Raw genomic sequence first — 72,089 nt, forward strand, 5'->3', positions numbered from 1 at the left:
TTTTATGACTCTCTTTTGCACGCATGTCTTATACTAACACACTCATGCACGCATGCAGGACTTGTTACGAGTGGGTACCATGCTTGTCCTATTTGTGGATCGGGTTTGAAACACCACTTGCATGATACTCCAAACATATGAGAAGAAATGTTTATGAAGGTCATGCTCGATACCTTCCACAAGTGATTGGATTCAAGCTTGGAGAGCGAATGGAGAGGATCCTCCTTGTGGTATGAAGAGGCTATCCATCTTTCATGAGCTTCCTTATTAGGGTCAGTTACAAATCAATCATCTCTTGGATCCCATGCATATCTTCAAGAATGTGGGGGCTACTATTTGGGCACGCTTGGTTGGTTCCAAAGATGCGAGAGGAGTATGAGAAGACTTGCACGCTATGAATAGAATACCTCGTTTGTGGCCCCAAGTGCGGGCTCATAAAGTTGTTCTCCTAAAAGCAACATGTATCCTCTCAAAGAGAGAGGAGACAATGGCAGTCAAGCATTTTCAAAGGACAATAAGCTTAGTGGGCTCAAGTCCCATGATTGGCACAAGGTCTTACAAAAGTATTCTAAGCAAGAGGATTAGTGTACCGATAATCATGATGCATTAGTGTAATTATGATTATGTTATATTATTTACATGACTTCTTTGTTGCTTGGATAGTTCATCCTCCCAATTACAGTGAAAGGGTGCGTACAAGAAGATGTTGGAAATGCTATATTCAAGCTCAGTGGTATTGTGAGGTATGCTTACTATCAAATCGCATTGATTGCATTTTCTTCAATTTAATTTGAATAATCTGTAGGCTGATTATGAATATATCTTACATGGGCATGTGAAATAGGTGCATATCACAAAACAATATCTCTATATCGAGCATCGAGAAGGCTAGGGTGGAATCCATCGAAGTCATATGCTTGCTTGAGAAGCACTTTGCCTCGAGCATTATGACAACTCAAGTGCACTTGCTTGTGCACATAGTTGATGAGGTGGCCATTGCACGTACCATTCATAATCGGTGGATGCTTTTTATTAAGCGGTTTATGAAAACTTTTAAGGGATTTGTAAGGCAAAGAGCAAGACCGAAAGCAACCATGGCAGAGGGATGGCTTGTGCAAGAGTCATTATTATATATCACAAAGTTTCCTGCATCCATGGATCTCGATATTCCGCAGGCTTGGCATAAAAAGGATGATGATCACATCGTTGGCAAGGTTCCCCAAGGAAAAGGGATTGAAACAAAGATGAGCGAAGAGCAAATGGAGAAGTTCAATAAGTTTTGTATCCTCAATAGCAAGGAGATGCAGAAGTGGATCGAGAGATATGAAGCGGCCAAAGCAGAAAGAATAAATGCAAGGAGGAGATTCAAAGTAATGTACAGGCGATCGCAACCATATCCACAGGATCTCATCCTTCTTCCCACTCACATGTCACTTGATTGGCTACAATTGGCTCTACATAAAGCCAAATGCAGAGACAATAAACAAGTGCGAGCGAGAGTTATCATCTGGATGCATGATGCATGTAAGTTTCTTACCTCTGGATGTAATTAACTAACTATTTGTGGCAATATATGCTATAAAATAGATGCATCCTCATTGTTTTAATGATGCTCTTTTGTAGTACAAAAAGTATAGTGCATTATGGTCATATGGATGACATTTTTGCATGAAACACATCAATTCCAAGAGATCAATCACGTATGATTGTGGAGTCATGGCTAACTTCACACAAGATAGCTGAGGAAGTGCTTCGGATACCAATATTCTCTCCTCGCAGTTGGATTATTGTGGGACCATGTGCGAAATCTATGAAATTGATTTCAAACGACTTAGTATTTTCATTCAAGATTGATGTAAAATGGTTTAGAACTATTTACAACGGTCCCCATGTGACAATGAGGAAAGACAGTAGGGGTTTCTTTGCAATAGACTCCACCAAACTTTGGACTGATGAAAGTGATACTTTTGTTCTTCCCGAGCATTGTGAGCAGGTGCATACTAATTATTTAATTAATCGAAGCTTTTTTTTAAAAAGATCCATGATTGGTACATGTACTTAAGCATAATTTTATATAATTGGTGGTGTTTGGCACCCATCTTCAATATAGGTGGTTTTTCATCCGGATCGTTCTGATCCAAGATGGTGGTACGTGATCCAAGTTGCACCACGAATTAAGCAAATTTTTGCAGATAGAGATGTGGATATGGAGATGCCACTACCAATGCCGGATTCAATTGATCCAGATGGATCGAGCGAAGAAGATGAAGATCACAATATGAGCCAAGAGGAAGATGCACATAATGACATCATATGGGAGAAAGATGGAGATCATGATATTGAGGAAGAAAATGACGATCATCAACAATCACCCGACTTTATTGAAGAAGATAATCAAGTCTTAGGTGAACATATGATACCAGAGTACGATGATGATATAGGAGATCAACTTGGTATAGAGTTGGATATAGACTTGTTTAGCATGCTAGACTTGAAGCCGTTTATGTAAATGCTCTTCATTGATTTTTTTCATCTCAAACTTGGACATGAATATATGAGCTTCAAACTTGATGTACATGCCCTTGTACTTTTGTTTTTTCAAAGGATCAAACATGTATGAAAAGAAAAAACATTTGTCATTGGGAAAAACTATATTTAAAGGTTGGTATGGGGAAAAACACTCTCTGCAAAGCGTTGCTATAGGAAAGTGTCTCAGTGTTGCTATATAACGACCTTCTACAAGTCTAGCAAGTGTCGCTATATAGCGACACTTTTTTAAACCTGCTTTGCTTACTGACGATTAGCACCCCATGCACACTAAACATTGATGCTTAACCATCAGAATAAGACCCGTGTGTGGTAGTGCGTGAAGCTTGGCTTCAGACTGGGTGTGATTTGGCCTTCAAACGGCCTAGATACGGGCCCCCGAAGAAGGGGTAAAAATATTTGGGGGGTAAGAGATGCGTTAGTGTAGTATGGACCACCGTGTTAAGAATGTGCCTAGGATTTTGCCACATGAGTTTGAGAGTGCACTCAATGGAAGCAAGAACGAAAGAGGGAGAGAGAGAAACAGAGAGCCACATAAGTTTTGGTGGGTGCAAAACCACCCTAATCTTCTTTTTCATTCATTTATATATGTGTTTGAGTATTGTACATAACCGGGGTAAAGGCATAGTGACCTTTAACCCCCACAACCTCCCACTTAAAGGACAATGTGCCTTTAAGGGAGAACAACCAGTGAGCATACTATCCAATGCCCATCAATACACGACAATACTCAAACTGCTGACTAGGTAGACTCTTCGTCAGCATATCTGTAGGGTTATCATTTGTATGAAACTTAACAAGCTCTATGCGCTTGTCCTCAAAGCATGCTCAGCTAGATCACCTGGGCTCTGATACTAGTTGAGAGTGCACTCAACGGAAGCAAGAACGGAAGAGGGAGAGAGAGAAACAGAGAGCCACACAAGTTTTGGTGGTTGCAGAACCACCCTAATCTTCTTTTTCATTCATTTATATATGTGTTTGAGTATTGCACATAATCGAGGTAAAGGCACAATGACCTTTAGCCCCCACAGAGTTTGGTGGGAACGTGCCCATGCACACAGATCGTTAAAAGGAGGTCGCGGTGAAAATGTATAAGCGAGTTAGTGTGAAAAGGGGCCCACACAGGGGCACTAATTGGCAAGTGTTAGGGATGTCAAAATGGTGTAGAATGGGCTAGAAAATTTTCCCATATCATGGTCTTTTTTTCTTTGAAGCCGTGGTTCAATCCGGGTCCAATTTGTGTGTAAAATGAGTGCATTATGGTGCTTTAAATGTGACTCAATTTTATGCTTTTTTGGGAGGTCTTGGGTCTAAATTTGGGTGTGAATAGACTTAAATTCTAACTGACCTAGACAAATGACCCAATTGAACCACTCTTGTTGGTGTAACTGTTAGTAGTTAGCCCCTAACCTAACTAATTAGTTTAGTTAACCCAACTGGAATTGGTTAATCTAACCTAATTGTGAACCTAACTAACTGTAGTTAGTTAAACTAGGTATAGTTAGTTAAACGAATTATAGTTAGTCTACTAACTGAACTAGAGGTAAGTATAACCTAACCTACGTGTAACCTAACCTAACCTAACTAGTTTAACTAGGGTTAGTGGGGGTTAAGTTTTTTTAAAACTCGTTTTTTTGGGGGGGGAGGGGGGGAGTGGCAGCCGATGGAAGGGTTGGAGGAGGGGGGATGGGGGGGGGAGGAGGGGGTTGTGGAGGGGAGGGGGTGGAGTGGAGTGGAGAGGTTGCAGTAGGAGGAGAGATTGCAAGACTGGAGGAATTGAAGATGTTGTTTGGGGGTCGAAGGGCACCCGACGATGGAAAAAGTGGGAGGGCATCGGGGGCACGGTCAGAGGTGGGAGGTACAGAGGCACGAGAGGCCATGAAGAGGGTGTAGATCGGACAAAAGACGTCGGCTCAAGCAGGTGCAGAGAGCGGTGTGGAGGGGCACTAGCGACGGTGTTGGGGCTATGGTGTTTGGCACATGGCACGACACTCTAAGCACTGGCACATGACCCACTAGATGCACAGCCCTAAGCACTGGCATGCAGCGCGGCACACTACATGGAGGGGGGGGGAGGTGGAGGTGGGGGTGGAGGGGGGAGTGGGTGGTGCTAGTGGAGGGGGGGGGGGTATGGAGGGGGTTGTGGAGGAGTGGTAACGGGGGGTGGAGGTGGTCATGGAGGGGGGGGGGTGGTGGTGGTTTGGAGGGGGGGGTGTTGGAGGTGAGGGTGGAGAAAATACATCGAGGGGAGGGGATATGGAGTGTAAGGAGATGGGGATGTAGAGAGAGGTAGAGAGATAGTAGAGTGAAGGTCGAGGGGGAAAGGATGATTACCTTGAGTGGGGGAGATGGGGGATGGAGGGAAAAAGTGGAGGTGGTGGGGAGGAAGATGATGTAAGGTGGAGATGGAGATGGAGGGGGGATGACAGAAATAGTGGTGGTGGGGGGGGGGGGGGGGGTTGACAAAAAAAGTGGTGGTGGCAGTAGTGGAAATGGTGGATGGAAGTTGGAGGATAAAAAGTAGAGGTAGATGAAACATATGGAGGCTTAATGGAATTTGGAGATGGAAGTGGCTTGGAAAAGTATGGGGAAAGAAGTGAGGGGGGCTTGGTGTTGCTCCTATAGGATGTGGGGAGATTAAGGGTTAGTCTTCGTTGTTTAGTGTAGTAATTTGATTATGTAAGGCAACATTATCCGTGTAAGAAAACAATACAAGGTTTGTGCTTGACAGATAACAAGATCTTGTATGCAAGAGAGAAAAGCAGATAGTATGGAGAATCAAAAATTTGATTACTGTAAAACTGATACAATAGATGGCGCTGCCTCCTAGTCGTGCGCTCCTGTGTGAGAAGCTTCGATGGCATGCTGGAAACAATAGAGGACGGAGGCTGGATGCTAAGGAATCAGGGTTACTATAGCCAGTGATGAATATGGGCTTCATGGGCTCGCTCTTATATAGCCACTAGTCATAGTCAGTTAGACTCGATTGGGAGACCGACCCAGTTCGCCCAAAATGGCCGACTGGAGGTTGGCCACCGACCACATGTTAGAACCATGGCGTAGAATAGAGCAATTGACCTACGGATCTCCCTTCGGCCCAGAGCCATCCGGGATCATCTGGGGCTCCAAATGGGCCTCACAACTCGAGAGTGGGCTGCCTCAAGAAATGCTCCATCTACCCTCAGTGCAGTTAGTCATGGGATGCCTTCCTGCACTTGCATGTAGCCTAGTTGGTAGTGTGCCAACTCTATCTGAAGCTGTCCAACCATCAGGCCACACATGGCCCCCAATTGGTGTCCAAACCAGGACCTATCGGATAACAGAGCTACTCAAATGCCTTCTCCTCATATGGGGGCTTACAAGTAGAGTAAGCTGGTTCCTGCGTAGTTACATGAGAGTGGAGCATTGTTATCTAACAATCCTTTTGTGCCACTTGGAGGGAAATTTTCACACCTTTGTCTCGAGGGATGCTTCTTGAATGATTTTTCGAAGGGGTTTTTTTTTCACACATGCAAACACATGTTTTACTTTCACTTCAAGACTCCCCGGCAGTGGTGACAAATTGTTGTCACTTTTTCTCCCAAGTGTAGGTTCCAAGGGTTTTGGTTACTCACAATCATGTCGTTGCTCGTTAGCATAGGTGTTCACAAGTATAGCATAAGTCCTCGGGTCATTTTCCGATGAGAGGTGTAGGCTAAAGTGTGGAAAGCAGATCTCATGCGCACATGGGTGAGAAAGAGGGCTTGATCGCAAATATTGATGGGGGCTCTCACCTCCATGGGAGTTCAAGGGTTTATAAGGGGATTTCAGGGTTTGAAATTGAGGAGTGCAAAGCTAGTCTCCTTCGTGGATTTGAGGGGTAAGGGTTGAGGAGGAGGGACAAGGAAGGAGGAGGGGGAGGAGGGAGGGTGGATGAGGAGGGAGGGGGGGAGGAGGGAGGAGGAGAGTGGATGAAGAGGGAGGAGGGAGGAGAAGAGGAGGATGGAGGGGGGGAGGAGGAGGAGGAGGAGGAGGAGGAGGAGGGAGGAAGGAGGGAGGACAAAGGAGGAGGAGGAGGGAGTACAAGGGTAGGGAGTGCAAGGGTAAGGGCATGCTAGGACACGATAGTGTAAGAGAGCATATGGACGCAATGGAGATCAATCACATGAACACAATAGTGAGCTTGAATAATGAACCCCAAAGAGTGGGAGCTTCATTCCATTGAGAGATATTTATACATGTTGGTCTCTACACAATCCATAGGTACCTCCGTGGTGGGACCTCTTTTGTAGGAGACCTTTCAAATAAGATTCCTTTCACTTTTGGGGGGGATCTTTTGGGTTTCTGGGACCTTTGTGTCTCTACAAAAAGCCAGTGGGACCTTAAATTGGGTCTCTACACAAAGTGAGGGGACCGCAAAAAGTGTAGGATTTTAGTATTTCTCTCTCTAGAATTAGTATTTCTCTCTCTAGATCCTAATTTTGTAAGGATGAACGAATCTTTTCTAGCAAATTTTGGGTATCCTCATCCTTTTAGGTTCATCAGACCCTCTTTTGAGATCAAGATATTACAAGCAGAGCTTTGTCGTTACTCACAGAACACACAATGATCTCATCTTCGTGCTCAAGATTGTACTTTTTCCCTTGTTGCCACAGGGTGTTGTAACAAGCCCATTCTATCCCACTATTTTTTTCCGGACTTGTGACGATGTTGGTATTTTTGTACGGTGCTGACACTAGTACTGTTAATCCTCAGTGGAAATTCTGTTGGAATGGATATAGTGGTAGAAATATTGACACTTCCCTCCTTTGCAACAAAGAAAATTTTTAGTGTATTTTTCATAAAAAATTGCATAAAAAAGTAGCCAATACCTTGTAGTGTCATTATACAATATAATAAGTTTAAAGGATTATGATTGTGGATGTCTTAGGAATACACAAAATCTCAACTAAAGATTAAAACCTCAGAGCTTGCAAAGGTAAAGGCGTCCAAAAAAGAAGGCAAATGGGTTGTCTTTTAAGATCGTAAGGCATTGATCAAAGACTTCAAAGCGGAATCAACAGATCTTTGATGTATAATCGATCTTAGATCCTCGAGGGTTGCACCACTAAGAAATCCTAGATATCGCATGCATTCAAGGGATATTAAAAAAACCCCTCAACTAAAATTTTCCTTGCAATAAAGCCACCCCTCTTTAATTTATAAACTAAAAGATTTTTTTGTAAAGTTGAATTAAAAACACCCTCCTATTATTGTAAAATTTTCCAAAAGTGGAATTATAATGCCACCCCTAGATCTGTGCTACTAATCAATCAGTGATCAAGCAGCCTATGTGACATATTCCTCTCATGCATTAGCATGACACAACATAGAGGTGCATCGTCCTGAATTATAGGAGAGAACTAGAGTCCGGCTAATGCAGTGCTAATGTTTCTTTAACGAAGGATCAATGCAAACCAACATGGACATGCAAGCAGCTCTCTTGCCCTACCTTCTTCAGGGCGACACTGCTTTTGATTCACAGAATGCAACCAATGAAAACATCATTCTTTCAGTGCAAGCACTATGCCCTGCATTGGAGTACACCACTTTGGAGACCATTGTGCAAGCATACAATGTTAGTGTCCATGAATCTACAAACTAAGAGGAAATAGCAAATATCAACATCGTGCATGGTGTATGCACACGACGCACAGTGGTTAACACATTGACAATTCTGCAATATAATTTAGGAGGCTCTTTTGAGCTTTTGGTTTGCAATAGCGAAGAAATAACCAAAGAGTTTCAGGTGGGGCTACAAAATGAGAGCATAAGGCGTGCGCTATTGTTAGATGAAACAAAAACACGTGGCACCATTGCACCATTGCACCATTACTCGCATCCAAGCGGAAGCAAAGATACAAAGCTTGGACAACCGAGGACGAATCAAGACTATTCCAAGTGATGGCATTTAACCATGGGCAACCAGCCATGACTATTGCAAGTGCATTTGAAGTGGAGATTGGCCCTGGGAGATATACATTTCAAAGGGTTTGTGGCAGACATGGTCTCATATGCCAACAGCTTTTGACAATAGCACAAAAGGGAACCAACAAGACAACATAGGCATCTACCATGCAAGCACGTTACATTCTTGCCACAATGGCAAGAGGGACCGTGGCTCTGCTATTGCGAGAGGAGACAAAAAACAAAAGAACTACTTGGCCAAAGTCAAAGACACACCAAGCTACGAGTGTGCATGTTGTGGCTGCCTCACATTCAAGACAAAGCTGAAACTTGCCAAATACTTCCACAAGGACTTTATGAAACAAAACATTCTTTGGGCGGACATGAGCACAACCGATCAAGTTTTTTTATGCTCCCTTTGATATGGCCACATTAGTGTAAGTACAACACCAAAACTCCAAGTAAAATGATCATACTTGCACCCAAAATAAACACAGTCGCAACTCTGAACAAGATTGAGGAGAGACTCATCTCAATACGAATACCGTTTGTGCAATATCTACTAAGCAACCCACTATACAAAGAAAACAATGTTTGAGTAAACACATTGTGGTTGGAGCACATCAAAAAACAGTAAGAGTCCGAGGCCAGTAATGATTCATCTGAGCTAGAAGGCCACAACAAGGAGGCCAATGAAAATGTGGATACAGACAGGCTAGTGCATAGTATCTACACAATGCAACAAGTAGTGGACTACGAGGATAAAATTATTAACATCGCCCCATCAGAGGGTTTTTTCCCATTAGGGATACTTTACAATGAGCACTACCAAGAGCTGGCGTTTCCCTCCATTTTCTATCGGCAAAAGAGAAACTATGGACACACAACCAAAGAACATACCATGACATTGTCATGTGTGAGCTCAGGCACAAGGACCAACGCTTTGTGCTGTGTATCGAAAACTTGTTCTTTAAACAATGAAACTCTTGGTCCAACAAATTGTGTCCTTGAACTGGGTTAGAATGCACAAGGGCCAACTACAAGGAGTCTACATACATGCACAGAGAATGCTCATCGACACGAACATTGAGCAAATGTTGCATTCAAAAATTGGCTATCGAGACTTTGTTTGCCTATGAACTTTAGCCGATTACAAGCGAAGGCTAAAGCAAAATTTGTTCACAATGCTCCGGCAATTAGGGCCTCCAACATTCTTTATTGCATTCTCTACAGTAGAAAAGTGATGGGAGCCATTGGCATCGTGCTTGCACAAACTCAGTCAGGTCCAAAGCATTGAGCACAATGAGGAAGGCGAGCATGACCTACAAAAGCTTATGCGCACAAATCCAGTAACGACAGTGCAGTACTATGCGCACAAATTCTATGCTATGAAGACAGTGCTCAGGAAAGATGATAGCGTACTAGGGCCCATAGAGGATTTTGTTTTCGTCACCGAATTTCAAAATAGAGGAAGCCAGCATGACCATGGGCTAATATGGGGAAGGGGTGCGCCCACCTACACTGGCGATAATGCGGATGCCATACATGATTTTGTGGACAGCAACATTTCCACAAACTCATCCATGCTGCTGATGCATTTGAGAGACCTCCAAACTCACAAGCACCACAAAACATGCACCAAAAAAAACAAGACATGCTACTTCGGATTTCCCCAGCCACCTATAGACTGCACCCAAGTGCTTCTCCCCTTGGAGGATGTGCATGACGCTGCCAAGCACAAGGCAAACTCTAAGAAATTTTTAGCCTTTCTTGGAAGCTTGGACGTGCAAGCACTTGAGCTCGAGGTTTTTTTCAAAACTTTAGGGTTAACATACGCAAAATATGTCCTTGCCTTGCGAAGCACCATTGCAGAGCCAACTATATTCCTACACAGAGATCCAAAGAATATTTAGACAAACAACTTCAATCAGAAAATCTCAACCTTATGGGGGGCAAATACAGATGTGCAATTTGTAATGAACTCGCATGGGGTAGCCTCATAATACACATCATACATAACAAAGATTGACAAAGAAATGAACAGTGCAGTGAAAGAAGCAATTAAGCACATCACCGAAAATAAGTTGCTTGCAAACGAGCGTATTAGGAAAGTGGGGAGTGCCATTCTCAACACGCAACATATCAACATGTAACAAGCTGTGTACCTGTCCCTGTCACTGCCCCTCACAAGTGCAACAAGAGAATTACATAAACACAAGTGCACCAGAGGAGCACACACTTTTGCTAAAAAGACAAATCTAGCTCCAGAAATTGGAGCCAAGGAGCACTAATGTTTTTTTTGACAGCATTGCCAACTATGTTAAGTGCTCATCCATTTGGGAAAAATTTTGCCTCGCATCCTTTGCAAGCAAAATCAACACCCAGAAAGGGCACGAGCGAAAACAAAAAATGGGCAAAGATAATAAGGTTTAATGATTACAACATGCACACAAAGCCTGAGGAACACTACAGAGAGAAATGTTTGTTGTTCCTACCTTTTGGAAAGGCAGAGCATGTACTCAATGCCATACACACAACATGGCACAACATGCACACTGCGTGCATTTACACCATCATGCAGAACGAGCTTTTGTTTACAAAAAGAGGAGCATTTGGAGATATAGCATGTCTAGCAAAACTAATGATACCTGTGCTTCATTAGAGACAACATGTTCAATGGAAAAAAGTGACAAGTTTGACTTGCAACAAGAAATGTGCAAGGCAGACAACATGAGGCCTCAAGCAAACATACAGCATCGAACGATCAACCTCCTGGAAAACAAAGCATACTACCAAATGTATCGCTAGACAAACATCGAACATCATGCAATTATTGATGACATCCTAAAAAAAAGATTGTGACCAAACAAAAGCTTCAAAATATTTGTATCAGGTCAGGCAAGACATTTGCAAGGATGCTCCTAGTGCAAGCATTACTACGGCTATACTCACATAAAGACACCATAGAACCAGAGCTTCCAAGAGCTCTGTTGTTGGCGTATACTAGAAAAGCTACCAAAGGCATAGGGCAGAGCATGATCCATGCGGCACTTCACATACCTCTCCTAGCAAGCACCTACATAGCCCTTTTAGCAAACAAGCTCCAGACATTGTCAGCTTTATATAAGAACGTTGAGTTAACGGTCATCGACGAGGTTTCAATGGTGGTACAAACATGTTCATGTTGGTGGATATGGGCATGAGAGAAATAAAGCACAAGCATGGTGAGCCATTTGGAGGGGTGGACTTAAGTTTTTGTGGGGATTCTGCTAAGCAAGCCCCATTAAAGACTCATGGGTATTCTCCAAGCCACCTACAAGCAGTTCATTGCTAGGGTCATGCTGGAGAACAAGAATAAAATACTATGAACTAAACCTACCAATGAGACAAACAAATGCACCATTTCTCCAAATGCTAAACAAGTTCTGTGTGTCTTCAGAAACAAAGGAAGAGCTTGAGGATTTTAACAAAGGCTATGTTCGACTTGTTCACCTCACCTTTTTTACACGAATGTAGCCAAAGACGAGCACAACAAATTGAGAGTTCGATTCATTTGAGGGGAATGCACACATTTTGATGGTGATTGATCACAAGCATAGGACATGTAGCAAGCGGGTCAACATCCCCATAGACCAAGGAAAATAGGAGGCTTGCATAAACACCTAACCCTCAAACTCGGCATGATTGTGGAAATATGTTCAAGCAATTTCGATATCAAGGATGGAATAGTGAACGGTGCAGATGCAGTATTTAAATGGTCAAACACAACAACCAAGCCCCCAATTGCATGGGTTGAACTAGCTGACAAGATAGTTGGAGAGAGAGCCCATGCAAATTTAAAAAGAAAGGCTTGGGCAATGCACCAAATACATGGACACCGGTGCTGCAAATAACAAGGGAGTTCTAAATAGGCAATAGCTGCATGAACAGTGGAACCAGGACATAGTTTCCCATCTAGCCTGCATCGGCAAGAACAATTCACCATTCACAAGGGCTAATGTTGGATAGTGTAGCGTTCAACCCTACCGGCATAAAGACACATGGGCTTGTATACACAGGTTGTGAGGGACCTAGACAACCTTTACCTACTTGCACCAATAAAACAAGAGAACATAAAGGTGGACCGAAGGGTGTTGCAAGAAATCCAACGTCTTTGGAGTGAATGCCTATGGGTCCTTGAAGACAACCACATATGGAGCGACGACATTCCAACGGAGACCATGATTAGATTAAACACAAGGGGGGCGTTTAGCCACAAAGAGGACATACTACAATGCCCATACATCAAAAAAGCAAAAATTGTATGTTTGCAAGGAGCACACAGAAGGTGTGATGGCGAGTTGCAATTGCCTAACATGAAAAGCATTGAAACGACAAAAGGTTTGGGGCTGGTACCATATTTCCATGTATCTACCAATCTTAAATATGTAGAGACATATTACAAGAATGGAATGGTATCCATACTCACAGTTCTTGAAACAAATCAGGGAAAAGAATATGCAATACAATATGTGTACAAGTCCCCACATGCAACAGGTAAAAGCCTCATGGAAATGCTTCAACATTTCCAAGAGAAAACAGGGCTCCTAGAACATAGGTGCATCGTCGGTGACTTTAACATTGACTACAAAATCGAAACCATAAGAAATAGAAGACTAGATGCATACATGTCAACAAACAACATGGAGCAACTTGTGGTTCAACCAACAACAATCCATGGCACAAACTTGGACCACATTTGGACGACATCACTATGCACGCAAACACTGGCACAAAATTTATTTACTGGTCGGACCATTCATTGGCGCACACAACATTTCTATAAGAGATGGATTCTCGCAACATAAGGCAGCAGGCCAAAGGAATCGTGTTCAACCTTTTTTATATAAGCCCAAAATACTGTCCCAAAAAAAATACTAGTAGCATGTGCATCAATCGTAAGAAACATATAATATAACTTTTGAGATCTCCAATCATTGTCTAAAATTGGTTAAAGTTCCATTCTTGTTGAGCTCTTTTTATTGTTTCTAATATTTTCCTCCTCAACAAATGCATCAAGGTAATCTTCATTGGGACAAGAAGGGTCATTCTAAATTTCCACACATTGGTAGATGTGAATGCCAAAATGTCAAATATCCCATGGGACAACTCAAGATCATTTGAACCATATAAGAAAATGCAACACCTCATATATTTAAAGGACATCAAAAGCTAGATAAGACTGAACAAAATGTCAAATATCCATGGGACAACTCAAGCATTCTTAACCACAAAAGAAGATGAAAACAATTCATATATTAATGGAAGTCAAAAGCTCTCCACCAACCAAGACTATATGGCCACATAAATTTCAAAACCCTCATGCCATATGGGACCCGACCCTTTTGATCAATCTAAAAGAAATCTAGAACCTCCTAAATTATGAAATAACATTGTTGAAATTAGTGGTCTAGGGTCAACATAAAAAGTTCAAAGATATTCAAGACCAAAGCATGAAAATGGAACGCTCAAATGTAAGCCTATCACTCATATTGTAGACTTGTAGGAAGAAGACCCACGATATTTTCATGAAGGGCCTACTATTATTGAGCATTGGCTAGTTATTCACTATCAAGTTCTTCATTAAAACTCTATGGTTAAACATACCAAGGAAGTCCTGGATTAGCTTGGACATAAGAGAAATCATGGTCGAATTTGGTTCCTATGGGTCCTATGAGCAACCTCCCCAAGAAGGGATTCTTCCATTCTTTTACAAGCAAGGGACTAAAAGCCTCTTATTAACGACTTATTATAACAAGAATGAATAAGTGTATTCCACGGACACTGCCTCTTAATGTAGTGATAAGCAGTACTTTTGGATGCAAACTCTAGGATGCAAAGAGGAAGCAAACGATTTTTTAGTGCATTTGGCTTTTAAGAAGGTAATTCTAATTTGAATTCTCCATAAGAAATAATCCAACTCAATTAACGGCTTAAGAGGATTACACGTGGAAATTCCCATAGCAAGAATCGAGGTTTCGACTATAGAAATGCCTTGACTCTCGTCCACTATAGCCCAAGAAAAAAAAACCCATGGAAATTCTCAAAGAATTCTCCACAAAAGAAGTGCTCCCACGAGTGTAGTGATGCCTCCAATATAGCACAACCTCTAAGGAGGTAGTGCTATAATAACTGAGTTGAGTAGAGCGATATCAAAGTGAGAGATATCATAACAATCACTAAAGTTGAGTAGAAGCCCAACTCAACTAACTACTAAAAAGTTTTAACCATGCAAACTCACAAAGGATTATCCACTAAAGGAGTGGCTCCACTAGTGTAGCAATGTCTCCAATATAGCACAACCTTCTTATACCCTGCCTCCAATATAGCACAACCTCCTTATCCACGACTGTGGCCATGCCTCCAATATATAGCAATGCCTCCAATATAGCACAACCTCTCCTTATCCACGAGTGTAGCCAAGCCTCCAATATAGCACAACCTCTAAATAATTACTCAGGTCAGAGATATCATCTATGCTCCTATCTCCCTTCAACGGCAGAAAGGACGGCCATCTCCGTATTGGGTCTTGAGCTTGAAGAGGATGAACGAGCTCTGGAGAGATTAGATTGTTTCCCGGAAAGTGTGGACGAAGTCCACCATCGTTTAGACAGAGAAGAAGAAGAAGAAGATGGTCTTCTATCTGTTGTCATCCGATACGAATTGCTCCTTAGAACGAACACCAGCTGGCTTTGGAGCTTCGCCAGCTCCCCCTCCGATGTATTCATGGCCTCCCCTCCCTCCAACATCCGCACCACTCGCTCCATCGATGGCCTTCCCGCTGGATCCTCCACCACACACAGAAATGCTATGCTCAACATCCTCCTCAGCTGCCCTTCCACAGCCTCCTCCTCCTCCAACTTTGCATCCGTCAACCCCCTCGTACAATCTTCGTTTCCCTGCAATAGCTTCCTGAACGCCCACTGTGGATAGTAGATCTTCTCAATCTCCTCCTCCTCATGATTCAAGTTCTTCCTCCCGCTTACTATCTCCATCAGTAGCATCCCGAAGCTGAACACATCGCACTTCGTGTCGATCACCCCTTCCTTCAGCCACTCCGGCGCTAAATAGCCCGGCGTTCCCCTCATCGTTGTTGCCACTTGAGGAGAATCTGTTCTTCCTATCAGCCGTGACAGGCCCATATCTGCAACCTTGGGGACGAAATCCCTGTCCAGAAGAATGTTTTGAGGCTTCACGTCCAGATGGATAATCCTCTCCCTGCAGTCATCGTGCAAGTACGCTAGACCTCGAGCTACGCCGAGTGCTATCTTGCACCGGAGTTCCCAGCTTAAGGGATCTTTGGGGCCAGCCTGCTTATTGAAAAGCCACTGATCCAGAGATCCGTTTTCCATGTATTCATATACGAGAAGCCTATGATTTCCTTGCACGCAGAAACCGAGCAGACGTAGAATATTGAAGTGATGTATTGCTCCCATGATTGCAACCTCCGATCGAAATTCCTTGTTCCCTTGTCTCATACCCTCGAGCTGCTTCACGGCTACTCTCGTATTGTTCGCCAGCGTTCCCTCATATACTGTGCCGAAGCCGCCCTTTCCCAACGTCCTTGAGAATCCGTTAGTGACTTCTTGCAATTCGTTGTAAGAGAATCTAGTTGGCAGTCCCGGAATAGCATCAAGAAATGCATCTTCCTCCTCCTCCTCCTCCTCCTCTGCTCTACCCGCTAATTTTCTGCCGACGAAAAAGACTAGACAACATAAGACAATTAAAACTGTTACCGAAGATGTCGTTGTGGCTATGATGGTCCGAACATGAGATTTGGATACCTGCGCCTGGCCTTTTTCCGGAGCGTTTCCAACTTTCAGATACGCCACATAGCTGCCTTGATCCACCGTCTGGAGGCTCCCAATCTTGTCATCAACAAGAAAGCATGTCTTGTTCAAGTCATGCCAAAGAGCAGCCATGCAAGAACAATCCTGACTACAAGTTCCTTGGCAGTTCTGTTCCGTTGGCAAATTTTGACCTGGCAAGTATCTATTTGAGAAGTAATCAATGCCAGAGATTCTCTTAAATGTATAGTTGGAGGTACAATCAAATGGTTGATCAGGGCTGCAACCTTTGGAGGAATCAGAACTGTTATTTGCAACGAACCCGTCGGGACAGCTGCACTGAGGGCCAGATGAGCACAGCCCATATGAGCCGCAAACTCTAGGGAGAAGGCACGAATCCTCGTTCAACGCATCAAACGTCTGCACCTCTGCTGTATACGATAGGTAGTAGGCGATCAACTTACCGTCCCAACCGAGCCTTAGGAAAATGCTATCAGCATGGTTAGCAACAATGCCTGAAGCATAGTCAACAAATGGTTGAGATACTCGCCCAGAGTACCCAGTTTCGTTCTCGATGGCGCAAAACTGGGGGAAAGATGAATTATCGGAAACGTTGGAAGTAACTTTTGTATCCCAGAGAACGAGGGAATCGTATTTTGTCAATTGGGCTTGGATCAGGCTCTTGCATCTGTGCATCACTGAAAAGGTGTCGTTCTGCCCGTAGAATCCCCAGATCCAGTAAGGTTGAGGTTCCGAAAAGAAGCTGTCGTAAAGAGCCAGCCCGCCAGGCTCCATAACAAGGCTGTAAGAACCATTTGAGGGATCCGTCGGGGACTTCCAGCCGACAAGCTCCATTCCCGGCTGAAGGATCTGGTTTGCGGTAAGTGTATCGGTGGGGTAATCGACGCTCTGCCACACCTGCACCCCGTTGTTGTCGTAGAGAGCCAGGTTTGCGGGGCTGAGCTTGAGCTCCATGCCTTGGACGTTCATGTTGGCTGTGCGAGTGGACCAAGCGAGGGTGCCATCGCCGCTACGGAGCTGGAGGTCACCGCTTCCTAAAAGCGAGAGGGTCGCGCCCTGGCCAACGATGGGCGAGTTGCGGTTGGCTGTCCAAGCGATGAAGCCATCGCCAGTGAGGGTATAGACAATGACATAGATGCAGAGATAGAAAGTGTGATTACCATCGAAGGAGACGAAGGCGAGGTAGGTTGCGAGGCCGGAGGTGGAGGCATTGTCTTTGGAGCCCTGGAAGGCAAGGAAAGCTTGGGCAAAGTTATACTTGGAGAGGGAAGCGAAGGGGACGGAGGGGGGGTTATTGAGGGGCTGGAAGGTGAAGGCATGGTTGAGGGACCAGGATTCAGCAAGGGAAGGGAGGAGGAAGTGGCGATGGAGGAGGAGGAGGAGGAGGGAGAGCTTGAGCAAGAGAGCTTGAGCTGCGGGAGCTTGCATGGCCGAAGGAGACGAAGACGACGATGTACATGTACCTTCTTAATACTAAGGCCCTTTCAACTTTGCTCCATTTAGTCAAGGTCACCACTCCGAGGATTAAAACTCTTTTTCTGAATTTCAACATGTAGCTTTCAAAAATAATTAACTCCAATTGCTTCCACTTTGTGCATGATAATATGGCGCTCAATCATGTATTAAAACTCTTTTTCTGAATTTCAACATGTAATTTTAAAATTATTAACTTAGTTGTAGATCACGTCCTCTAAGGAGAGAGTGCTTTAAAAAAAGGAAAGACTATGATTGAACACTCATTTTAGAGGCCTCATGACCTTGACTACTTGGTGGAAAGGGCTAACAAAATCCCTATAAAGATGCTACAAAAACTTGCCTATTAAGACTCTTTTTCTGAATTTCAACATATAATTTTAAAAATGTTAACTTCGTTCCTCTAAGGAGAGAGTGCTTTAAAGATTGATGATTTAATAGTCATTTTCGAGGCCTTGTTACCTTGACTACGTGGTGCAAAGGGCTAACAAAATCGTTAAAAAGATGCTACAAAAACTTGCCTATTAATTACCCAAAAATCAATTTGCATCCAAAAGCTCTAGCTTTACCACTGCAGTGCCCACGTGCACACGTGACTTATTTTTTTAACGAGAAAATGTGCATTGGTAAGAAAAGATTACAAATTAAAGATAAGACTAGGTACTCTGAGAGAGCACTTCGTGGAGCTTTCCTCCTAGTCGAAAAACTTCATCACACTTTGGCAAAATATTCAAGTACATCATTTTGCATCTGCAAGATAAGATCCGGAGGGAGCAAGGCATGTCGAAAAGCTATGTGATTTCTGCAAGTCCAAATATGTTGCATAACAAGGGCTCTCACAATCTCCCAAATCTTAGCGTGCGCACATTGAAAACCTCCAATGAGATGGCGAAAGGTGGCTATGTGTGTTCAAAAGGTGGCTATGTGTGTTCAGATGGTCAGGTGCCTCTTTCTAGTCTAATCTAAGTCAGAGATATTGTAACTCATGGGCAAGATAGGAGGAATCTCATCTGTCTTGGTAGGCCCTCCCAGCCCACATTGATCTACCAATCATTATGCCAAAAATTTACAGTCATGAAGTTTTAGAAAGTGGTTCATGTGAACGGCTACACCATCGAACCTGGGTATTTACATTGCAAGCAAGCAGACATCCATGGAAAAGAGCTCTGTTGGGCACCGGTTTGTGTGAGGGCCAGCCTTAAAATTTGTAGGTGCAGCTTATCAAAACGATTGATGACCGTCCAATCATCAATCTTTTGCAAAGTAAGAATTCACATGCATGACTTGTTAACATCAATCATCAGCCTCAAAAATTTTCGAGAATGTATGAGCATGTTCTAGCTCGATGCACACCTAGCAAATCTGAGTAGGTGTTGGTGAATTTAGGCATACGTTCCCACGTACATTGTGCTAGCTTGCAATTCTTTGATGTGAGAGTGAGGAGACCTACTCCAAACCTCTGTAGTAGGTCGTTAATCAATTGAATAAGTTTGTACCTGCAAACTTTGAGGGATGTAGAAGAAACCAACTACGTTTCTTTTCAATGCTCCTCACTTTTCAACTCAGGGGGTGCACTACTATAAGAAACCCTATGTATCACGTGTGTTCAAGGGGTATTTAAAAAACTCCTCAACTAAAATTTCCCCCCCCAATAAAATCACCCCTCTTTACTATTGACCCCTCCTTTTGAATGCACGTGGTACACTAAAATTTGTAAGGTAGACCCCTTGAGCTTTCCAAGCTATTCGGCCTCATCTTAATGATGGACCCCCCCAATTCTAAAACCATGGGACATGGTTTATGGTCAAAAATATTATGAATAGCAATACATAGGTGCCTTGCCTTCAAGAACTCTCCCTCTTTCACAAATTCTAAAACCCAAATAGATTTCCTCTCCAAATCTCTCTCACAAGCAATGCTCAATGAAATCCCAAATGGACTCAAAAGAGATGAACGGAACTTCAACTCTCAATCATGGAATTTTCCTCAAGAAAAAAATGAACATATCACACTCATCTTGTAGATCTCATTCCCCTCTCTGACAAGGATGGAAAAATCTCTCACATGAATGGAATTCTCTCTTTCATCAACAACGGAATGAGGATGCTCACTCAATCTCGATCTATCACTCTCTCTCACATGAATCGCAATGCCTCAGCGGAAGGCAAGGGAGCTCTGATACCATGTTAAAAGCGAGAGATCAAAGAGGATCAAAGGGAATATCCATGCTAAAGAATTATCCAATGATGTGAATTAATTATATGGCACTAGCATAGACCAAAGGCTAGTTGGAAAATAAAAGTGTGTGTTTAGATTAAAAAATCCCATCAATAATTGAGCCATACAATTAATTCCATATTAATTGGATAAAAACAAAAAAAAGAAAAAAATATGAGGAAAAAATATTTGAGACATCTATATATACCTTTGTAAGACTAGAATTTGAGACGTCTAATTTGAAAACTGCAACAACTAGAGTTTGCAAAAATTTCCACCAAAATTAATAATTTTTAATAATATTGAGTTTGACAAACACAATATTGTAAAAAGATGTTGAATCCTCAAGCATTCCACGGGTCCACTTACCTACCACCATTCAAGCAAACTAGGTGTTAGAACATCATAGTTACGTTTGGGTAGACAGGGTGCCTTTTTTTGCCGACTTGTTATCACTTGGTGTGTGGGATGGTTAAAAAGAGAGTATAAATGGGAGATTTCATGGGGGTACATAAAAAAATAATTCATGGTTGGGGGATATACATGTGTGTATATGTGTGTGCGTGCACATGCACATGCGTATGTATGTGTGTAAAAAAATAAGTGTCTATGTCTATGAGATACATTTACGTATCAAAATTATTGTCACATGTGTGTCGGGGGGTGGGGGGCCTTAAGGCTTTAAATCTAGTGGACTTTACTTAAGTTTTACATCCAAACATTTATTTAGCAACAACTTGGAAGTGGGTTAGCTTATAAAACAATGAGGAATTTCAGCTCTAAAAATACTCATAGTTATTGTACAATTTTAAGGCTTTAAATCTACGAGTAAATCTAATGGACTCTACTGAAATTTTACATCAAAACATTTCTTTCGAAACAACTTGTAAGTGGGGAAGCTTATGAAAATTTTAGGGATTTTAATTTTAAAAATACTCATAGTATAGTTATTGTATAATCTTAGCACTTAGAGTGAACAAAGACTATACCTATGGAAAGAATACCATTTTTAGAGAGAGAAATATATTTTTAAAGAGATGCAATCATTTTAGATAAGGAATACAAGTGTGGGTCTTAGGTTTCAAATCTAGTGGATTATACTCACCTTTTGGGTCAACGTTAGCTTAGGTGTAGCCAATCACGAAACTATTTTCGAGGCCATTTTGGGGCAGCGATGCAATGCACTTCTAGGTGAATATTTGAATTTTGCATGGACCCACGCTCTCGTCAAAATTTTCCTGATGTCATAAAGCGCACTAGCATAATAATGAGATGCAATCTATTTGTTCAGAACACCACATAGCTCGACACATGGCATCTCTGCACTGCTTCATGCAATGCAGTCTCTGGCCTATGCCGGTTGATCACTTATCATCGCTTAGCTTTTGTTGCAGTTTGCCACCTATCATTGGGCACACACCCATATAGATCATTAAAATTACAGATTGACTTAGAGAGACCACTGCGCTGGTTCTTGCCGTAATAATTAGATGCAATCTATCATTCTAAACACCATCACAGCTCTCTATCTCTGGCTTGACACCTATCATCATGCACCTTTTTGCTGCTTCTTTGCCCGTAGTCCATGCAAATCATAGGTTGGCTTAGAGAGACCACCACGTTGGTTTTTGGCATAATAATGAGATGCAATCTATCATTTTGAGCATCGCCTCAACGCAATCTTTGGCCTGATCACTCCAGAATTCAAGGTTGTCTTGGAGAGACCACCGCGCTGGTTCTTGGAGTTACAGCTCCGTTACCTATTTTTACGTGTATTATGAAAGCCAACATGTTGGTTCTTGGAGTTATATATTTGTGTACCAAGGAAAATGTATTTGGTTGTGCAACCAGGCAAAATGCAATTGACTATATGACCCTTGAGGGGTCCCCTCTAGAGGCCAGGCAAGGGCCATATTGACATGCCATTTCTGTCTAGTGGTATCCTGGATACTGTATAATGCACGTAGATATGGCCCTTGCCCCTAGAGGGGACCCCTCAAGGGCCGGGAACGAAGGGTCTCCACTAGTGCTAGCATTTCTTCTCCAGGTGACTGCAAACAATCACCTTATATGAGTGGGATCACAAAGCATCAAGGGGTGGTGGTACTAGGCATGCTGAAGATGAGTGGGTGAGCAGAAGATGAGCAGGAGAGCAGATGCAATGATGAGAGTTGCAGGAGGGAGCATGGAGCAAAGTAGAGCAGGGGAGGAAAAGAGCTAGAGGAGGGGTGTGGAGCAACTTTAGTAGCAGAGCATGGGCAGATCAGAGCAACGTAGTAAAATGCCAAATGCCACGGATCTTATATATATTATTAAGTTCGAGCCACCACGGTGGCTGGAGCCCAGGGTTCCATCCATATTAATTGTAGGCCACTGCGGTGGAATCCCCCAGATAGGCTAGTAATCATCAAGAAGATGCCATGTGGTACCACTTCGATGGCTGGTAATTAACTGCCAACCTGGTGGAATCTTAGCCATGACAGACGTGGCTGATGAGAGCCACCACCATCGGGCAGTAATTCTCATTGCCATGTCTAATCACTCATTACCATGCAATCTAGTTCTCTAATGAGCATGCGAACCCGATGAGTGGTAATTTTTACTGCACTCATAGTGATCATGCATGCTAAAGCGTGGTGGTGGGTGAGCGATGGCACAGTGGAATCGTAGCCACGATAGACATGGCTAATGATAGCCACCACCATCGGGCAGTAATTCCCACAAAAGTAAATCATGAAGCCTAATCACCTCTAATCCCTCATTACCATAATTTACTGCACTCATAGTAATCATGCATGCAAGGCCGGTGGTGGTAACTAGAAGTTGAGTAATTGCAGTGGCTGGTAATTAACTGACAGCTTGCTGGATCTTAGCCACCACCATAGATGTGGCTGGGAATCTTAGACGCCACCACCTCTAATCATTCATTACCATGCAAGTCAGTACTGCTGCCTTAAATTATTCAAAATTCAAGCCAACCACTGCGGTGGCTCTCACCTTGATAGTAGTTGCGCTACAACCACCATGGTGGCTCTCACCTTGACAATGTAGTCGGGCTATAAACCACTATTCCATTCCCTTAACCGTTTTTTCTTCTATCCCTCTCGAGCATTTCGTTCTCCCTTGCAATCTCAAGCCTCCACTATTCCATTTCCTTCACTGCTTCATCTTCTATCCCTCTCGACCATTTCTTTCTTCCTTGCACTCTTCTTGCAACTTCTATCCCCTCTCGTAATGGACCTTGCATAGTCCGAGAGCTCCTCACATAATCTTTCCTCCCCCTCTGCAGCACAGTGCGAGAGCCCCTCCTCCCTTGATCTTGAAATGATGACATATGGGATCCTCTCTCACTATTCAAAAGCCCAATTTGGATGCTCTCCAAAACTTCACCAGGATGGTGCAGGAGGTGAACGTGAAGGAGGGGCAACTAGTTTGTCAAGGTCAAAAGATTACCATCAATGAAAGCATGATTGAAAAGGCTCTAGGAAGTTTTAAAGGGAGTTCGCAAGCACACTTTTTCAAGAAGCAGTGGAAGAGACAGGATATTCTAGACATATACCTCAATACTCAGATTAGTAAAGATGGTGGAGTCAAGATTTCGAGCTTGCCAACAGACCTCCAAGATGTGCTAAAGAAGACCATTCACTTCTTTCCTAAATCGAGAGGAACCTACAAGTTTTGGCAGGTTCAAGCAGCGGTAGAGCAACTGAAAGGACATGATGTATCTTTCTCAAGGGCAATGTCTAAGAGCGTGTGAACCAACCTAAAAGAATTGCATGGATCGCAAATCCCAATTGTCATCTCAGTCCGCTAGAGTTGCAATGCCCCTGATGGCATCTACCCTCAAAGGAATTTTTGAGCAATACGAGAAGTAGATGTCTTAGAAAGTGACTTTTCTACAAGAGAAAGCCACCGATGCAGCAAAGGCAGCGCAACTTGAGAAAAGTCTCAGGGAAGGTGCAGAAGCCAAGGTAGAGGAGGCACAAGCGAGGGCCTTGTAGGCACAAGAGCAAGCTGAGGCCACTACAAAATTGGTCAACATGGAAAGGCATAGAAGAGAAGAAGTAGAGAAGTGCATGAAGGAGCTCCAAGATAGACTCGAAGAAGTGAGAAATGATGAGGACATGGCAGACAAGGAGCTAGAAAAGATGCGAAAGGACCTTGAAGACTAGAGAGCTGAAAAGGAGGGTCTTTACAAATGGCTCTCCATACCATGCATAACGCATTGAACATTGAAAAAGACCAGATGATGGAGGAGCTGAAAAGGGAGAATGTAGAAACCAGAAAGGTGATGTAGGAACTACGAGAGAGCTTCAAGCCCAGGAAGAATGGGGCAGAGAGTAGCTGGTGTTGTGGAGAAGACAACGTGGTAGCTTTCATTTGTACACTCAACAGTGGTGTGTAAAGAGAGAGAGAGAGAGAGCAGGGGGACAGAGATGATGAACTCGCTTGTTGTTGATCTTGTGCAGCTGCTATAGCTTCTCCAATTCCTTGGTCCTGATCTTGCCGTTCAGGTGGAGTTTGAGGTGGTATGATATCCTCCATTTCTTCATCTCTTTTTCTTCTTACTTTTATGGTGTCAAGTGCTTCTTGATCTTCCTTAGCATTTCTTTCCTCTTCTGATTGCCTTGTATCCATTGATGTTGGCATAGGTCTATTCCTTTGAATCATAGGCTGGCTTGATTCTCCTATTAACTCTTTAGGTTTCGTTGTGGCCTTGGCTACCATGTTGAATTAAGCATCCATCAATACGTGCGAACCAATGGGTTATGGATCTTTCCATGATGATCATCATGAACATGAGTGATCTCTTCATAATAGTACTCGGATCAGTTAGAGACCAGCTTCTTCAGGAGCTTCTCTAGCATGAAACATGCTATCTAGGTCAGGTGGCCATGGTGCCTCATTAGCAAGATCAAAGGAAGACATATTCCTAGCTTGATAAGATCTGGCCTAGTTATCTCATGGAAATAAATTCCATTATTGTGCTTCTTTTTGTCAATCTCCTCATTGATTAGCTCACCTAAATCCTTTTTCAAATTTTTGGTCCTTCTGAATTTTTCAGCCATTGGTGGAAACCCAAGTGCTTTTGTAATTGCATTAAGTGTCACCTTAAGATCCATCCAATCCGCTCCATGTCTGTCTCTTATATATGTCGTGTAGGTGTTTTATTAGCTGATCCTTGACATTTGGTAGCCCAAATGAGTGCGTCTTTTTTGAATCTTAGTTCTTGTTGAATTATTTTGACAGCCGTGAAGATGTGGAAGGACTTACTGATTATGGGAGTTGGTTTATTAGTAGGAGAAAACCTTGCATGCTCATATGGATTATGGGAGTTGGTTTATTAGCAAGAGAAGACTTTTCATGCTCTCATTTGGAAATGGTTAACCCTTAGTAACCTCTCACATAGGACTTATGTTTTATGATCTCAGGTGCAGGTTAGCATAAATTCCAATGGCAAGGACAAAGGCTACTGTTAGGAAGAAGGACATGGGTCCCCCGATAGCAAAATTGGCAACTTCTAGAGGACGGGATTCACATCCAAGAAAAGGGAAGCCAATGCATCTTCTCCAACAAGCAAAAAAGAGAACATTTACACAGAAGGTCAATACTTTAATGGGGCCCAAAAATCCATGGGATTGTGCATTCCCAAGGCTCCTTTTCAAAGGCTTGTTAGGGAAGTTTGTGATGATATGAACTTTATAGTCCTTGGATACTGGTGGCAAAGAACAGCTATTTGGGCATTACAGGTAGCTGCTGAGGACTTTTTCAAAGAGTTTTTCCAGGATACCTTTCTTCTTGTAGCCCACAGCCATAGGGTGACAATCATGGCAAAAGATATCACCACTTTAAAGATGGTGAGATGGAGATACAACAAACTCCTAAAGGCTACAGATATGACAGACATGAAGATGAGAGACATTTTTCTTATACCACCTGCTCGAACTCCAAAACAAGATGAGGTGGCTATAGAGGAAGTCACTCAAGTGACTCATGGAATAAAAACAGGAGCAAAAACAGCCTTCGAGGAGGTGCAGAGGAATAAATATAAGGAAACTAAGCGTCTTCATACCTCGTCTACTAATCTAGATACTGCAAAGCTAGAGCTACATGTTCTCGAGCATCTACATACACTGGGACCTATTGTAAGGACAAGTTTTGCAGATGCAGAGTCAATCAAAGAGTTTATCCTAATAGAAGATTGTCTCAAAGCAATCACAGACAGAGCAGGGCAAGTTACTGATATAGTTATCCTTGTAGGACTCAGGTAGGCTTTTCTTTTTATATATTGATTTAGACAACCACTTATTTTGAACACTATTTTGAATTCCTCTGTTGATTTGCAGCTTACTCAAAAAAAAATTACATGAGGAGATTCAAGGTATGGTTCATATTGTGGACCCACCTATCACCTTCAAAATGAGGGATCCCAGGGAGCCGGTGGACCAACTTGTGAAGTGGTTCACATATTGCAATTTTGAATCTGTGATCCTAATTATCATCCCTTACTATTCAAAGTAAGTGATTAGTAAGTACTTTGCATAAGGAGCTAGATTGTTATTTTCAATCCACAAATGGTAATCTTTACCGCATTTGTCAAATGAAGTCGACATTGGAGCTTAGCTTGTCTCCATCTACCATTAAAATGATGCTTCTGCTTCAATTCAGTTACAGATACTCATCCAGAGATCGATCTGTAAGTGAATTTTTGAATGCATAAAATAAGTATCGTAATTTTTAAAATAACAAAGTATTTATTTTGTAGAAAGATGTTCACACTCGCATATGCAACTTGCAATGGTCTGAAGATAATACTTTTGCAATTGATTTCTATGAAAAAATTTCACTTAATTGAACCGTTGCATTTGGACATAAGACATAAAATCCTTTGCCCTCTTAGTGCTTTTTAAAAATAAATTAGAATAATTTTATGCTTACAAGCGACTGGATGGTTCACAAACACCACAACAGTATGATGCCCACTCTTGTGGATCGAGGGTCCTTATAAACAGCAAGTACATTTTGGAGGCTTTGTTGTCAGGAGATACAGTGGAGGCAAGTACATTATTGATGCATTTAAAATTTATACATAACATAATATAACACAAAAATTGAAACTAAAGTTTTGTTTGCATTTCTGGAGCAGATGATAGAACAAAGCTATGATGAAGATCAATTTGTGTTAAACTTCAGAGCTAGGATAATCGTAGATCTCCTTAAATATGCATCCTCGTTACCACAAGAGAAAAGCATCGAGGAGGAAAGCTCTAAGAAATTAGATGAGGGACAGATCTCAAAAGTGATGGAAGACCTCACTCCAGAGAAGGATGAGGCTCCTTTGACAGGACTAAAGGATCATGAGGCCCGACCTCAAATGCCTACACAAGCCACTAAACTTGGACATGAACTTGGACATGAGGCCCCTCCTCTAGCCCCTCAAACTACTGAGCCTAGACCTGAGAATCATGAGCCTCTTCCCCATCCATTTACTGATGTTAAACCTGAGAATCCTTTACAAACTTTGGAGCCTCCTAGTTGCGTTGAGGCAAATTGTACTCTTGCAAGTTTGTAATGCGTAATGACGTTTTATGAAATTCATCTATATTCGAGACTCTAGTTTGTAATCCATAGAGCAAGAGTGAGAGCGAGAGATTGTCTGAGAACCATCAATTTGTTTAACAATATAATGTATAATGTATACTATGAAAATATCTCTACAATTGTATACTATGAAAATAATCATTTCATACATGTAATCATGAATTTTGAATTATCTAAATAATTCCATTTGGAATATCTCTACATAGAATTCTCTGTTCCCTTCGCTCCAATACCTGCCAACATGTAGTGTAAATCAATGATTCGTTCAATAATAAATAAAAAACATTGAGTCACATCAACTCTTTGTTTACCTTCTTGTTATTCAGAATGAATGAGAATCTTTCTGCAACACTACCCTCTGTCTCCACTTGAATGTCTTGGTGTAATTGAGTGAGTGTGCAACATTGTCTGAGTGATATAATTCCCATGAATAAATTGTCATTCTCATTAATGGTGATATCCAATGCTTCAACAAAAAGAGTTCAAATCTTGATCCATTGAAATTAATTGGTTCCCAATCATTCTACTACATTTATAATAAAATGTTAATATGAAAATTTGAGCGGCAATCATGTACTTCAGTTTAATGGAGTTGTGCACAACCTCACAGTATACTTGGTTGGATGTTATCATGTCCCAACCATAATCCAAGAAGTCAAGAATTCTTTCAGCACCATTTGTAGAGAAAGAGAGCATCGTCTTACGAATCTTGATAGAAAATTTATTGAATAGATCTACAAAGACTGTTATTGGCATGCAAATAGTTATTTTGTTGATTCTACTAGCAATCCCTGGCCGTAAGATTGTTCTACTTCTGAAAACAACTTGGTTCTATACGACTCTGTTACAACACCATGAGGAATTGGCCAATCAACGGTATTCCATGCTAGAAGAGCTAGTTTCTTCAACACACCATGGGTGTTGGCTTTATCCAATAGTTGGTAAAAATGATCATAGAAAAAGACTCCTGAATGAGCTAACTGTGCTGCCGATATACCTTGATATTGCAACTCTCCTGTGGACCCATCGAACACATCCATGAATCCTAAAATGCATTCGGTAGGTTGCGTGCTGCTCATAAGATGAAGGATATAACTCTGAAAATAAAAATAAAGACATTGAGGTTCAGGAAATTCTTTGATTATGAAATAAAAATTTTCAATGAAGTCACTTACAATTTGGCCACTGTTGTGGAAGATAAGTTGGATAATTCTCTTGCAACACAAGCTCTCTATGCATGTACACATGTTGAACCAATATTTCCTTTATTGATTTTGAGTTGATTTCATCCCCTCCTTGGTTCTAAAACCTTTCACCCTACCCTTCCAAGATGCTAGAAAGAGATTACTTGAATGTGGCTTCTTCCTTCTGTTTGGTTGCATGAGTACCCAACTTCCTTTTGATATAGTTAGTCTTTGCCACCAGGAGCCATCCTGTGTAACCTTGTTGGCTACATCGATAGAAGATATAGAGGAAAGAGGTCGACGACTGAGGGAGGTCACGTCTATAGCTTCGTCCTCAATAGTTTGATCAACACGACGTTTGGCACAAGAAGGGTTCTGATTATCGATGCATGCCATTAAGACTAGTATTAAACATTTTAGGATTAAACATTTTCTCTTTCCCAGTACCCACCGACCTAGCAACCTCTTTGATCACCTTGGAAATACTCTTTGCGATGGCCGATTGAGGAGGGCCAAGCCCTTAGTCCTAACCAAATCTTCTCAGGTGTCTTCCTCCTAAGGTTTCTCTTCCAGGAGGCACGTCCTGTGATTTGCATCTGGCAAGTCTCATCACCATGCAAGGTGTCCTGCAGTGTCTCCAAACTTTGTGTAACAATTGTGACTGGGCTTGGCTCAACCACTTCCTTAGCCGAGTCTGTGGAGGCTTCATGCATAGGCTCAACACACTAAGTAGGCTTTTCACTAATCTCGACCAACTTGAATTTTCCTTTCTTACCCACCACCCTCCATGGTTCAACTGGATGCTTGTTGTCCCCCACCAATCCATGATCGCCTTCACTCACGGTTGGTCGAGTTGACACGATTGTTTGGTTAACATTTGTCTGTGCAGGTTCATCTTTGTGCATGTTCGATTCCGTAGGCGATGAGACCTTGTCCGCTCGAGCTAGAGCTGTATTCGTTGGTCTCTCCAGGCATTCCTTGGCAAAGTGTCCCGTTTGCTTCCAGATAAAACATGAATGTGGGAAGGGGCCAAACCTAACTTGTTGAGCCATCGATAGACCAACCGAAAATTTAACCTCGATGAAACGAGGTACTAGTTGTGCACGATCCCATAGGAGTGCGTCGAAGTCCCTTGGTGTGGGACACCGCTCTCTCTTGGAGAGTGCAAAGCCTCTAAAGCGAAGGAGTGGGTGTAAAAGGCAAGCCCTATCTTGAATGTCAAAGGCTCCAGAAGCAAGGAAGGGGTGCAACCCATAACCTTACGGCGACAAAATGGCGATGGCGATGGCTGCCCAATGGTTTTTGCCACAGCCTTGGCGATTCCCAGGTATCTCTGTCCCTCTTTGCCTCTGTGTGATCCCCCTTCCCATCTTCTCGATTCATCGTCACGCAGCAGCTTCCATCTTTCGATTCATCGCAGCGCATCAGACACGGTCAAGGTTGTCATGTTCCAGGGACTGCGGTATGAGGATAGGTAATCTGAGCGTTCGAGTCGGTATGGAGAAGCATTCCTTACGATAATGGGGTTTCTGGAATCGAGCGAGCGAGCGAACGAGCGAGCGAGAGAGAGAGAGAAGATCTAACGTAATTTGAAGGGGAGAATTAGATTCAACATGGAAGGAGTTTGCATTCTGTATCTGAGTCGAATTGAACCGCGAAGAATAACTTGTGCGTTGCTGGGTGCCCTCGTAAGGCATGAGGGTTCTGTTTCTTCCGATCTTATGTTCATATTTCTTTAGATCTGAGTGTGCTCGCAACCGTCATTTGTGTCTACAGTCCTCAATTTGGTGCGCCTTGCCACTCATCTTTTTACTCAGAGGCTCGTTTGTCTGCTTATCTTAATTTTCAGAGTAATTATTTTATCTCTCATTAATGCTTTTAATCGTTTTCGTGATCTTTCCAATGGTACATACTATATAATAGTCGTTGCACTGTTTTTGGTCCTTCCATCTTGTGTTTCAGCTTGATGCTGTTCTTCAAATCTCGATAGCTGCCGCTCTCGCACGCGGCTCAAGCACTTCTTTAATTTCTTTTGCAACGCCAGCACCACTAAGGTGTGGGCAAACGTGACATTTGTCCCGCCAAATTTTGGTTGCCTGAAGTAGAGTTATTTTCGTTGAAAATGTTGTGAACGCTTTTGTTTTACTTGCATTTTGTTGCTCTATGTATAGTCACAGCTGAATCAACAATGCCCAAAGATACGAGTAACCTCGATATTTCTCACAAAACTAGAGATTATTCATACAAACCATACACAAGCCATGGGAAAGGACCTGCGGTTTCTCAAGGAAACCTGGATGAAGGTGACTCTTCTTTAAAAAATGACTGGGAAGATGTGACATGTCCCATCTGTATGGAGACGCCACACAACGCTGTCTTGCTCAGATGTAGCTCTTATAAGAAAGGATGCCGTCCTTACATGTGTGATACAAGTTATCGCCATTCAAATTGCCTTGATCAATATTGTAAGGCTCATACAGCAGGTCAGAAGGCTTATGGTAATGGGCAGGGAACTGCTTTAGTTGAAGCTGCTGATAACCTGGATAGATCGAGTACATACAATGCAGATAATGATACTTCTGTGAGGATAGCTGAACGGCCAAGGGACATCCACATGGCAAGCACCAGTGAACAAGGAGGATCTCTCACTCTAGAAGATGAGTTTCTGGAAGAAGCTGATGGATGCAGAACTTTACAGCCGTCTAGGGTTCCTTCAGGAGTTTCAGCTCTTCATGGTCGTGATTTAGTGGGCCTGCTTTGTCCCCTTTGCAGAGGTCATGTGAAGGGCTGGGAAGTAATAAAGGCCGCTCGCCATGATATGAACAAGGAGTCTAGAAACTGTGCACAGGAGGCGTGTTCTTTTACAGGCTCTTATGAAGAGCTTCGTGCTCATGCACGATGTGACCATCCTGCTGCACGTCCAGCTGAAATTGACCCTGCTCGTGAGCGTGATTGGAGGCGCTTGGAGCGGCAAAGAGACCTTGGGGATGTCCTTAGTACCATTCGATCTGCAATGCCTGGTGCCACCGTTCTTGGCGATTATGTTATTGATGGTCAGGAGGATCCCTTGGATAACTATGACAGTGAGTTCCCTAATGATGTTGGCCATCCATTGACCGTTTTTTTATTGTTTCAAGTGTTTGGACCTGCACATTCCTTTATGGGAGGGAGATTATTTCCACATTTCAGAGGGGTTGTAAGGGGTCGTAACAGAACAGGTAGTACAAGACAGGGGCTTTGGGGGGAGATTCTGCAACGGACTTTGAGTAATGAGGCCAACAGTTCCTCAGGCAGTAGTGATTATGGAGAAATTGTGGCAGGGTCTTCATCGCAGAGGCAGCGGAGAAGCCAACGCAGATCTCAGGGCTAGTCGTCTCCACAGTTGCAAATGATCATTGGAAGAATAATGTTTCTTTCTCTGTGTCACTGAGATAAGCCATTGAGGTGGTCAAGATTGCATTGCTGGGCTGTGTTGTTTCAAGCTAGCATGCTTACAATCCTTTCCATGATTGGATTGCATGATGGTCATATAATTTTCTTGTTGATAACACTAGCAGGGGCTTGCTAAGTGGTTATGTGAACTTTGAAGGCTTTTGGTTTGTGGTGTGTAAATCTGTTAACCCCAACTCGGCCTAACAAGTAATGTAGTGGACATGATATGAATTCTAGTGCATGGATTGTAATTTCATTGGAAAGTGTTGTAAATATATCAATTTCTTTTATTTTTAGTTTCATTAAAGAGAGTCTTATGTCAGGCTGTGATGGATAGGAGTTTTGTACTGGGCCTGGACGAATTCAGGATAAAGTTTAATGTTTGCTTGAGAAGCTGTTTGTTGTGTTCTATCTCTATATCTGGTGTTGGGCCTCAATACACTGTCAATACCAAGCACCAGAGCTTCCGATGGTATCTCAGTTTTATTCAACTACACATCTGATTCCTCTGTAATGTCCATAGGTCAATGCCTGTAACTTACAGCCCCTTACACTCATTAACGAAATTGGCTCCCAAAAAAATTGTTAAGCTACCGGAAGCACAAAAATGTTTCATAAAGGTAGAAAAAAGTAAAGTTGGTGTTAATTTTTGGGTGCGATCACTGTATATGTGTGCCAGTTTTTTTGAGCTGCAGCGAGATGATTTGCCTTTTTCCCTGTTGAATTTTAGTATGTTATTGATTCTGTTGCATATTGTAGTCCATTTAAATTCACTGTGCATATATTAATTGTTTATGCCCAAGAGACTCCGTGGGTCTTTAGAAACCCAGTATAGCTGCTTATGCTTGGTTACTGATGACAACATAAGTGTTGCTTTGCTTGCTGAGTATGTCTTCCTTATGTTTTCAAAATATTTTGTTGCCTGTTATTTCTTCTCTTTCGTAGACACAATTCAATCTTTTGCAAGAAGGAATTTGCTTGTTCTTGGCTAGGTGCATGAACGATCCTCTTGGTGAGCAAGAGCGAAGTGCGAGAAGCATGGTGGCTACCACTTTAGGAAAGCTTGTTCATGAATTCTTTGAACGATTTGTGCCTCCTCTTACCGTTTCTTGCATGAGCATGTCCACGTAATCGTAAATGTAAGGCAAACATCCTTGGTGACTATTGCTATTACAATTTGAGCATAAAATGTGTTGAGACCACTAAGTGATATGTGGATCAGTCTTCCTTTTTGGGCCAATATGGACCAATTTTTCTATCTTGAAATCTCAACCAATTGATGTTAATTGATCTGTAATTCAACAGTTTCAAAGTGGTTGCTATAGAAATTCTTCAAGACTTGCAACAATAGACACATTCAAGGTGCAAATTCACCTTTTATTACGAACTCCATCTCCACGCTCCAAGTTCCAAGATCCACATAAGTATCCATTCGGCTTAGATGCAATTTTTGAGCATTCGTGAGCTAGAAATGTTGTGATTCTTTTTTCCTTTGCATTTTGCTATCATCATTAGCATCCTATGAGGTATTCCATTATCTTCAAGTCTAAAGGTTATCCTATCAATGGACCCAATTCTCTATGCACCATTGCGTGGACATTATTTTGTAGGCATCTTTTGACATAGAAGAGATGACATGGCATACCTCATTTTCAACTTCAAATCAATGGCGACTCCCTACATAGATTCTAACTTTAGATTCCAACATCTAGCTTTGATCTTTTTGCCAGTCATCATATATGTAGTTTTCTTGGATACACCTCTAGATTTCCACATATTTTCGGATCACAACGTAGTGCCACATCAACACATTGAGACCCATGGTATGTTAGCACACTTGGATCACGCTTCACGTCAATGCACCCAGTTCTCATTACATGTCGGTGCTTTTGAATCTCGACTTCCATGAGAGCGCTCTCGGATCTCAAAGTCATTTCTTCAAGATATTGAGATACACATCACTCCCAAATGCTTGTGTATAGATCATCACTCCATGCCAGCTTCCAAAACTCCAATAGTAGATCGTGATTTTGGATAATACATCAGTAGTAATACATCTTTAGTTTGAATTCTTTCTGGCTTCAATGTCTAGATCACTTCAGACATGTTTGCATTCCAAATATTGACAGAGCTTGTGGATCTTGTACTCCAATTTTTCGATACCCTTTCTAGATTCATGTCTCTTGGATAGAAAGATTCATGTCTCTTGGATCTTCCCTTTGGTTCCTTCTTCCTTCTAGATATCAGTTTTTGGATTTGTCAAAATAGTATGGACATTAAATTCTCATTCCCCAGATCCGTTTTTGGTTCCCCATTTTTGTTTTCAATAAAAGAACTTGCTTAATAAGGGCACCATATCCATCATGTTCCCTCTTGCCATGGCTAGATTTAAAGAGATTCCATATCATGTTTAGAATCGTGAGGGATTTAAGCCTTGAAACAAAGTAGAATTGATGGGCTAACTTAAATTGAGAGGAAGAACCATTTGACCACGCCCAATGTTGTTTTATTAGTTCCTTTACTTGGGTACTGGTTAGCAAATCCTAGTGCAATAGAAAAGCATGCTGGAGACGAACAAGGTTTCATGTTCTCTATCATTCAAAATGTAGAATTGTTATGCACATTGTACTTTCTTGAACTCTTCGAGTCCACTAGATGACTAGTATCAGTCACATATAGTCTAGCAGGTGGCTGCAGAGGTGATACACACCAAAATTGTTATCTACTTGTTGTACCACTGTGCACTTTGTATTTCATCTTATTCTTGAAAAGAGTAATTCTCAACAACATCTATCATAGAGATAATTGTGTCCTTGGGTAACCTAGCAAGGCACATCCTGAATTGCTTGTCTTGCCAACGTGTTGTAAAATTATGAAGCACATATTTTAGGATGGATTTTCCTATGTGGTCAATAAACTCCAATGGTGGAGTGGTTGTGTACGACAATAGCTGTCTCTTCCTATTTGATCCTACAACATCAACCATTTCAAATCTCCTCCACTTTACAATGATAGGGTTGTCTTTTCAAATCTCCTCCACTTTAGCAATGATCGCTAGTGAAAATAGAACCTGGGATGCCTCAATACATGGGCATAGATGCATAATCAGACTCAATAGGACAATATGCAAATATCTCTCTTCTGCTAGAACTCCAAAATCCCAACCGATGAATGGGAAATGGGGAGTCAACCCTTGCAATTGACCTATAATGAAAAAATCAAAGGTTTGAACCTTTGAATGGATTTTTGACAGAGAAACAAATGATTTCACGTCTCAAAGAGACAAAACTTCTCCAAATCTCCATGAAATCATGCAAGAGTTGATAGGTAGGGGTTTTGGGGCCTCCGAAGCGTAATGGGACAAACGGTTGGAAACCGTGGTCCCAATCACCGAGTCCAAAACATGGACCAAAAAACGTTTTAGCAAACAGATCTGTTTGTAAACACCACCAAAATGTGCTTGATGAGCAACACAGAAGTTTTAGGACCTCTTGAGTCCACCAGAGCTAACAGATCTGCAAATGGTTGCTCCGAACTTGAGTTCCAACACACTGGCAGAAAAACGTTGAAGAGAGACAATGAGACAGAATTCCAACCAAATGATCCCAAATTCAAGAATGAAGGGGTTTTTGAACTCTTGAAGTGCAATGGATACAAAAAGCAAGCAATGGTTGTGTGAGTGCAGATCATGCTCTCGTAGTGTAACGTGGAATTTGCAAAAGATCAAGGGGGATCAAACCATAGAAGAAACTCCGTGAGAGAGACATACAATAGGCAATACTCAATCTATTCCAAATGTGTTGTATCAACAATACATAATAGGCTTCTTATATAGAGAGATCCCTTTGAATAGTCAACACTTATGGGATCCTCTAATCCACATCTCTCCTTGTGGATGTCCTAGGGTGGCTACTTTAATACATTCCTATACCATACCTTAGCCTCTAATTATGTGCACATGGCACCATATTCCTCAACACCTCCCCTTGGTGCCATTATCCTTTGGCTATTGCAAGGTGGTCAGATGTGAGTTACAAGATAAAATCCTCCCCTGGGTGCTTTCATAGCTACTCTCAGGTGGACAGGCTTGATTTACAAACATGTGGACTAAAAGTGGCAAGGTTGTTGCTTCTCAATGCTTGATGTCGATGGTGTTCTCTTCTTTGCTTGATGTAGCTTGATGCATGATGATTTGTTTTTCCTATGCCTTTAATGTCTTATTTGTGGATGCCATGTTCTGTGATATGGTCATCTCACACACTTGTGCTTTCCGGCATGCTTTTTGCATTCTTGTGTTGCTTTACCATTTATTGCAAAGGTCTTACCATGAGCTTCGTTTTTCTTCAATGGCAGTGTCTAATTGCTAACAATGATTCTAACTTGATAGGCACATAGAGCTCGAAAAGGCGATCACTTTTCCTTTTTGGAGAGTGTGCAAATTCTTCTTGGATTGCAAGTTACGGCTTATGGCTTGTCGAAGTTTTATGAAGAAGAGGACTTTTGATGATGTGGCATATGGGTTCACATGCTACATATGCAGGCCTATGCTTACAAAGGGACTGTGCTTGGGTGGCACTATTGATTATGCATACTGATGTGGCATTTATCTAATCCTAACCCTGGTTATTGTGGGTTCACTTAACCATGGTAAATGTAATCTTGCCACCTATCAATTTGTTGACCACTGAGCAGACTGAGTATGACCCTTATCTATGCGTGTCAGGTAAGGAAACCTTAGGTCCATTTCTTGTTCGTCTTCCTCCTTCGATCGTTTTCGCCTCCATCATACTTTGCGTCTATTCTCAATCGTCGAAAGAAATAGGGAAATTATCAGAAAACATCTTTTTGCTTCACAACCACTTGTAGGCTTGCAAAAACCACTATGAGACTTCAACAAACCACTTGCATGCTTCCACAAGGTTCCAATACCACCTGGGAAGCTCAAACAAGCACCCACAGGCTTGCTCCGTCCTCCTACAGAGTAGCAGCAGCAGTTGACTCTAGGCTCCAGGCACACACACAGGCTCAGCTAGACCACCCAAAGCATTAGATAGACCACCCGGGCTCTGATACTAGTTGAGAGTTTTCAACAACGGAGCGGAATGGAAGATGATGAGAGAGAGAGAGAGAGCTAGAAGAGAGAGACACACAAGTTTTGGTGGGTGCAGAACACCCTAATCTTCTATGTCATCCATATATATATGTGGTTTGAGTATTATACATAATCGGGGTTAAGGCACAATGGCCTTTAACCCCCACATAGTTTAGCTATTCTAGATACCATATCCACGTGTCCCAAATTTTGAGGTATTATATATTTATGTATAACTAGTCTCAAGTCCTTTGTTATATTACGTAGTTTGCTAATCTCGAGAAATGTTTTTTGATGGCCGAAGATCACAAAAAATAAATATGTTTGCTCTAGATCATGAGTTTTAGATATAAGGATTATGAATTCAATGTCCCATCAAATAATGGAAAGGCACATTACTACCATCAAGGATTAAAGATAAGGAGAAAGCACTATTAAACAGTCAAATTCCTAGTAGACCTTCAAAGCTTGACACCCCCTAGAACTTGTGGACATGCACAAAGCATCTTTAAAAGCATTTTCAATAATGTTTGATTTGACTATCTTGAAAATATGAGATAACTTGAAGGTAATTCCATGATATCCCACAAATGTAACATTTCCTCCAAGTAGTTTTCTGATTAGGCAAAATGGGAGGAAGGCAAAGCCATAGTAGACTAGAGGAAACATGGACTGGAGATCAATTGAGTCGACCACTACCCAAGAGTCAAAGCTTTGGAACTATGCTATAAGAAGAGAAAAACATCAATGACACACAAAGAAGGGTATTGGACTCAAACTTTGCACCAGCAAATGGTGCACCATGTCAATCATTGAAGAACCACTATCATGACCTGATTTTGCTAAGTAACATTGGTTAGATATAGTATTGTCACGTATTTAAGCATTCATGTGTTATTGTTCACCTAGTGCACCGATTTTGTGTAGATATCATTGCTTTTATAAAGGTCAATATCAAGCATCTTCTTCTTAAAGACTAACGAGAACTGTTTCACAAAAAACTAAGCATAGAGCTATAGAATTTAACTATACATCTTCCTTATGATCATAGTATACCAAGTATAGATTTACATGATCGAAATGATGATACAATTGTCTTCCTTAACATTTTGCTCTCAAAATTTGAAAGAATGATGAATCATTAATTGCAAATAGATTTAAGTAGTATTCGCTTACCAAGGTAAGCCATCATTCGTTATTTATGTGTACATTTAAGAAATGGGGTGCAAGAGTACACTCAAATACATGATATGTTGATTATGTTACTTGATTCTCATCTCATGTAGGAAACACATATTACAACTCAATTTTGCTCAATGAATGATGAATTACACCACGGAATACATCGGTAAGGTGATGATTAATCTCATATGATTTGCTTGCAAAATGGAAGGGAATGATGTCATTTTACATTAGAACACCAAGGATAGTTGCAACATTTATGGATCGTGTATTATAGGAACCTTGATTAAAGGAATTAACTATAGGGAATGATATAATTTTACATCTAAGCACATCAAGGATTGTTATTCAATTTCTAACATTTATAGATCATGTATTATAGGAGGAGGCAAATATGGGTGTGAACTTCATTTGTGAATTTACATTTGGAGTACAGGTAGTAAAGCTTGATTTTACCCCCCCAAAAAAAGTAGAGGATATATTAATTATAGTATTAACAAATGTATTTTTTAGAAATAATGCACAAGGATAGCAAAATTCTATCAGAAGTAAATAGAAATAGATAAATAGACTACTCCAATTGTACCTTGATTAGAACAGACATGGATTTGCATTAAAAACAAATTACTTACACAATGTGCCAGTATTTCAATATGTAATAGGTCTAAATTTTAAAAGTACTTTTTCGAAAGGATCTAATGATTTCGAGTTTTGATTTTGATAAAACCATAATTTAGAGTTATGATTGTGTTGTATATTAGTAAGGTCACATAAGTATATAGGAAGTAAACACACTAAGGGTTTTTCAATTCATAAAGTCAACAAGGTGAATGATATTCAATCATTCATAAGGCCTGCCCGAAACCCAAAAAGCAAACAAGAAGATGAATTGGATGCGCAGTGAAGATGGTGTGCAGAAAAGGGGGCGGAGAAAGCTGAGAGAAAGAGAAGGGAAGGAAATATCGAGGGTAAGTTTGACCCATCATTAAAAATCAAAGAATTTCAAAAATTCAAATGCCGATTTCACTTCTTAGAAGTGTAAATCTCCAATAAGAAGACCTCTTCCGGCTAGGCAAAAAAGTGTCAATCATTATTAGAAAGGTAGTTAGATTCACTCTTTCCGACTTATGCAAGTTCACCTGAGCGCATGAGGACTCGTATGTATGTTAAGATCTAAAATATATTGACTTGAGAGAGCTTCAAATGTCCTCTCTCTGTCTCTGTCTCTCTCTCTCTCTTGGAGCCATCGATTCGAGAGACCTCTCTCTCCCTCTCTCTCTCTCATAGCCATCGATTCTCTCTCTCTCTCTCTCTCTCTCTCTCAGCCATCGATTCGAGAGACCCAACATACGATGGACATAGAGATTACCATCCCTTCCATCTTTGGGGTTGGGTTAAGACCACTACGTAAAGCCTCTACAAGGAGACCAGTTTATTTTTGACTAAGCTTCTGGCTATGGCGGATCAACCTCTGCTTTCTTGATCCCCTCGTCGCTCAATTCTCCGCCGCCTCCATCATCCGCAGGTGTACAGGTTCTTCTTCTTTCTCCCCTTTGCTTCCTCCTCCTTCCCCGAAATCCGTTCGGAGACGTTCCATCCGGCCGGCAAGCTGACTTTGTACCGCGTCGCGCGTCGCTCGCTCTCCAGCGATGCTGAATTTTCTGGCATTGTTGGCTTTGATATCACAGCTTGCACTGCCTCTGCATGAATTGTGTTTGTCCTTAGCCCCATCCGGGGTAACCAATAACCTTTGACCGTTTCTGCAATCGGTGCGCCATTTTTTGCGTTCTGCTTATAGACAGCATACCTGCATACTTTTGTTGCGGGATTAATCATTAGGTCTGTTTGATTCCATCGCGTAGTTAGCTTCCACCTATCATAGAAGTAGATACATACGCTATTTTCGTTTGGTAAGCTTTTGCTCTTTTCACTGTGATTCTTGCGGCAATTTGCTTGGCATCTTTAACCGCATACCCGCTCAGTCACCATGGGAACTCCTGATCTTCGCATGGGGGCTTGTATGATCTGCATCCTGATGGGATTGCCTCTAGTTTGGGGAAAATTCGTTGTGGAAAGCAACAGCCTTACCGTTTTCTCTCCCGACTCTATCAAGGGTACTTACGATAGTGCTATCGGGAATTTTGGTGTGCCGCAATACGGAGGTACTTTGGGAGGAACTGTTGTCTATCCAACGGAGAATTCCAATTTCTGCAAAGAGTTCGGATCCTGGGACAAGTTCAGATCTAAGCCAGGCAGTGTCCCCCAAGTTGCGTTGGCAGACAGGGGAGGTAATCCGTTCATGCAAATCTCTTGATCGACTAGTAGAGGAACTCCAAGTTTTTCCAGTCGGAATTTAAAGCTTTTTAGCTTTGCCCTGCAGATTGCTATTTTGCATTGAAGGTGTTGTACGCACAAAGAGCTGGAGCAGCGGCTGTTCTTGTGGCAGACGACAGAGATGAACCTCTGATCGCTATGGCGGACTCTCGAGCTGAGGACGGATCAACTCCACCGGAATACTTTGAAAACATTACCATTCCGTCAGCACTTATAGAGAAAAGTTTTGGTGATAGGCTTAAAAAATCTATTCAAGACAAGGAGATGGTAAACTGCAAACTAGATTGGAGAGAATCACTCCAAGATTGGAGAGAATCAGTCCCACATCCTGATGATCACGTCGAGTACGAATTCTCGACCAGCAGTAACGAAGGAGCAGCGCAACTACTTGAACAGGCCGGTAAGTCAAAGCCATAGAGTTTGTTTTGGGTTCTCTTATTATTGGAATTGTGCAAGGGCCTAAAATGAATGCTATGATAGATGGTTCTAATTGTGCAAGGGCCTTAAATGAGTGGTACCATAGAAGGATAACCTCACATGGATTTAAGGGTTGTCATAATTTACGGTGAGGTTGTCACATCTCCTTTGGCACACCTAGTGACATTTTCACCTCGTTACTCCACATTACATCACATGGTATTGCCCTGAAGCACTCGTCGCAAGCAGGCAATAACCTGAAGCATTTGTCACAAGCAGGCAATGCAAATCCTAATGATTTAACAACGTGCACCAGATCCGGAGCAAGCTTTCAACCGGGGCTATGAGGGCAAGGATGTTGTTTTAAAGAACTTGTGAGAGCTTTGTGTCTGTAGGATCGCAAATGAAATTCTCAAGAGACGTTCGCTTTGATGAGACTACGTAACTGAATTTCAAATCTATCCCATGGGCGAGAAGAAGTATACTAAAGATTGTGCAGAGCAAGTGATTAATTCTCTTGTTGCACCCAAAATTACACATCCTATCGGAAAAGCCTGATTAGTAATTAGCCTATATGTTTTTTAATTTTGCATGCAGATAGTTTAATATGGGTTGGGTGATGTTGTGCAGGACTAGATGTAAAGAAGGTTCAAGAATACATAGGTGATGTAGAGGCCGACATTGAGAATGCAGTTTTGAAAGGAGAGCAATTGGAACAGGTATTTATTTGCTGTGTGCTCTAGATGATCTTGTATGTGTAGTTAGTATTCTATGTGTTTCTTTTATGGTCTCTACGGAAACCAATTGTTTTGCATTGTATCCAGATCGGTCAAGGTTCCCGTGGAGATGCTACTATGTTGCCTACCCTGATTATTAACAAAATACAATATCGAGGTAGGAGTGGATTGTTAGCTAACCTGTCAAACATCAAAGTCTAATAAGGTGACCTTACAAACGGTACTAAGAACTATGTCGAATCCTTGCTCGATTTTATTTCAGGCAAAGTTGACAAAGGAGTTGTTTTGAAGGCAATATGTGTGGGCTTTGAAGAGAAAACTGCACAAGCACTTTGTCTGACTTCAGGTCAGTTTTAATATGGTGGATGATAATTGCCAAATTTGTGTCTTTGGTTGGAGTAATTACTGAGACGATGGTTTGATTGTGTTTCAGATATGGAAACAAATGAGTGTTTGAGCTACCATTGTCCCATTGGACGCTTGGTCCTTCGTGATATTGCATTGGATTCTACTTCGTACTCTGATGACATGTATGATGATAGTGTTGGTGGGGATATTGATATGGACATTATATTATGACTCTGTATTAAGGTTCCTATGATTATGTAGCATGTAGCATGTACTATGGGCATTGATGCTCATTTAGTAGCTCCACCCTTTAGCTTGTTTGTATCTAGTTTCTCATAGTCTCATAGACCCATCACTCTTCCACAGACTTTAATAAAGTTCTCTCTCTCTCTCTCTCATGCTTGGTCCTTCGTGATATTACATTGGATTCTACTTTGTACTCTGATGACATATGATGATAGTGTTGGTGGGGATATTGATATGGACATTATATTATGACTCTGTATTGAGGTTCCTATGATTATGTAGCATGTAGCATGTACTATGGGCATTGATGCTCGTTTAGTAGCTCCACCCTTTAGCTTGTTTATATCTAGTTTCTCATAGTCTCATAGACCCATCAGTCTTCCAAAGACTTTAATAAAGTTCTCTCTCTCTCTCTCTCTCTCTCTCTCTCTCTCTCTCTCTCTAACATGAGTGCTAGTTGGCCTTCTTGCCCTTGTTACCCTCTAAATCTACTTTTCACTGCTAAATAATCCTTTTTCTTTTAACCTTGAATATCCTATGAGCCCTTTTCCGCTTTTGAGGTCACCTCTTTATAGCTATGAGGGTGGTAGTTGGATCAATGTAGTCGGTAGAACTGACCAATCAACCTAGTCGGTGGAGCCAACTTGTGAACCTAGTCGGTGGAACTAACTAGTCATCCATGGAATATATAGGAAATATTCCCTATACCATCGCCTCGGGAGCTCTTGCCCCCAAACCCCCACTAGGGGGCCATTGGACCCCCTCGGACCCCCCAGTTGGGGGCCGGCTGGTCCCCAAGCCTTAGCAAGAGTAAGGGGCTCCCACACAATCACCTTTCTACTATCAACGGTCTCATTTGATAGACCTCATCTAACATGTAAGTCAGGATCCATCCAGTGTCCCGGGCTCACACATGGCTTCTCCTCATATGGAGGCCTTACAACGTGAGCACCTTGGACCACTGGTGGTTACCAGGAGGGTGGGGCATTGAGCCTATCTAACACCCCCCCTCAATGTCCACCCGTAGGTGAACTACCTTCTCGGTCCAATGACTAGTCTCTGAAGATGACCCTTAAAACACCTATTTCATTAATTTTGGACTCGTGCACTGTCCAAGTTCATTTTGTGAGATAATTTTGGATAAAACATTTAAAAAAAAGAGGCTCTTATAAAACAAAACATTAAGTCAAAAAGGAAGATTTTAAAAAATCAAATTAGAAAAAATGACATGAGATGTTATTAAAACTAGAGTACATTAAAAATAGAGGACATCACATTGTTAAAAGAGACAAAAAGTAAGATTTTAAAAAATCAAATTAGAAAAAATGGCGTGACATGTTATGAAAACTAGAGTACATTTCAAAAAGAGCACATCACATTTGTACAAGAAGTAGATCATATAACTCAAAGCCATATGGTGTAAAAAAACACCTTAATACAGTCTCTCTTATCTTCTTAATCACCCAAAGTCTAGAAGATCTCATCATTGGTCTCTCTTATCTTCTCAACAACCCAATCTTTCACTGCCTCCACAGCTGTATCCTCAATATAATTACATGCGAAGAAGAAATTTAAGCAATCACAAATTGTTTCTTTATAATTTCTCTGAGAGGCTCTTATTGTTCTCTCAGCATCCGCATCAAATCGCCCATGACGAGAGCTGCAATAACACAGGTTACTTAAGAAGTCTAAGAGATCTTGTCGTGCTTTTATCATACGTCTTAAAAGTCTTTCACTCTCTGCTATCTTGAGAGTCTCCTCCCCCTCTGCGTGCCTTTGTGCATCAAATTCCTCTCTCTCCATGTGTGTCAAAGGAGAACCTTGTCGAATTCTAGCCTCTCTCTGTGCTCCTTGGTCAGCAATCCATTCTTTGAGATTGTTAATTCCGAACTCCATGTCTTCGACAATGCCAAGGACATCCATGGGTGGGGAGATGATAAAGAAAGGGAGATGGACTACGATGCAAGAAAGAAGAGAGTGTCTGTGGAAGGACTAGGATGGAAGAATACAAGTTAATGAGAAGCACTAGGATGGATGAAAGAAGAGAGTGTTTGTGGAAGAACTAGGATAGAAGAATACAAGTTATCAGGATGGATGAAAGAAGAGAGTGTTTGTGGAAGGACTAGGATAGAAGAATACAAGTTACTCAGAAGGACTAGGATGTAAGAAATAAGAGAGTGTTTGTGGAAGGACTAGGATGGAAGAATACAAGTGCACTAAGGCACGATGTGTTCACTATAATAAGGATAAGGGTTGGAATAAAGTGAGAGGCACGTTGTGTTCACTATGATAAGGATAAGGGTTGGAATAAAGTGAGTGGAGATTGTCCAACTGAATAAAATTTTGCGGAGCATTGGGAATGCTATACTTTAAGTGAGTGGAGCATTGGGAATTGATACTTGCGAGTGAAATATATTACAAGTGAGAGAGAGAGAGAGAGTGATATGATAAGGATAAGGGTTGGAATAAAGTGAGAGAAGCATTGGGAATGCTCTACTTTAAGTGAGTGGAGATGATAAGGATAAGGGTTGGAATAAAGTGAGAGAAGCATTGGGAATGCTCTACTTTAAGTGAGTGGAGACTGTCCAACTGAATAAAATTCTCATCACACAAGGATTTATTTCCAAATAATCACATCATCACACATTCATATCATAAAATTGTGTGCATGAAGAAATATATTACAAATATTACATCATCACATATTCATATCAAAATTCTCATCACACAAGGATTTATTTCCAAATAATCACATCATCACACATTCATATCGTAAAATTGTGTGCATGAAGAAATATATTACAAATATTACATCATCACATATTCATATCAAAATTCTCATCACAGAAGGATTTATTTCCAAATAATCACATCATCACACATTCATATCATAAAATTGTGTGCATGAAGAAATATATTACAAATATTACATCATCACATATTCATATCAAAATTCTCATCACACAAGGATTTATTTCCAAATAATCACATCATCACACATTCATATCATAAAATTGTGTGCATGAAGAAATATATTACAAATATTACATCATCACATATTCATATCAAAATTCTCATCACACAAGGATTTATTTCCAAATAATCACATCATCACACATTCATATCATAAAATTGTGTGCATGAAGAAATATATTACAAATATTATATCATCACATATTCATATCAAAATTCTCATCACACAAGGATATATTTCCAAATAATCACATCATCACACATTCATATCATAAAATTGTGTGCATGAAATAATTATATAAATATCATCAGTAAATGCCACTTAAGTAATAAGTCACAAATTGGTGTATAATCAACAAAAACTACAAACACAACATCATACATGCATCACAACTCTTCTCTTCTGATGCTTCTAGTAGAGACTGTGGCAACTCTTCTGATGCTTCCAATGGAGGCTGTGGTGCTCTAGATGTACACTCAGTCTCTACTTCTTCTGTAGTATGTAGTGCTTTCGGAGTAGACTCAGTATCCTCTTCCTTAAATGCAAGCGGAGGCTGTGGCAACTCTTTTGATGCTTCCAGTGGAGGTTGTGGTGCTGTAGGTGTACACTGGGTCTCTACTTGGTAGGTGTACACTGGGTCTCTACTTCTTCTATAGTGTGCAGTGCTTTCATAGTAGACTCAGTCTCCTCTTCCTTAAATGCAAGCTCTGATATTGCTTCAGTTGCACGTTGTATTCTAATGGAAGCAATTAGGTCTCGAATGATTTCAGCCCTAAACAATTGTATATCCTCCTCTGAATATTTGAGCTCCAAAGAGTCTTCCGATGAGATCTGTGGCTTAAGTGAGAAAATTTCTTTAAAAATCAACATGCAGTTGTAGGCAACTCTCCACCCACAACTATGTCCATCTTCCTGCTCTACTATTAAACGCTTTTGGAAGTCTACCGAGTCTTTGTACTGTCCTGTTTCTCTGATAGCAGATACCAACTTCTCAATCGACCTGCTCATCATGACATATTAAAAAAACTTAGTGTGTCTATTACATAAGGTACATAATATAGAAGTAACAACAGATTAATAGAATACTTACGTTTGCACTGAGCCATGAAAGCCTGCAATTGAGTTAACAAACCAACAATAGTTGTCTTCAAGGTCCCAAACCACCAGACTCCAATATTCCCTACACGAATAATTAAGAACCATTATTATTTAACACAATGTTGCCAGTATAAGATGAAAATAAAGGTTGCCATGATACTTACATCTCATGATATGCCATAAATAGGACTCGCATGCCATGTAAATGTAAAAGCAGTAACAATTTACAAACATCGGCTATTGTCTTTCTACTATCGCTAAGTATAGGAGAAAGGAGGGAATCCAACATACACACACGGTTTTGTATGACTCTACCAAATCGTGAGATAACTATACTGCACCAATGAATAAATGAATATTAGCTTATTAGATTTAATCAAAATATTGAATTATCAAGCAAAGAAAAAGTTTGTATCAAACCTGAGAATGGCCATCATAACGTTGTTATTGACCTCATTTGAAGCTCTAGAGAGAATTGAAATCTCCTCTCCCCCAAATTCAAGATACTGAGGTCTATCTTGAATCATAACCCTAACATTAAAAGAGCTTCCCAATTCTTCCAATGAAGCCATGTTTGTAGAGTTGAGGTCTTCTATCCTGTTTGACTCTTTGACGGCATTCATTTCGCAATCAATGATTGCTCGAATGGTACATGTTATAAATGCATAGAGATGCAAATCCGTATATGTTGACAGTGTGGTGTCATTTTGTATCTCAAAAATTTGACCAAGTACCAAAAAGCAATTGTAGCCCACCCTCCATCCACAATTATAGATGTGGCTATTCTCTTGATGTGATACCTAACATGTTATATACTCTATTTGTTGTGCCAAGTCACATTGCCGCATTACTATGTCGATAGCACCTACTAACTTTCGAGCTGATCTGCACATCAAAACATATAACAACAGTGAATATGTGCATTGCATATCAATCTACATGTCAAGAAGTGACAACAAGTGTAGTCTATACTTACTCTAACACATTGCCATGGACGGATGTCATTGAGTTGGCAAAGAAGCACTTCTTTGCAAGGATGTCCACGACTACCAGACTCCAATGTGAGCTGCATTATGAATAAAGAATAATTACTGTGTTTGAGACAATTCTAGCAATGCAATAGAAAAAACAAGTAGGGTTTGATGCTTACTTCTCATAATATGCTATAAAAATAACTCGTGCATCATTCATAGGAACGTACTTCAACCACTTGCAAACATCCTCTATGGTTTCTTCTTTGTTACTAAGCACTTCCAAAATACGAGGATCGAGCATATATGAAACGCTTTGTATATTTTGCGAAAAATTCGCTATAACATTACTATATTAAAAAAAAAGGTATTAGCTTCTTGGGTTTAATCAAAATAATCAAAGTATAAAGCCAAGGAAAAGGCTGCATCAAACCTGAGGATGGTTGTAATGACTTTGATATTAACCTCATTCTTAGGATTCAAGAGGATTGAAATCTCTTCTTCACCAAATTCAAAAAAATGAGGTTGTTGTCGAATTAACAACATAGCGGTGAATGAACTTCCAATCTGCTCCAATAGATTCATATTTTCATGACTCATCTTATTGAGAGAGTAGTCTACATCGTATTCTTCTTCACTTGCTATGTCCTCCACATCCTCCTTCTGCCATAAAAATATAAAAAAGTTATGCGATGTACACATCCCAAATAAAGGCTTAAACAAGCAGATAAGGTTTCATACATGCTTTCATTAGAGTGAGTCTCTCCTCCGCTTGGAGCAAAAATTTAAAAAGGTTTCATACATGCTTTCATTAGAGTGATTCTCTCCTCCTCTTGGAGGAAAAATTTAAAAAGTTATGAGATTTACACATCCCAAATAAAAATAATGGTTTAAATAATCATAGAAGTGTAAAAAAGACAACTTGAAGCCATGCAGGTTACTCTAGAGCGAGCATATTCATCAGATTTGAAGATCTATAGTGGTGTTTATGCAGCAAAGAGAGGCAAGAGAGAATGTGGCATAGCGATTCAATCTCTTGAATCATTCTTTTTGTGTATGCGGAGTCCCAACCCTGATCACTCCTTACAAAAGAACATAAGAGGGAATTCAAATAATTTGAGATTGATGCTAGAAGAGCAAGATATTCCCAGGTCCATACATTATCAAAAAAACAACTATGGAAGTCCTGCAAAAAGTGGGAGTCTCTTGCTTACCATGATGGAGAATTTGCTACCGGCAGGTTGGGAGGTCACCTTGTGCAGGATGGGATATTTATTTGAGGATCTCCTCAGAAAAGGCAACTCCACAAATATTATTGAAAATAAGCATTTCATGGCTTATTTCCAGCTTCAAGCAGATCTAACCACAGGCTATGAAAAAGAGATAGACCACAAGGACACCGATGACATGGATGATTACCTTGAAGATCATAATGTCCCAGTTGATGATGATGAAAAGATGGACTTACATGACCCGTTCACAGAGAGGTTGGTGGATGAAGACAAACATGATGATGCCTTCTTTGATAATTATGGCTCACAGGATTATGAAAAAAGGCCACTACGACAATACTTAGCGGTATGAACTCTCTATTTCTCAACTAAATACAATTTTTTAAATAAGATTTAAATTTAAAGATAATGAATCTAATCTCTCATATTTGTTTACAGGCAATAGAGGGAGAAGAAATGGATGAAGTCAATACGGAGGCACTTCCTTCTACTTCAACAATGCAACCACCTCTAAATTTGATTGAAGAATCAAATTTAGCTGCATTGGATAAAATGGAGAGCTCATTTGAAGTTAGGATCGTTTTGAAATGAGAACCTCAGTATTTGAGCTTTGGTAGAGAGGAGGTTTCAATCCTCTCCAATCCTTTAAAAGAGGTTAATGACAATGTTATCTTGGCCATTCTCAGGTAACATTTGTTTATTTGTTGCTACTTCAATAAGCTAACATTTGTTTATTTATTTCTCTCGACTCCTAAATCTCTCTATAGCCATAGTCAAGACACCTCATTCTCTCTCTTAATCTCTCTCTCTCTCTCTGACAACTCTTATGTGTTTTCCTCTCTATCCTCATCCCAGTTATTCTCTCTCTCCCTCTCCCTCCCTCTAGCACAGAAGTTTCATTCCTCCCTCTCTCTCCCTCTCTCTCTTTCTCTCTCTCTCTCTCTCTCTCTCTCTCTCTCTCTCTCTCTCTCTCTCTCTCTCCCCCTAAGTCTCCCTCTTCTCTTCTCTCTCTCTCTCTCTTTCCCTCTCTCCTCTCGCCACATTTCATTCTGATAAACATCTCCCTCTCTCCCTCTCTCTCCCTCTCTCTCTTTCTCTCTCTCTCCCTCTCTCTCTTCCCCTCTCTCTCTCTTTCTCTCTCTCCCTCTCTCTCTTTCTCTCTCTCTCCCTCTCTCTCTTCCCCTCTCTCTCTCTTTCTCTCTCTCCCTCTCTCTCTTTCTCTCTCTCTCCCTCTCTCTCCCTACTCTCTCCCTCCCTCAAGCAGCCACGGCCCCTAGGAGACCCTCTTCTCTCTCTTAATCTCTCTCCCCCTCTCTCCTCTCTCTTTCTTTCCCTCCCTACTCTTCTCTCTCATTTAAGGAGCCCCTCTTCTCTCTGTGAATCTCTCTCTCTCTCTCTCTCCCTCTCTCCCTCTCTCCCTCTCTCTTGGTGGCCACAGCTACCAAGAGTCCCTCTTCTCTCTCTTAATTTCTCTCAATAAAAAACTAATTAAAATAGAACTCAAAAACTCAAATAAGAAACTAATTTAAAAAGAATTGTAATGCCTTCTAAAAGACCCCCCTCCTCAAAAGCTTTAACAATAAACTAATTGAAAAAGAATTATAAGTAAAGAAAAAGAATTACAAGACGAATTTTAAGAAATAGAACTCAAAAACTTTAACAAGAAATTAATTGAAAAAGAATTGTAAGTAAAGAAAAAGAATTACAAGACGAATGAAAAAGAATGCAAGTACCTGGAAAAAGTGAAAAAAGTAAGGCTCTGCTTATCCTTTCTCTTCCGCTCTTGGTTGCTTCAATGAAATGAGGAGAGAGTTAAAATGAATGAATGGAAAGAAAAGTATATATAAGAAAAACTAGCCCACTCCTCCTACGCATAAATTTGAATTTTCAAAAAAGAGAGGGAAATTTGAATTCATTATAAATTTGTGTTCAACATTCTTCTCATACTTTCTTCTCGTACGTTTTTTTTGAATTCAAATTTGTCTTCAACATTCTTCTTGATACTTTCTTCAACATTCTTCTCGATACTTTCTTCTCGTAAGTCCTTTTCATTCTTCTCGTAAGTCAAATCTTATTTGTCGCTCTTGCTCGTGATAGTAAGTCAAATCCTCCTCTTCCCTCTCTCTCCTTCTGCTCCCTCCTCTCCTCTCCCTCTCTCTCTCCTCTCTCTCCTTCCTCTCCCCTCCCTCCCTCCCTCCCTCGACCCCCACCCTCCTCCCTTCCCCTCCCCTCCCTTGCCCTCCCCCCTTCCCCTCCCCTCCCTTCCCCTTCCCTCCCCTCCCTCCACCGCAAAAACTCCTCCCTCCCTCGACCCCCTGCCCTCCCCTCCTCCCCTCCCCTCCCCTCCCTCCGCCGCCAAAACCCCTCCCCCCATCGACCCCTCCCCTCTTGCTCCCCCCCTCCCCTTCCCCCTCTGCCCCCCCCCTTTCCCCTTTCCCCCCTGCCCCCGTCCCACCCCCTTTCCCCCGGCCCCGTCCCAACCCCTTACCCCTCCACACCCCCTTCCCCCCTTCCCCAGGGCTGGCGGCCGCGGCCGCCAGCCCCCCCCTACCCCCTTCCTCTCCTCTCCCCTTTCCCCCCTACCCCCTTTCAACCCTCCCCCCCTCTTTCCCACCCCCCTTTGTGGCCCTCGGGCTGCCACAGCCGCCAGCCCCCCCTCTCGCACCCCTCTTCCCCACCCCCCCTTCGCGGCCCCCCAGCCCCCCCCTCTCGCAGCCCCCTCCCCCCCTTCACCCCCGCCACCCCCCTTCCCCGCCCCCTCTCCCCCCCTCCCCCCTTCCCCCGGGCTGGCGGCTGCGGCCGCCAGCCCCCCCCCCTCTCAACCCTCCCCCCCTCTTCCCCACCCTCCCTTCGTAGCCCTCAAGCTGGCGGCCGCGACCGCCAGCCCCCCCTCTGGCACCCCTCTTCCCCACCCCCCCTTCGCGGCCGTAGCCCCCCCCTCTCAGCCCTCCCCCCCCTCTTCCCCACCCCCCTTCGCGGCCCCTGGGCTGGCAGCTGCGGCCGCCAGCCCCCCCCCTCTTGCACCCCTCTTCCCCACCCCCCCTTCGTGGCCCCCGAGCTGCCCCCCCTCTCGCACCCCCCCTCCCCCCTTCACCCCTGCCACCCCCTCTCCCCCCCCCCCTCAGCCCTCCCCCCCTCTTCCCCACCCTCCCTTTGCGGCCCTCGGGTTGGCAGCCGCAGCCGCGGCCGCCAGCCCCCCCTCTCGCACCCCTCTTCCCCACCCCCCCCTCCCATCCCTCCCCCCCCCCCTCTTCCCCACCCCCCTTCGCGGCCCCTGGGCTGGCGGCCGCCAGCCCCCCCCCTCTCGCACCCCTCTTCCCCACCCCCCTTCGTGGCCCTCAGGCTGGCGGCCGCGGCCGCCAGTCCCCCCCTCTCGCACCCCTCTTCCCCACCCCCCCTTCGCGGTCCCTAGCGCACCCCCCCCTCTCGCACCCCCCCCTCGCACCCCCCTCCCCCCCTTCACCCCCGCCACCCCCTCTCCCCCCCTCCCCCCTTCCCCCGGGCTGGCCAGCCCCCCCCCCTTTCAGCCCTCCCCCCCCCTCTTCCCCACCCCCCCTTCGCGACCCCCCATCCCCCCCCCCTCTCAGCCCTCCCCCGCCTCTTCCCACCCCCTTCACCCCTCCCACCCCCTTCCCCCCCACCCACCCCCCTCCCTGCCCCCGAGCTTGCGGCCGCGGCCGCCAGCCCCCCCCTCTCAGCCGCTCCCACCCCCTTCCCCTCTCAGCCCTCCCCCGCCTCTTCCCCAGCCCCCTTTCCTTCCCCCCTTCACCGGGCTGGCGGCCGTGGCCGCCAGCCCCCCCCTCTCAACCCCTCCCACCCCCTTCACTCCTCCCACCCCCTTCCCCCACACCCACCCCCCTCCCCTCCCCCGAGCTGGCGGCCGCGGCTGCTAGCCCCCCCCCTCTCAGCCCCTCCCACCCCCTTCACCCCTCCCACCCCCTTCCCCCCCACCCACCCCCCTCCCCACCCCCGAGCTAGCGGCCGCGGCCGCCAACCCCCCAGCCCCCCCCGCCCCCCCCTCAGCCCTCCACCCCCTTCACCCCTCCCACCCCCTTCCCCCCCACCCACCCCCCTCCCCACCCCCGAGCTGGCGGTCCCCCTCTCAGCCCTTCCCCGAGCCCCCCCCCCTTTTCCCCACCCCTCCTCCCCCCTCCTCCCCCGGCTGGCGGCCGCAGCTGCCAGCCCCTCCCACCCCCTTCCCTCTCCCCCCCCTTCCCCCCCTCCGCGCCGCCAACCCCCCCTTTCCTCCCCCCTTCCCCCTCCCCTTCCCCCCTTCCCCCTCCATGGGAGACCCAGTCCCCCCTTCCCCCCCCCTCCCTCCTCCTTTCCTCCCTCTACTTAGCCCCACCCTCTCCCTCCCTTCCTCCTCCCTTCCCTCCAGCCCCTCCATCCTCTTCTTCTCCTCCCCTGAACCTTTCTCTCTCTAGTTCCTCTCTCTTCAAATCTTAAAAAAAATCTAGAAAAAGAATTAATCAAAAAAATTTGCAAGTACCTGGAAAAAGTTTGTAAGTTTGCTCTTTCTTGCTTTCTTGCTCTTCCTTCCTTGCTCTCTTGATCGTCCTTGCTTTCTTGCTTCAATGAATGAAATGAGGGGAGAATGAATGAAGAAGGAAGACTATATATAAGAAAAATTAGGTTTTCCTCCTCCTCTCCTATTGGCTTTCCATTCCTCCCCTCTCTCCTATTGGCTTTTCATTTATCCCCTCTCCCATTGGCTCCCATTACTCCCCCTCTCCCATTGGAACCCCATCCCTCATCCCAATCTTCCATTAGCCCTCCCCCCATCCATCCATTTCTTCTTCCTCCCCATTGCCACCACTCCCATCCCACATTTCCACCACGTCCCATACTCCTCCCATTTCCCAAAATCCCATATTTCCCCATCTCACCCTCCTCTTTTTCATCCCCTATTAACTCCCTCACTCATTTCACTCCCTTATTATCCTACTCCCCTATTACCTTCCCCTCTCCCATTCCATTCTTCCCTCCCCACTCTCACTTCCACTTCCCATTACTCACTTGCCATTTGAAAACTATTAATATATTATTATACTATTTTTTATACTTATTATCATACACCCTTATTACTTCCCTCTCCCATTCCACTCCTCCCTCCTCACTCCCACTTCCACTTACCATTACTCACTTACTATACACATTTGCAAACTATTAATATATTATTATATGATTTTTTATACTATTTGCAAACTTACATGTGGGCAAAATCACAGGTGTCAAAGCGATCCTATTGTGGTCATACAACAATTGTGCTTTTATTCAAGGGCATATTTATCCTCATCAACAAGCTTATTTACTCAAGGTATGAAGTGCATAATTTGTGCACTAGGTGTTTACTTTGTATCAAAATTGTTTGCCACACACACATACATATACACATACCGAGAATTTTCTAATATTATCGCACCTACATTGCTCCGATGGGCACAAAACTTTGTACATGCCTCAACCTAGGTCTTATTGACTTGCATACAAAGTGGTGCACCCATCTCATAAGTACTTGTTCGGATAACACACCTCCAAATGTATTTTATGACGATTGTGCATAACACTAGGAACAAAATGGTGTATCATGTGAGATCGACTATGCAAAGCATATCCAATGGACACAAGACTTTACACGTTCCTCAACCTAGGCAGTATTGACTTGTGTGCAAAGTGGCATCCCCATCCGATAAGTACTTGTTTGAAAAATACACCTACGATCGTGTTTTTTTACCGTTGTACATGACACCAAGGCCAAAAACGGTATTTAATACTCAATCTACCATGTAAAGCATATCCGATGGGCACAATACTTTGCACGTGCCTCAAAAGTGGTGGTATGGTATTCCATGAAAAGTGGAACGCCCATTCAATAAGTACTTTTTAGAATATCACACCTAGGACCATGTTTTTTATTGGTTGTTGTCCATGACACTGAGCCAAAAACGCTGATTTATGCTTAATCGACAATGCAACGCATATGCGATCATCACACTACTTTGCACACATCTCAACCTAGGTATTATTGACTTACATGCAAAGTGGCGTGCCCATCCCATAAGTACTTAGTCCAATAACACATCTAGGACTGCGTTTTTTGACGATTCTGCATGACACTAAGGCCAAAATAGTGTTTAATGCTTGTTCAACAATGCAAAGCATATCCGATGGGCACAATACTTTGCACACACCTTCAACTAGGTGGAATAGACTTACATGCAAAGTGGCACGCCCATCCCATAAGTGCTTGATCGGATAACATACCTAGCAGCGTGTTTTTTTATGGATGTGCATGACACTAGAGCAAAAATAGTGTTTAATGCTCGATCGACCATGCAAAGGATATCCGATGGGCACAACACTTTTCATACACCTCAACCTAGGTGGTATTGAAATTTTTTGAAAGAGGCACACCCATCCAATAAGTACTTGGTCAGATAACACACCTAATGGCGTGTTTTTTTGTGGATGTCCATATCACTAGGGAAAAAATGGTTTATAATGCGTGATCGACCATGCAAAGCATATCCGATGGTGGCAATACTTTGCACGCACCTCAACATAGTTGAAACGGACTTGCGTGCAAAGTGGAGCCCCCATCTGATAAGTACTTATTTGAATAACACACCTACGGCCATGTTTTTTGATGGTTGTACATGACACCAAGGTCAAAAACAGTGTATAATGCATGATCGACCATGTAAATCATATATGATGGTGACAATACTTTGCACGCACCTCAACATAATTGAAACGGACTTGCGTGCAAAGTGGAGCCCCCATCCGATAAGTACTTGTTTGAATAACACACTTAGGACCGTGTTTTTTCATGGTTGTGCATGACACTAAGGCAAAAACGGTGTTTTAAGCTTGATTGACAATGCAAAGCATATTCGATGGGCACAATACATTGCACACACCTTCAACTAGGTGGAATTGACTTACATGCAAAGTGGCACGCCCATCCCATAAGTGCTTGATCGGATAACATACCTAGCAGCGTGTTTTTTTACGGATGTGCATGACACTAGAGCACAAATAGTATTTAATGCTCGATCGACCATGCAAAGGATATCCGATGGGCACAACACTTTTCTTACACCTCAACCTAGGTGGTATTGAAATGTTCTCAATGAGGCACACCCATCCGATAAGTACTTGGTCAGATAACACACCTAATGGCATGTTTTTTTGTGGATGTGCATATCATTAGGAAAAAAATGGAGTATAATGTGTGATCGACCATGCAAATCATAACTGATGATGACAATACTTTGCACGCATCTCAACCTAGTTGAAATAGACTTGCGTGCAAACTGGATCGCCCATCCGATAAGTACTTGATTGAATAACACACCTAGGACCGTGTTTTTTCATGGTTGTGCATGACACTAAGGCAAAAAAGGTGTTTTATGCTTGATCGACAATGCAAAGCATATCCGATGGGCACAATACTTTTCACACACCTTCAACTAGGTGGAATAGACTTACATGCAAAGTGGCACGCCCATCCCATAAGTGCTTGATCGGATAACATACCCAGCAGCGTGTTTTTTTACAGATGTGCATGACACTAGAGCAAAAATAGTATTTAATGCTCGATCGACCATGCAAAGGATATCGGATGGGCACAACACTTTTCGTACACCTCAAAATAGGTGGTATTGAAATGTTCTCAAAGAGGCACACCCATCCGATAAGTACTTGGTCAGATAACACACCTAAGGGCGTGTTTTTTTGCGGATGTGCATATCACTAGGGAAAAAATGGTGTATAATGCGTGATCGACCATGCAAAGCATATCCGATGGTGACAATACTTTACACGCCCTACAATGTAATTGAAACTGACTTGCGTGCAAAGTTGAGCCCCCATCCGATAAGTACTAGTTTGAATAACACAACTAGGACCGTGTTTTTTCATGGTTGTGCATGACACTAAGGCAAAAACGGTGTTTTATGCTTGATTGACAATGCAAAGCATATCCAATGGGCACAATACTTTGCACACACCTTCAACTAGGTGGAATCAACTTACATGCAAAGTGGCACGCCCATCCCATAGGTGCTTGATCGGATAACATACCTAGCAGCGTGTTTTTTTACAGATGTGCATGACACTAGAGCAAAAATAGTATTTAATGCTCGATCGACCATGCAAAGGATATCTGATGGGCATAACACTTTTGGTACACCTCAACCTAGGTGATATTGAAATGTTCTCAAAGAGGCACACCCATCCGATAAGTACTTGGTCAGACAACACACCTAAGGGCATGTTTATCACTAGGGAAAAAATGGTGTATAATGCGTGATCGACCAAAAGCATATCTGATGGTGACAATACTTTTCACACCCTTCAACGTAGTTGAAACGGACTTGCGTGCAAAGTGGAGTCCCCATCTGATAAGTACTAGTTTGAATAACACACCTAGGACCGTGTTTTTTCATGGTTGTGCATGACACTAAGGCAAAAACGGTGTTTTATGCTTGATCGACAATGGAAAGCATATCTGATGGGCACAATACTTTGCACACACCTTCAACTAGGTGGAATAGACTTACATGCAAAGTGGCACGCCCATCCCATAAGTGCTTGATCGGATAACATACCTAGCAGCGTGTTTTTTTACAGATGTGCATGACACTAGAGCAAAAATAGTATTTAGTGCTCGATCGACCATGCAAAGGATATCCGATGGGCACAACACTTTTCGTACACCTCAACCTAGGTGGTATTGAAATGTTCTCAAAGAGGCACACCCATCCGATAAGTACTTGGTCAGATAACACACCTAAGGGCGTGTTTTTTTGCGGATGTGCATATCACTAGGGAAAAAATGGTGTATAATGCGTGATCAACCATGCAAAGCATATCCGATGGTGACAATACTTTGCACGCCCTACAAGGTAGTTGAAACGGACTTGCATGCAAAGTGGATCCCCCATCCGATAAGTACTAGTTTGAATAACACACCTAGGACCGTGTTTTTTCATGGTTGTGCATGACACTAAGGCAAAAACGGTGTTTTATGCTTGATTGACAATGCAAAGCATATCCAATGGGCACAATACTTTGCACACACCTTCAACTAGGTGGAATCAACTTACATGCAAAGTGGCACGCCCATCCCATAAGTGCTTGATCAGATAACATACCTAGCAGCGTGTTTTTTTATAGATGTGCATGACACTAGAGCAAAAATAGTATTTAATGCTCGATCGACCATGCAAAGGATATCTAATGGGCATAACACTTTTGGTACACCTCAACCTAGGTGATATTGAAATGTTCTCAAAGAGGCACACCCATCCGATAAGTACTTGGTCAGATAACACACCTAAGGGCGTGTTTTTTTGCGGATGTGCATATCACTAGGGAAAAAATGGTGTATAATGTGTGATCGACCATGCAAAGCATATCTGATGGTTACAATACTTTTCACACCCTTCAACGTAGTTGAAACGGACTTGGGTGCAAAGTGGATCCCCCATCTGATAAGTACTAGTTTGAATAACACACCTAGGACCGTGTTTTTTCATGGTTGTGCATGACACTAAGGCAAAAACGGTGTTTTATGCTTGATCGACAATGCAAAGCATATCCGATGGGCACAATACTTTGCACACACCTTCAACTAGGTGGAATAGACTTACATGCAAAGTGGCATGCCCATCCCATAAGTGCTTGATCGGATAACATACCTAGCAGCGTGTTTTTTTACAGATGTGCATGACACTAGAGCAAAAAATATTTAGTGCTCGATCGACCATGCAAAGGATATCTGATGGGCACAACACTTTTCGTACACCTCAACCTAGGTGGTATTGAAATGTTCTCAAAGAGGCACACCTATCCGATAAGTACTTGGTCAAATAACACACCTAAGGGCGTGTTTTTTTATGGATGTGCATATCACTAGGGAAAAAATGGTGTATAATGCATGATCGACCATGGAAAGCATATCCGATGGTGACAATACTTTGCACACCTTCAACGTAGATGAAACAGACTTGCGTGCAAAGTGGAGCCCCCATCCGATAAGTACTAGTTTGAATAACACACCTAGGACCGTGTTTTTTCATGGTTGTGCATGACACAAAGGCAAAAACGGTGTTTCATGCTTGATCGACAATGCAAAGCATATTCGATGGGCACAATACTTTGCACACACCTTCAAATAGGTGGAATTGACTTACATGAAAAGTGGCACGCCCATCCCATAAGTGCTTGATCGGATAACATACCTAGCAGCGTGTTTTTTTACGGATGTGCATGACACTATAGCAAAAATAGTATTTAATGCTCGATCGACCATGCAAAGGATATCCAATGGGCACAAAACTTTTCGTACATGTCAACCTAGGTGGTATTGAAATGTTCTCAATGAGGCACACCCATCCGATAAGTACTTGGTCAGATAACACACCTAATGGCGTGTTTTTTTACGGATGTTCATATCACTAGGGAAAAAATGGTGTATAATGCATGATCAACCATGCAAAGCATATCCGATGGTGACAATACTTTGCACGCACCTCAACGTAGTTGAAACGGACTTGTGTGCGAAGTGGAGCCCCCATCCCATAAGTACTTATTTGAAAAACACACCTATGGCTGTGTTTTTATATGGTTGTGCATGACACTAAGGCAAAAACGATGTGTTATGCTTGATCGACAATGCCAAGCATATCCGATGGACACAATACTTTGCACACACCTTCAACTAGGTGGAATTGACGTACATGCAAAGTGGCACGCCCATCACATAAGTGCTTGATCAGATAACACACCTAGCAGCGTGTTTTTTTACGGATGTGCATGACACTAGAGCAAAAATAGTATTTAATGCTCGATCGACCATGCAAAGCGTATCCGATGGGCAGAATAATTTTTGTACACCTCAACCTAGGTGGTATTGAAATGTTCTCAAAGTGGCACACCCATCCTATAAGTACTTGGTCAGATAACATACCTGAGGGCGTGTTTTTTTCGGATGTGCATACCACTAGGGAAAAAATGGTGTATAATGCGTGATCCACCATGCAAAGCATATCCGATGGGCACAAAACTTTTCATACGTGTCAACCTAGGTGGTTTTGAGATGTCCTCAATGAGGCACACCCATCTGATAAGTACTTGGTTAGATAACACACCTAATGGCGTGTTTTTTTGCGGATGTCCATATCACTAGGGAAAAAATGGTGTATAATGCGTGATCGACCATGCAAAGCATATCCGATGGTGACAATACTTTGAACACACCTCAACATAGTTGAAACACACTTGCGTGCAAAGTGGAGCCCCCATGCGATAAGTACTTATTTGAATAAGACAGCTACGGCCGTGTTTTTATATGGTTGTGCATGACACAAAGGCAAAAACAGTGTTTTATGCTTGATCGACAATGCAAAGCATATCTGATGGGCACAATACTTTGCACACACCTTCAACCAGGTGGAATTGACCTACATGCAAAGTGGCATTCCCATCATATAAGTACTTGATCGGATAACACACCTAGCAGCGTGTTTTTTTACGGATGTGCATGACACTAAGGCAAAAGTGTTATTTAATGCTCGATCGACCATGCAAAGCATATCCGATGGGCACAATACTTTTCCTACACCTTAACCTAGGTGGTATTGAGATGTTCTCAAAGAGGCACAACCATCCGATAAGTACTTGGTCAGATAACACACCTAAGGGCGTGTTTTGTTGCGGATGTCCATATCACTAGGGAAAAAATGGTGTACAGTGTGTGATCGACCATGCAAATCATATCCGATGGTGACAATACTTTGCGCACACCTCAATCTAGTTGAAACGGACTTACGTGCAAACTGGAGCCCCCATCCGGTTTGAATAACACACCTAGGACCGTGTTTTTTCATGGTTGTGCATGACACTAAGGCAAAAACGGTGTTTTATGCTTGATCGACAATGCAAAGCATATCCGATGGGCACAATAATTTGCACACACCTTTCAATATGTGGAATCAACTTACATGCAAAGTGGCACGCCCATCCCATAAGTGCTTGATCGGATAACATACCTAGCAGCCTGTTTTTTTACGGATGTGCATGACACTAGAGCAAAAATAGTATTTAATGCTCGATCGACCATGCAAAGGATATCCGATGGGCACAAAACTTTTTGTACGCCTCAAACTAGGTGGTATTGAAATTTTCTCAAAGAGGCACACCCATCCGATAAGTACTTGGTCAGATAACACACCTAAATGGTGTACAATGCGTGATTGACCATGCAAAGCATATCCGATGGTGACAATACTTTGCGCGCACCTCAACATAGTTGAAACGGACTTGTGTGCAAAGTGGATTACCCATCCGATAAGTACTTGTTTAATTAACACACCTATGGCCGTGTTTTTATATGGTTGTGCATGTAACTAAGGCAAAAACGGTATTTTATGCTTGATCGACAATGCAAAGCATATCCGATGGGCACGATACTTTGCACACACCTTCAACTAGTTGAAATAGGCTTACATGCAAAGTGGCATTCCCATCGCATAAGTGCTTGGTCGGATAACACACCTAGCAGCGTGTTTTTACACTAAGGCAAAAATAGTATTTAATGCTCGATCGGCCATGCAAAGCATATCCGATGGGCACAATACTTTTCCTATACCTGAACCTAGGTGGTATTGAAATGATCTCAAAGAGGCACATGCATTCGATAAGTACTTGGTCAGATAACATACCTAAGGACGTGTTTTTTTGCGGATGTGCATACCACTAGGGAAAAAATGGTGTATAATGCGTGATCGACCATGCAAATCATATCCGATGGTGACAATACTTTGGACACACCTCAACGTAGTTGAAACGGACTTGTGTGCAAAGTGGAGCCCCCATCCGATAAGTACTTGTTTGAATAACACACCTAGGACCGTGTTTTTTCATGGTTGTGCATGACACTAAGGCGAAAACGGTGTTTTATGCTTGATCGACAATGCAAAGCATATCCGATGGGCACAATACTTTGCACAAACCTTCAACTAGGTGTAATTGACTTACATGCAAAGTGGCATGCATATCCCATAAGTGGTTGATCGGATAACATACCTAGCAGCGTGTTTTTTTATGAATGTGCATGACACTAGAGCAAAAATAGTATTTAATGCTCGATCGACCATGCAAAGGATATCCGATGGGCACAAAACTTTCGTACACCTCAACCTAGGTGGTATTGAAATTTTCTCAATGAGGCACACCCATCCGATAAGTACTTAGTCAGATAACACACCTAATGGCGTGTTTTTTTGTGGATGTCCATATCACTAGGGAAAAAATGGTGTATAATACATGATCGACCATGCAAAGCATATCAGATGGTGACAATACTTTGCAGCACCTCAACGTAGTTAAAACGGACTTGCGTGCAAAGTGAAGCCGCCATCCGATAAGTACTTATTTGAATAACACACCTATATGGTTGTGCATGACACAAAGGCAAAAACGGTGTTTTATGCTTGATCGACAATGCAAAGCATATCCGATGGGCACAATACTTTGCACACACCTTCAACTAGGTTGAATTGACTTACATGCAGAGTGGCATTCCCATCCCATAAGTACTTGATCGGATAACACACCTAGCAGCGTGTATTTTTACAGATGTGCATGACACTAAGGTAAAATTGATATTTAATGCTCAATCGACCATGCAAAGCATATCCGATGGGCACAATACTTTTCCTACACCTTAACCTAGGTGGTATTGAAATGTTCTCAAAGAGGCACACCCATCCGATAAGTACTTGGTCAGATACAATACCTAAGGGCATGTTTTTTTGCGGATGTGCATATCACTACGGGAAAAACGTTGTATAATGCGTAATCGACCATGCATAGCATATCCGATGGTGACAATACTTTGCACGCATCTCAACCAAGTTGAAACGAACTTGCGTGCAAACTGGAGCCCCCATCCGATAAGTACTTGTTTGATTAACACACTTAGGACTGTGTTTTTATATGGTTGTGCATGACACTAAGGCAAAAACGGTATTTTATGCTTGATCGACAATGCAAAGCATATCCGATGGGCACAATACTTTGCACACAGCTTCGACCAGGTGGAATTGACTTACATGCAAAGTGGCATTCCCATCGCATAAGTACTTGATCGGATAACACACCTAGCAGCATGTTTTTTTTATGGATGTGCATGACACGAGCAAAAATAGTATTTAATGCTCGATCGACCATGCAAAGCATATCCGATGGGCACAACACTTTTCGTACACCTCAACCTAGGTGGTATTGAAATGTTCTCAAAGAGGCACACCCATCCGATAAGTACTTGGTCAGATAACACACCTAAGGGCGTGTTTTTTTATGGATGTGCATATCACTAGGGAAAAAATGGTGTATAATGCGTGATCAACCATGCAAAGCATATCTGATGGTGACAATACTTTGCACGCATATCAACCTAGTTGAAACGGACTTGCGTGAAAAGTGGAGCCCCCATCCAACAAGTACTTGTTTGATTAACACACTTAGGACCGTGTTTTTTCATGGTTGTGCATGACACTAAGGCAAAAACAGTGTTTTATGCTTGATCGACAATGCAAAGCATATTCGATGGGCACAATACTTTGCACACACCCTCAACTAGGTGGAATTGACTTACATGCAAAGTGGCACACACATCCCATTAGTGCTTGATTGGATAACATACCTAGTAGGCTCATGTTTTTTTACGGATGTGCATGACACTAGAGCAAAAATAGTATTTAATGCTCGATAGACCATGCAAAGGATAACTTGGCATGTCCATCTGATGAGTACTTGATCGGATAACTTCTCCCACCAATAAATTAAGTACTAATTAAAAATTATAATAAATGAGTAGATTATTAAAAAGAGACTAATATTTATGTAATTGTTGCTACTGCAGCTTGCTTGCGAAGGACTCTCACAAAGGAGATGGCTATAGATTTTGTTCCAGGGATGGATGTGATTTTATGTAGCAAAAGAGAAGTAGTTGCATTTGCTAGAATCCATGATAGTGATCCCAATTCAGTTTGCCACTTTCGAAGACTTGGCGAAGATAAGGTGGCAGTTACTGTATCAAAGATTCTTAGCGCACATGTTGAGCTAAAGTATAAATGTGGAGATATGGAAACACTTGGAGATGTTATGCCCTACAATACATCCAACAAATCATTTATAGCATGGGACAAAGATGAGACTTATGCAACAGACATTATCAAGAATACAAAGTGCACCACCTTGGATTTTACTATAGGAAACATTTTACAAATGAGATCATTTGCAAATAAGACTGTAGCAGAAGGTAAAGTATTGGGATTTGAATAAGTGGAGCAATGGTCATTTGCACAGATGAGGATTCTAAAAGTCATTGATGATGGTATGGTTGATAACATAACATCCTTATGTGATCCCTACTATGAGGTAGGCAAGAATATGAGATGGAGCATGCAATTTTTAAAAATGAGAAAGAGGCACGTGGTTTTCAATGATAAAGACAACGTATACTACAATATCAAAGGACCTAAAAAGCGTGCCCATGTGCCAAGCTCTATCACTTCAAATGTGGATGATTTCAATATACTCAATTATAGAAGTGACATCTTATCTAGAGTGGATGAGTTCATTGGTTCCGAGAAACAAAATGATTTTAGAAGCGAAGCCTTATCTGGGGTGGATGAATTCTTGCACAGTGAGAAGGGCAAAGGTTTCAATAGCGATGTCTTGTCAAGTGTGGATGAGTTGATGCATATTAACAAACCTGGTGTCAATCAAGCTTGTGGATTTGTGAAAGCCATGCAAGATGTCCCAATGAGTGATGTTCTCTCAGGAGTGGAAGAGTTTCAAGGTTCTTAATACTCTCGTAGAATATTGAATTCATTGAATGGTCCTAAGAGTATGTTAAAAACGAGGATGAGATCAACAGAGGATTATTCAATATTTAACTTTGATTGTGATATGGACAAGGATGCAACGACCAATCATGGATGCTTGGTTACAAACAAATGTGAGGAGAAGAAGTGCATAAATACAGATAACAACGTGCACGAGGAACGAAAACAGTCATACATATGCATGAAGAGAAAGCAAATCCAGGCAGATCCACAAAAGCAACCAAAGAGGAAGAGAGTAATGAAGGAGGAGAACATGTTAAATGCATTGGGATATCTATGTTGCAAGCGAAGATGTATGCGCTTCATTGATCTTGCAGACATCAGGGAATGTAGAGGACACGTGTGGCAAAGAAGAGGAAGCGAAAGAAATGAATACCTTCTCACAAGTCTCTCTTGCTTTCTTCAGAATGGCAATAAAAGGCTAAGTTCAAGACAAAAGGTAAAACCTCTCGTAAATGGAAAAAGGATTTGCAATAAGGCATATCGCAATATTACTGGATTATCCCATGGTACATATTGGGATTTAGTCACCAAGGCAAAGGGCGGCAACAAATTTAGCATTCACGGTAATAGAGGAAGGTCCAAATCAAGAATCTCAACTGTCAAGGCAGCAGCAATTTTGCAAGACTTCATACATGAAAATGCTTTACCTCAACCCCATATATCTACCAAACTCCCTAACAGTGACGCGATCACTGAAATGCACCTTCCAATGGGCTTGACAAAGCTCGAAGTATTTGACTCTATTGCAGAAAAGCAAAGGCAAAGAGGGGATGCCGTAGCTTCTTCTCATACTTTGTATACTCTTTGGAAGAAGAACTTTGGATATGTTAAAATCCCAAGGAGGCAAAAAATGTCAAAGTGCAATGTCTGCGATGATTTAAAGCAAGCGATTGAGAGTGCAACATGTCCAAATCAAAGGGAATTATACAAAAAAAACCGAAAATCTCATCATGACCTTATTCGACATTCCAGACAAAAACATGCATTTTGGAAGGAGCAAGCTATTTCGCATCCTGATGACTACATGTGCCTTATTGTAAATGGCATGGATCAGAATACAACAACATTGCCTCGTTTTGTTGCCACTCCACCTAAATTACAAGGAAAGCACTTTCTAAAGACACATCTACTATGTGGAGTCTTAGTGCATGGAATTAAGTTCTTTGCAGATATATGGATTGATTCCTTGCATCTACATGATAGCAATCAAGTTGTAACATCTATTATGAAGGCAATTCGCAATGTACATGCAGAAAAAGGTCGCCTACCACCGACTTTAAGAATACAAGCTGATAATTGCTGGTGAGAAAATAAGAATGTACTCATGTTTGCATTCTGCTCCATGCTAGTTGCTCATCGAATCTTCAATGAGGTCGAATGTGGATTTTTGTATGTTGGGCATACACATGAGGATATCGATCAAGTTTTTAGCACAGTCTCAAGGGAGCTTAAATGCAAGGATGTGGAGACAATAGATGACTTGGTAAGAAGATATGGCAGGCAAGTTGGTGGTCGTAAGGAAAGTACAGTATGTGAGAGGCTCGAAAGAATGTATGATTGGAAGAGCTTCATTCTAACTTTCATACAAACAAGTGGTGATGCATTGACAGGTCATACCAATCCACACTACTTTCGATTTTTTTTAAAAGATGAAAAACCCGTAATGCAATGGCAACAGTATTCTCATGATACAAAATGGGAACCTGAAGAACCTTACAGTCTCTTAACTTCAATTCCCAGCAAGGAAAGGTATCCAACATGGGCTCCTATACAAGAATTCAATGAGAGGTCTAATTGTAAAATAGAAGGATTAAAAGCATTTATTACATACAAAGAGGAAATGCTCCGGAGATATCCTGATTCGAAGCCTACTTGGAGAGAACACACTACCACTGTAATTAACAAGACACGAAATTTAATAAAGGACCTTGAGAGAATGCGAGGCTCAAAGGATGTCAAGGAAGAATGCAATATGTTTTGGCCAAATGTTCATAACGATTTGCGCCCAGCTCCAGTCTTTGAAAATGAATTTGTATCATTACTCCCATGTCCATATTGTGGACCGAAGAAGAGAGAGTTTATGCCACAAGTAGATATAGAGGTCGATTGTTTTGTTGTGGTTCGGCCATCGGATGATGAATATGAGAATGTGAAGTTTTGGGTTGCAAAAGTAGTTGATGTGAAAAGAAATGACCAAGGGAGGGCTACAACATTTATAGCGGTATGGTATGAGCCAAAGGGCAGGAAGGAGAATATGGATAACAACACATTATATACTAATTGTATAATGAAGGAGTGGGTCCCAAATGATGAAGCGGTCTCTCAAGTTTCGACGGAGACAATCATAGTGTCTTGGCATTCAACTCGGGGGGGTCACTCATCATATGTAACCCTATCACGTGAGTTCAATAGAAGGATTTTTTTTATTTCTAAAATTTACAGAAATAAATATACATAAGGGACTATTTAAAATAGTTTTGGAAAAAATTTACAAATTTGTATAGAAAAGGGGTACATTTTATTAATGAAAATTTTTACAGATAAGGGACTTTAAATATAGGCCTTGAATGCACGTGATATAGAGGGTTTATACATAGTGACCCCCCCGAGGCATTCAAGGGCAAAGAAATCAAAGAAGCGCATGGGATATGAGGTAGAAGGAAAAATAAAAATACCACAGCAAACTATTTTGCATATACATGAATTTTTAAGGATGCTCGCCATGGAGGAAGTAGAAGGAGACAGCGCAAATGAAGAATGTCCATGATTAAAGCTTTGTATTGAAGTCCATTGAAGGATTTTATTTGGGTACTAGGCAAGGAGCCAATCCAAGAGATTTATAATCAGAGTCATCACCTCCTATGTCAATTGAGAGTCAAAATATGCACTAGATGTCACCCAAGGGTCAAGGCTTGCCAAGACAATAGGGAGTTAATGCAGATGGCACCTGGCAAGGGACTATCACATTGAGCAATAAGACAATGGGGAGTCAATGCACCCAAGGGGCAAGGCTTGGCAAGATAACTTGTGGGAGTTAATGCAGATGGCACCTATATTTTGCACTGGATGTCACCCAAGGGTCAAGGCTTGGCAAGACAATAGGGAGTTAATGCAGATGGCACTTGGCAAGGGACTATCGCATTGAGCAATAAGACAATGGGGAGTCAATGCACCCAAGGGGCAAGGCTTGGCAAGACAAGTGGGAGTCAAATTATGCAGATGGCACCTGGCAAGGGACTGTCGTGACATTGAGCAATAAGACAATGGGGAGTCAAATTATGCAAATGGCACGAATTGAGGCTCTTTAAGAGCAACAATTTAAATTGTAAACATATGTTCAATCTATATCATTTTGGATATAAAGACTCTAGCTGAGAGCTACGTCTCTCAATGTAATCATATAATAATAGCTATAATTGCTATTATACCTCTTTGGTTCAATACAAAACTTGGGTCTTCTGGCATCATGTCTTCTTTCTATTTATTAAAAGTTTTAAAAATTTTGTGCATATTGCCGAGTGACAATGTTATTTTCATGAAAAATATTAAAAATAATTAAATTAACAAATAACTTAGATATAGCTAGAATTTCTAATATAGGATTATTTCAAATTCTTGCATGTTGGTGCAAAAGTATAGATTGAAAAAACAATATTTTTATGTGAATATGATAGTGCCACAAAGTGAACTTTTGATTTGGGAAGGAAAAACGTCAAGGAAAAATATAAAAAATAATTAAATTAACAAATAACTTAGATATAGCTAGAATTTCTAATATAGGATTATTTCAAATTCTTGCATGTTGGTGCAATAGTATAGATTGAAAAAACAATATTTTTATGTGAATATGATAGTGCCACAAAGTGAACTTTTGATTTGGGAAGAATATTTTCAGAAAGTAAAATTTTGATTTGGGAAGGATATTTTCACAAAGTAAAGTTTTCATTTGGGAAGGATTTTTGGGCTTCGTCCAAAAACAACACAAAAAGTCCAAAATTAATGAAATAGGTGTTTTAAGCTGATCCTTCCCGAGTGCCTTGGTGAAGATATCTGCTCCATTTTGCTCTGTTGGACAGTAGACCAATCCCACTATCCTGTCTACAATCAAATCATGCACATAGTGATACTAAATCTCTATATGTTTTGTGCATGCATGAAACACTAGATTTTTAGCAATGGCCATGCAACTTTGATTGTCGCACCTCAACACAGTTGCCTCATCCTCTTGCACTCCCATGTGCCATAAGATCCTCCTCAGCCACACTGCTTCACAAGCATCAAAACATGCTACCTTGTACTTAGCCTCGGTAGAAGACAATGCTATTGTTGGTTATTTCTTATTGATCCAAGAGAAGATACCTGAACCTAAAGAGAAACAATATCCAAAAATTGATTTCTTGGAATCAACATCTCTAGCCCAATTTGAGTCACAATTACCAGCCAAGGAAGTGCCCGTACCATAAGTGATGCCATAATCAAGAGTGCCCTTCACATACCTGAGCACCCGCATCCCTACATTCCAATGATTCTCTTGGGGCTTATTGGAGAACCTGCGATGTCTGGTCTGGTGTTGCATAGATAGATGAGACTGCCGACCAACTTCTTGTACCTCCCGATGTCTGCTGGTGGTGAGGCATCCTCCATAGACAGCCTCGCATTTACCTCCATAAGTGTAGCTATCTCGTAGCACTCGGACATACCAAATACCTTCAAGATCTCCCTTGCATATTTGTGCTGAGAGATGAAGATCTTGCCTGGCTCTTGCTAGACTTCAATCCCCAAGCATTTGCATTCCTACATTTCCAAGCTTGTAGAAGGTCGGCATTAGGAGGTATCATACTCCCCAGATTTGCTAGGTCGGGGGTTCCTTGTGGCTCTAAGTCAATCCCTAATACTGTCTCCAGAAGCTCATATGAATCTAAAATAGCAGTAAAAATTACTTCCACAGAGTGTAGTTCATACCACCTAGCTTGCCTTCAGTGAAGGCTGGTGGGCGAATCCTCAACGCATGGATTGTTGGTGTGGTAGAGCTATTGAACTCGAGCCGCTTCCTGTTGCCATCACTCCGTATGCTGTTGAAGCCCTCACCGCTCTTCTATTCTTTGATCCTTAGAGCCGCTTGAACTCTGATACCATCTTAAATTACATGGCGCAGCAAAACAGACACTGAACAAAGAATAGAGAGTACACAACAAACTGGAGATGAACAAAATTTTCCTTCAATACTTATGTAGTACAGATGATGGCTCTGTCCACCCGTGCGCTCCCACAATGGGGCTTAGATGGCGATCTAGACAGATACTAGGTGAAGAGTTACTAGCTGGAAGATCTCTACTAGAAGATCTGATCTGATCTAAATTGATCTGATACAATGGATTGGGGAGGTCACCTCTTTATCGCTATGAGGGCAGTAGTCAAATCAACATAGTCGGTGGAACCGACCAATCAACCTAGTCGATGGAACCGACCAATCAACCTAGTCGGTGGAACTGACTAGTCAACTTAGTCGGTGGAGCCGACTAGTCATCCATGGAATATACAGGGAATATTTCCTATACTGTCGCCTCAGGGGCTCTCGCCCCCGAACCCCCACCAAGGGGGCCGCTGGCCCCCTTTGGACCCCCCAACTAGGGGCCAGCTAGCCCCTTGGCCCGGGCAAGAATAAGGGGCTCCCACACAATCATCTTTCTACCATCAACGGTCTCATTGATAGACCTCATCTCACATGCAAGTCAAGATCCATCCAGTGTCCCGAGCTCACACAGGGCTTCTCCTCATATGGGGGCCTTACAACTTGAGCACCTTGGACCACTGGTGGTTACCAGGAGGGTGGGGCATTGAGCATATCTAACAAGGAGTAGGAGTGATTGTCTACACCATGGAATGCTGGGTGAAATGGGGAAAACCCGCACTTGAGCAGACTCATCTGGTAGTAAAGTTAGCTGATGGGGGAACTGCCTAACCCCTGGGAGTGTTGACTGGCATAAACATTAACGTATTTGGATTTAGGTACCCTGTCAGGTTCGTGGTCATGGACTTCACTCGACAACAAGTCGACAACCAAGATATGAAGCTATCCTAGGTAGGCCCTTCTTGCGAATGTCCAGGCTCGTGCATGACTGGTGTAATGATAACATCTACTTGTGGCACGAGGAGCAAACCAGGAGAGTGGACTTGCAGCCCACCCATTGTTAGGATACCTCTTTGCCGTAGAGTCTGACACCACCGCCTGAACCACCTCTGTAAAGCTATTCCAACCCTGTGACAAGGAAGAGGATGAGAAGGATTCTGACAACTTTGGGTATGCACCTCTCCCTGAGCCATAATTCTCGCAGAATTGGATGCACATCTTAGCCAATATAGATGTCCCAAAAAGAGTAGGGTTTCAGATCACCACTCTAGAGCTCGAGGGTCTAACCCCAGTGGTTCCCCTAAGAATGTTTACCATGCCCAAACCCAAAGAGGTAAGCAAGCGAACCATGAGGGTAAAATCAGATCTTCACTCGCTGTCCTACATAGGTGCAATGACTGCTCACCACGAGTTCTCCTCCAACTAGGGAAATAGGCCAAGTAGGGTAACCACCCCCATTGGCTCTATACGCACAATGGAAGATCCCCCTTCAGATCCCAAATCCCCTGTATCCAAAGGCAAGGCTAAGGCAAAAAGGACCACTGCTCTGGCAGAGAAAGAGGAGGAAACTAAAGATAAAGAGGACCTATGGTAGGTACCAGCCCACTACAAGGCCTATACGAATCAGGATCGTAAGATCTTATACCAACATGCCAAAAGGTCTCGGGAAGACAGTTGTTCTCAAGGGTATGATGGGCCGGCCCCAGACCCGAAAGGGCAGGACCCACAACCCGTATTCATCACCGATGACCTCACCCCCAACGAGGAGAATGCCTTAATAGCTCTCCTACAAGAGTACAAGGATTGCATGGCTTGGAAGTACACTGACATGAAAGGGGTGCCTGTCGCAATAGTGCATCAAACAATCCCCATGCTAGATGATACGACAATGCTGCTACCCTATGAATCCTAAATATGCACTCATAGTGGGAGGAAATCCAAAAACTCATAGATGTAGGATTCATCTATTAGATTGAGCATATGGACTGGGTATCACCCATCGTGATAGTCCTAAAGAAAAATGGAAAAATTAGAGTATGCGTGGATTTGAAAAAGGTTAATCCTACCACGAGACATAACTACTACCCCTTGCCATCATTCACGAAACATGTCCTAGAAAGGGTAGTCGGAAAGGAAGCGTATAGCTTCCTAAACAGATTTTTAGGTTACAACCA

The 72,089-nt window shown here is 42.3% G+C and overlaps 3 protein-coding genes across 7 annotated transcripts; 2 read left to right on the plus strand and 1 right to left on the minus strand.

Moving 5' to 3' along the window:
* Positions 1 to 14,536: 14,536 nt before the first annotated feature.
* LOC147895231 (G-type lectin S-receptor-like serine/threonine-protein kinase SD2-5) lies at positions 14,537 to 17,747 on the minus strand. Its single transcript, XM_087383431.1, has one exon. It carries the CDS (start codon positions 17,745 to 17,747, stop codon positions 14,994 to 14,996), a length of 2,754 nt encoding a protein of 917 aa, XP_087239557.1. The 3' UTR covers positions 14,537 to 14,993.
* A 12,188-nt stretch (positions 17,748 to 29,935) lies between these two features.
* LOC147895232 (uncharacterized) lies at positions 29,936 to 32,533 on the plus strand. 4 transcript variants are annotated; one of them, XM_087384110.1, is made up of 3 exons: positions 29,938 to 30,122; positions 30,758 to 30,849; positions 30,967 to 32,530. In XM_087384110.1, the coding sequence occupies exon 3, from the start codon at positions 30,984 to 30,986 to the stop codon at positions 32,163 to 32,165; it is 1,182 nt and encodes a 393-aa protein (XP_087240236.1). In that variant the 5' UTR covers positions 29,938 to 30,122; positions 30,758 to 30,849; positions 30,967 to 30,983; the 3' UTR covers positions 32,166 to 32,530. The 4 variants fall into 4 exon arrangements, with proteins under 4 accessions (XP_087240235.1, XP_087240236.1, XP_087240237.1 ...); XM_087384111.1 differs by lacking the exon at positions 29,938 to 30,122 and adding an exon at positions 30,132 to 30,269; XM_087384112.1 differs by lacking the exon at positions 29,938 to 30,122 and adding an exon at positions 30,282 to 30,483.
* Positions 32,534 to 39,937: 7,404 nt separating this feature from the next.
* Positions 39,938 to 42,866, plus strand: LOC147895233 (vacuolar-sorting receptor 1-like). 2 transcript variants are annotated; one of them, XM_087384113.1, is made up of 6 exons: positions 39,938 to 40,789; positions 40,882 to 41,235; positions 41,883 to 41,971; positions 42,077 to 42,146; positions 42,252 to 42,335; positions 42,423 to 42,866. In XM_087384113.1, the coding sequence occupies exons 1-6, from the start codon at positions 40,489 to 40,491 to the stop codon at positions 42,566 to 42,568; spliced, it is 1,044 nt and encodes a 347-aa protein (XP_087240239.1). In that variant the 5' UTR covers positions 39,938 to 40,488; the 3' UTR covers positions 42,569 to 42,866. The 2 variants fall into 2 exon arrangements, with proteins under 2 accessions (XP_087240239.1, XP_087240241.1); XM_087384115.1 differs by having other exon boundaries at positions 41,889 to 41,971.
* The last annotated feature ends 29,223 nt before the right edge of the window (positions 42,867 to 72,089 follow it).

Source organism: Dipteris shenzhenensis, chromosome 13 (genome assembly GCF_047967505.1).
Source record: "Dipteris shenzhenensis isolate YYH24624 ecotype China chromosome 13, Dip_SZ_1.0, whole genome shotgun sequence".
Lineage (NCBI taxonomy): Eukaryota > Viridiplantae > Streptophyta > Polypodiopsida > Gleicheniales > Dipteridaceae > Dipteris > Dipteris shenzhenensis.

Excerpts from the sequence above, each read along its gene's own strand:
- LOC147895231 (XM_087383431.1), bottom strand. The coding sequence starts at position 17,747 with ATGCAAGCTCCCGCAGCTCAAGCTCTCTTGCTCAAGCTCTCCCTCCTC.
- LOC147895232 (XM_087384109.1), top strand. The coding sequence starts at position 30,068 with ATGGCGATGGCGATGGCTGCCCAATGGTTTTTGCCACAGCCTTGGCGA. Across the intron at positions 30,123-30,966 it reads ACAGCCTTGGCGATTCCCAG|TCACAGCTGAATCAACAATG; the intron begins GTATCTCTGTCC and ends CTCTATGTATAG.
- LOC147895233 (XM_087384113.1), top strand. The coding sequence starts at position 40,489 with ATGGGAACTCCTGATCTTCGCATGGGGGCTTGTATGATCTGCATCCTG. Across the intron at positions 40,790-40,881 it reads TGCGTTGGCAGACAGGGGAG|ATTGCTATTTTGCATTGAAG; the intron begins GTAATCCGTTCA and ends TTTGCCCTGCAG. Across the intron at positions 41,972-42,076 it reads AAGGAGAGCAATTGGAACAG|ATCGGTCAAGGTTCCCGTGG; the intron begins GTATTTATTTGC and ends CATTGTATCCAG.